At 54.9% G+C, this 68,051-nt stretch overlaps 3 protein-coding genes and 1 long non-coding RNA gene across 7 annotated transcripts in view; 1 reads left to right on the top strand and 3 right to left on the bottom strand.

The window, feature by feature from the left end:
• Positions 1-9,737: 9,737 nt before the first annotated feature.
• LOC127558306 (uncharacterized) lies at positions 9,738-13,561 on the bottom strand. The gene is made up of 3 exons (XR_007952751.1): positions 11,941-13,561; positions 11,125-11,290; positions 9,738-10,089 (listed from the first exon to the last, which is right to left on the bottom strand). It is a non-coding gene; the product is annotated as an uncharacterized LOC127558306 (long non-coding RNA).
• A 7,844-nt stretch (positions 13,562-21,405) lies between these two features.
• TMEM44 (transmembrane protein 44) lies at positions 21,406-40,443 on the bottom strand. Of its 4 annotated transcripts, none has more exons than XM_051991605.1 (12): positions 40,231-40,443; positions 37,008-37,134; positions 35,034-35,127; positions 32,023-32,186; positions 31,344-31,430; positions 28,471-28,641; positions 27,361-27,510; positions 26,066-26,170; positions 24,707-24,730; positions 24,554-24,674; positions 23,792-23,821; positions 21,406-23,162 (listed from the first exon to the last, which is right to left on the bottom strand). In XM_051991605.1, exons 1-12 carry the CDS (start codon positions 40,407-40,409, stop codon positions 23,047-23,049), a joined length of 1,368 nt encoding a protein of 455 aa, XP_051847565.1. In that variant the 5' UTR covers positions 40,410-40,443; the 3' UTR covers positions 21,406-23,046. The 4 variants fall into 4 exon arrangements, with proteins under 4 accessions (XP_051847565.1, XP_051847564.1, XP_051847562.1 ...); XM_051991604.1 differs by having other exon boundaries at positions 23,792-23,824; positions 40,231-40,442; XM_051991602.1 differs by having other exon boundaries at positions 23,792-23,824; positions 24,554-24,730; positions 40,231-40,438.
• Positions 40,444-42,209: 1,766 nt separating this feature from the next.
• LSG1 (large 60S subunit nuclear export GTPase 1) lies at positions 42,210-51,730 on the bottom strand. Its single transcript, XM_051991599.1, has 14 exons — positions 51,538-51,730; positions 51,239-51,365; positions 51,012-51,132; positions 50,834-50,920; positions 50,432-50,518; positions 49,825-49,885; positions 48,942-49,118; positions 47,785-48,201; positions 46,843-46,944; positions 46,608-46,750; positions 46,230-46,354; positions 45,596-45,675; positions 44,975-45,145; positions 42,210-44,745 (listed from the first exon to the last, which is right to left on the bottom strand). The coding sequence occupies exons 1-14, from the start codon at positions 51,640-51,642 to the stop codon at positions 44,581-44,583; spliced, it is 1,968 nt and encodes a 655-aa protein (XP_051847559.1). The 5' UTR covers positions 51,643-51,730; the 3' UTR covers positions 42,210-44,580.
• A 15,300-nt stretch (positions 51,731-67,030) lies between these two features.
• The window catches only part of FAM43A (family with sequence similarity 43 member A), a 2,778-nt gene continuing 1,757 nt past the window's right edge, over positions 67,031-68,051 (top strand). Inside the window, exon 1 of the mRNA XM_051991607.1 lies at positions 67,031-68,051. This exon is cut by the window's right edge and continues 1,757 nt beyond it. Coding sequence (XP_051847567.1) covers positions 67,126-68,051 — 926 coding nt within the window. The 5' untranslated portion in view covers positions 67,031-67,125.

Below are 68,051 nucleotides of genomic sequence, written 5' to 3'. Positions count from 1 at the left end.
CATTCAGATGTCTCTGTGCCATTTCTGCTGAGTTGAGAAGCTGTGGCCAGACCCTCATGGATCCCTGGGGATCACTCACTGTGACCCTTAGGTGATGACACCAAAGTTAAAGGGCTCCAAGTTCATTTTTATTCTGTCCTAACTAGGAAGTGTTTGGGCCGTTTCCTATTAGGGAGACGGAGCTCCCTGACTCTGGGGTGGGGTTGGGATCCTTCTCCTAATAGGGAGATGGAGCTCCCTGACTCTGGGGTGGGGTTGGGATCCTTCTCCCAGTAGGGAGACGGAGCTCTTTGACTCTGGGGTGGGGTTGGGATCAGGGACTTGAGTTAGAGCAGGTCATGGTCCAAAAAGTGGCTCCCGGAGCTGCCCCACGGAGCCTCCTAGAGAGAGACACCAGGAAACAAGTACAGGGCCAGAGCCAGCTGTGGAGGAGGAGGAAGATGCTGGCTGCCCGGGTGTTGGCTTTTTCAGAATGAAAGCAGGGGTTGGGGCTGGGCATCCTGCCCATGGTGCCCCCGCTGAAAGGAGTCAGGGAGCTGCCACCAAAGTGGCCCCCAAAGCCACCAAAGGCGGCTTCCTCCATCTGTGGTCCCCTCCCGGCACCGGCCTCCGGGGCTTAATCTAAAAAACAAACCAACTGGGTCCCTCCCTCATCCCCGACCTTGGGCTCCCACTTGGAAGCTTGCTTTAGGAAGGGAATGGTGGAGGTCAAGGCTGTGCAGGAGAAGATGCGGCCTCCTCTCCCAGCCCACCCCCAGCTAAGACCCACCGGGGTGTGCGCCCCACAGGAGCAGCCTCCAAGAGCCCGGGGCCGCCTGGGTCGGGGTCTGCCGGCAGAGGAGGACTTCAGTGGATTGAAAAGAATCAGAGTTCCAGAATACGCCCCCGAGGCTTGAGACAGGCCTAGGAGGTAGCTGGCTAGAGATGGGGGAGTTGTGGGCCCCTCCCCCTCCCAAGCCCCACCCATCCTTCTGGGTCTTTGTGGGGGCGGGAGGGGCGGGAGGTCCAGCCCGGCGCTCCAGATCAGCCAGCCCCATCAATCCCCACTTTGTTCAGACTTCAGAGGGGCACGTTGCCAGGGCGGGGACGAGGGGCGGACGCAGCCCAGTGCGAAGGCCGCTGCGAGCTTTCTGTGAGACTGCGATTGTCTTCCTCCCCCGTGGGGTGGCCTGTGGGAGAAGCAGGGGTGAGGGAGAGCGCTGAGTGTGGGCACGCAGCCCATCAGAAGTCACGTATTTGAAATATTGGTCCCAGGACAAGAGCTCTCTGACCTAAGTGCAGCCCCAGTGTCCCACGGGCGACCGCAGCGGTCACCCTAATGAAAAAAGGAGTCACGGGGCCAAATCAGGGGAACTTTCAAGAGATCGCCACCGGGCGGAACAGTGTCCGGAGGCTCTCTGCGTGACCGGGCCCAGTGTGGAAAGGACAGAGCCGGCCCCCGGACAAGCCGGCCGTTCTCAAGCACCTTTGTCCCACAAATGACTGACTGACTGACTGACTGACTGACTGACCAGAACCCTTTTCCCTCCCCAAATCTGCCCCTGAAGCTTGAGGGGGAAGGGTCGAGACTGGAAAAAAAGCCCAAAGGCCAGAAATTTCAACTGAGGGCAGAGGAATTGGGGAAATAGTCCCGCCTAAGGGGAAGTGGACCCCTCTCAGCCTGACACACCCTGCAGGGTCGAGACCACCCAAGGGAGGGATCATACCCATCCCGGATGATCCATCAGCCAATCAAAAAACAGCTCTCAAACATCAACTCTGGGCCTGGGCCAAGCTGGAAGGTACAAGAAGTTCCTGCCCTCCAGGGGCTTCCAATCAAGCTGCCCACAGAGCCAGCTCTCCCCAGGATAAAGTGGGAAACCTGAAAAGAGCAAAGCATTAGCTGGCAGAGGGGCGGAGGAAGCTCCCGTCCGCCTGGCGCTCCCAGCTCACTCTTGCAGAGACACAGAGACATAAGCAGGGCCCCCAGGAAGAGAGACAGAGACACACAGGCAGAGAGACGGAGGCAGACCTGCCCGGGCTTCTAACTCCGGTTGCTCCCTTCTGTCTTGGCCATTCCCTGATTCCCTGGGGAGAGCGTCCTCCATGCTGGAATATCCTTAGTTCCAGCTCCAAGGGAGATTTTTAAGGTAATTACAATTATGGAACTGAGCTGGAACCCTCAACCTGGTGTAACTTCCGCTAGAGATCACGGGAAATTCTGGGAGTTTTAGGTTTCAGCCTGCCCACTACAGTTGCAGAAGCCTGTCTAGGATCTAAAAGAAATTTGTGTGTATTTTTTTAATTAAAAAAATTTTAATCTATTTCTTTTTAACACTAATTTTTTTCTTTTCTTTTAATAATAGCTTTCTATTTTCAAAATACACGCAAATCTAGTTCTCAACATTCTCTCCTGCAAAACCTTTTAACACTATTATTTTTCTTTTAATAATAGTTTTTTTTTTCTTTTCAAAATACACACAAAGCTACTTTTCAACATTCACTCCTGCAAAACTTTTTAAGGCTGGCTTTTAACAAAATTTTGAATTTCAAATCCTTTCCCTTGCTCCTGTCCCTCCCCCAGCCATCGAAAAGGCAAAGCAAACTCATATCAGTCATATGTGTGAAGTCATGCAAAGCAGCCATATTGCAAAAAATAAACAAGAAAAAGAAAGCGGAGAAATATGCTTCAGTCTGCATTGATTCGTCAGGAGGACTGGAATTTCAACCTGGTGAGCTTAAGATAATGTTTTCAAATGAAAATAAAATCAAATCCCTAAGATTGTGAAAGGAAACTGTTCTTTTGAAGTGAAGTTGTCACGCTACTTTTAAAAAGCAGTTCCCAGTTTGGGGTGTGACCAAAGTAGAGATTTGAAGTTCTTCCCTCTGGGCAGGACTGCCCTGTCATCCTAACCAGGAGGCCAAGGACCGAGAAAAGCTATCAAACAATAGTCTAACCTCTCCTGAGGTCAGGTTTCTCCTTCATCCTACAGAGAGTAAACAGGTCCATAGAGGTAGCTCCAAATCACACCGAGAGCAATGTTGGGGCTCACCAAAGATGTTGGGGTGCAGGACGTGGGTTACGCTGAAAGAATTCCACCTCTAATGATCTCCAAACCAAGCAAGGTCACTTACTTGGGACATTTCTTTGGGGGAAAGAGTGAAGCATCCCATGGGCTTCCTCCTTAAGGAGATGAGGGTTTACCTAGAGAAGGGAAAGTAAGAAAAGTAAAGTAAAATGTAAAAGAAAAGAAAGCACGAAAAACAAAAACAGAAATTGGAGAATTGAGCAGAGTGGGGAAGTTGGATAATCTCAGGGACAATCTCAGGGAAGGTAAGCACAGGAAAAGTCTCTGTGATTGGGATAAGTTATATGTGGAAAAAGGAAAGACTCTTTTGGTTCTAACGGGTTCCCTGAGAGAGAGTGAAGGGATTCCTGGGCCCCCAGCATGGCTAGATTTGCATGGAAAGGGGAAAGGGTCCTTCGATTCCAATATTATGGGGACCAGGGCAGCGGATCAGACTCCATCACTAAGAGACAGAATTAGGCGTCCACTTTGCTTGGCTAAAAAGCTTGACTTCCATCTTGGGTTGGGTCTGAGGGGCCTGCAGGCTGAGACCAGCAGGGGCCAGTCCTCCAGCTTGGCCCTTTGGTGCTCCAGATTGCCTGAGGGCCTCAGCCTCCTGGCTCAGCAGGGAGGAGGCCTGGGGCTGTGGGCTGTGGGGGGTTTGGGGGGGCAGTTTTCCTTCCTCCCAGCTTCTCCCTAAGCGAGGTTGCTCTATCTCTGTTTTTTTCCTCCCAAGAGAGAGCTATTTACATGTCGAATAACAATAATAATAACAAATGATAACCTTGCCTTTTCCCCCAGCCCAGAATGGTGGTATCTGCTTCTTACAATGAGACCCTTCCTATCTCCATTATTCCCAGGACTGACTGAGGATGTGTCTATCTAATCTCCATCGTCCTGGTGGGGTGCCCCACAAAAGGATGAAGAAAAATAGCCTTGGGCCACGGAGACAATGTGTGCAGGCCGCGGGCCTCCCCACCCAGAGGAAGAAAGGCTGGAGACACCACACCTAAAAATCCTGGGAGTTCCCAGGAAGTCTCAGCTGAGGCTGGGAACTCTGGGTGAGGGCTAGACTGGCTGGGGCCTGCGGCAGGGCCCTAAGTGGGCAGAGGGTGAGAAAGAGCCACGGGCCTCCACTGAGCTCTTGCTGTCTCCGGCTCTTCCTCCTGTTTGCCTTCTGGCAGCCTTGGAAGGGACAGACCAGATATCCCAACAACAAAGAGCCTGGGAGACACAATTATGGAAAAAAACAATTCTAAGCATTACCTTCCTGCTTCAAAATGGGACAGTCTGGTCCTGGCTGGCCCGTTCGCTGGGTGACACTGACTGGGAGAACCTGGTCCTTGGCCTGTCTCTGCAGCTGCGATTGGCCAGGATGAGCCGGTCACCCAGAACCTGTTGGCTCCAGCTGTTGGTGCTTCTGTGAGACATTTTCACCAATAATCATTTACCTTCAGTTTGATGGGAACAGGGCCTTAGCCTGGAATTCATTGCAATATACATTTATTAAGCACATGTTGTATACTGGGCATTGTAAGAGGGTCTGGGAATTCAGTGGCAAAACACAATCTTCGGTGCAAATGAAGACAACTCTGAGGTACCAGCACACACCTGTCAGATTGGCTAAGATGAGAGGAAAAGATAATGACGAATGTTGGAGGGGATTTAGGGAAAAGTGGGACACTAATGCATTGTTGGTGGAGTTGTGAGGTGATCCAACCATTCCGGAGAGCAATTTGGAATTGTGCCCAAAGGGCTAAAAAACTGTACATACCCTTGGATCCAGTAGTGTCTCCGCTGGGTCTGTATCCCAAAGACACATGTGCAAAGTATGTGCAAAAATATTCTAGCAATTCTTTTTTTATTGAAGCTTTTATTTTCAAAACTTATGTAAGGATAATTTTTTATCATTGACCTTTGCAAAACCTTGTGTTCCAATTTCCCCTGCCTTCTCTTCACCCCCTGCCCTACATGGCAAGTAATCCAATATATGTTAAACATCATAAAAATGTATGTAAATGCCTTATTGGCCTACATATTTATACAATTATTTTGTATAACAAATTTTTTTGTAGTGACAAGGATCCGGAAACTGAGTGGCTGCCCATCAGTTGGAGAATGGCTGAATAAATTATAGTATATGAATTTTATGGAATATTATTGTTCTGTAAGAAACGACCAGCAGGAGGATTTCAGAGAGACCTGGAGAGACTTACAGGAACTGATGCTGAGGGAAATGAGCAGAACCAGGAGATCATTATACATGGCAACAACAAGGTTATATGATGATCAATTCTGATGGACGTGGCTCTTTTCTTTTTTTTTTCTTTTTAAATAACTTTTTATTGACAGAACCCATGCCAGGGTAATTTTTTACAGCATTATCCCTTGCACTCATTTCTGTTCTGATTTTTCCCCTCCCTCCTTCCACCCCCTCCCCTAGATGGCAAGCAGTCCTTTACATGTTGAATAGATGACAATATATCCTAGATACAATATATGTTTGCAGAACCGAACAGTTCTCTCGTTGCACAGGGAGAATTGGATTCAGAAGGTAGAAATAACCTGGGAAGAAAAACAAAAATGCCAGCAGTTTATATTCATTTCCCAGTGTTCTTTCTTTGGGTGTAGCTGCTTCTGTCCATCCTTGATCAACTGAAACTGAGTTAGGTCTCTTTGTTGAAGAGATCCACTTCCATCAGAATACATCCTCAAACAGTATCATTGTTGAGGTATATAATGATCTCCTGGTTCTGCTCGTTTCACTTAGCATCAGTTCTCTGTATTCATCCCGCTGGTCATTCCTTACAGAACAATAATATTCCATAACATTCATATAGATGTGGCTCTTTTCAACAGCAAGGTGATTCAGGCCAATTCCAATGGAGAGAGAGCCATCCAGAGAGAGAAATATGGAGACCGAAAGTGGATCAAAGCTTAGTATTTTCGTCTTTATTTTTTGTTTGTTGTTGTTTGCTTGGTCTTTTTGTCTTTCTCATGTGTTTTTCTCTTTTGACATGGTTTTTCTTGGGCAGCATGATGAACATAGAAATACGTTTAAAACAATTGCACATGTTTAACCTATATCAGATTGCTTGCTATCTTGGGGAGGGGAAAAGAAAGGGAGAAAAATCTGGAACTCAAGATTTTGTAAAGGTGAATGTTGAAAACTATCTTTGTATGTATTGGGGAAAATAAAGTATTATTAATATATACTAAAAAAAAAAAAAAGCCCTACAACCTTCTCTGGACTCTGGAATCAGAGAATCTAAGAATAAGAGAGGATAGAAGATCCTCCCTGCTGGTTCCTCTGTCTCCAAGAACTCTCTAAACCTAGCTACCCAGGACAAAAGCCACACTGACCTACCTTAGTTTCTTCTCCTTAATCCAGATTTGGAAGTTCCCTGGCCCATACCTAGCATAAGTCCCTGACCCCTTTTCAGTCACTTCCCTTGCTTTTGATAAAGCTGGACCCTGTTGTGGACTTCTTGGAGGCCAAGATTGATCTCGGTGGCCAGAGCTGATGGGGGAGGGAAGCTGCTGCCATTGGATGTCGGGGAGGGGCTTGGCCCAAGGTCACAAGGATTCCATTGGAACCTTCTATTTTTTTTCCTTCTGCCTTTAAAACCCACAATTTTGCTTCAATTCCTCATACGTCTGATATTTTTTGTTGTTCCCTCATTTCAGTCATGTCTGACTTTCTGTGACCCCATTTGGGGTTTTCTCTGTTCTCCAGCTCACTTTACAAATGAGGGAACTGAGGCAGACAAGGTGAAGTGACTGGCCCAGGGTCACACAGCTATGGACAGTCTGAGCTTGGATTTGAACTCAGGAGGATGACTGCTGGCCAGTTCTCTGTGCACTACAGAACCCTCAAATATTATGAAATGTTGACTTCTTGTGGCCCTCTAGGCCAGCCTTGAGCATGGGAGAGATGAGCTGGAATTTGAAGCCCTGAAAGAGGAAGTCAGGGAGGGAATGATGGACCCCCAGATTAAATCTCAAGAAGTTATGCACCAACTCTCCCTTCACTTTAGTCCCAGCTTGTAGCCTTTTGGAGTTTAGCATCAGAGTGGGAGCTGACCTTGGTGCTGAGCTCGATCTCATTGAAGGTGCCGAAACATGGCTGAAAACATCATACCAAAAAGCAGGGGAGCCAGCGCCTACTCTCTTCCCTCCCCTGGTGACTGGGAAAGCTCATGATTCAGAACCTGGGCAAGCATGACATCATGAAATTGATGTCCAATGCTGATGAACTTCTCCAGACAATCTCATTTCCCATATTCTTCAATAGGCCATTAAGATTTACCATATCTCCAGAAAAAGAACTAAGGAAACTGAATGTAAATCAACACATGTCATGTTTACTTCTTTTTTCTGTTTTTTTTTTTTAACTTTCCTATGGTTTTTCCCTTTTGCTCTAGTTTTTCTCTCTCAACATGATTCATAAAACAATATGTTAAAAATAATAAATAATAATAATAATAAAAGATTGACAGCATCAGAGCTCTGTCAGACCAATGAATCTCGTGCACAGGGCTCTGCTCTGCTCCCTGGATTTCTCCTGGAGTTGTCAGGAAGCAAAAACCATAACAACTGTTCATCAATTCTTTCCGAAGCCACGCTGGCTCTCAGGTAGATGGCCATCTTCCAGGTGAATAATCGGCCAATTTAAGTGGACTCTGGCAAGGATCTCAGCAACAATGACTAAGAGAGAGATCTCTACCCTCCTGCCCCATGATTGTCCCAGACAGTTTATTCCCTTTACCTTTATAGAGATGAACAATGGAGGCATCCCTGGACTCCTGGGGAATCACCTCTTCTTGCCATATTTGGTTTCAATCAGCCTTTGCATGAGCAGTGGACCCCCTGCCTTCTAAACCTCAGCTGGACTAGAACCAGAAGCAGGCTCTTTGCTAAAAAAGCTCTTCTTCAGTTAGAAGTTTAGCTAGAGAGGTACCGTCTAAGGTCAAACCAGTAGCTTCAGCACTGATTGATCATGTTCTGTTGAGAACAGTGTTCAGCCCATCTCTCTAGGACCATGTCCTTCTCGCTAATCAGTGTGGCTCCAGCAGCACTAAGTAGCTGAGATACACCATTGATTTTGCACCAAAGGTCTTCGGGGGATCCTTTGGACATTACTCTCAGCAGCAAACAAAATTTCCTCTGCCTGCTCACTCAGCCAAGAATCTCGCATCTCTGCAAGTTTCATGTTCACTTGGCTTTGATGGAGTTAAATGCTGCCTTAACTTGATTAACTATAGGATCAAGATTGGGTGAAGTAAGAACAGTAAAGTGAGCTTAGGGGTGAGGACTAGAAAGACCAAAGGGAATGGGAAAGTGATTTGTGGGTGGAGTCTTGGGAAATCTGAGAAGCCAGTGGGTGGAGGTGAAGAGGAAGGCAGCTGAAGAGATGTGGTGAATCTGATCTGGGGAGAGATGGCAGAACTTCAAAGGAGAAGAGGTAGCTGAGTGATGGGTCAGAGAAGAGTTCTCCTTGCTGTGTGTGTGACTTAAGACAAGTGGCTTAACCTCTCTGATTCCATTTCTTCATTGAGATAATGATACCTGCATCCTGCCTTCTATGCTCAGAAAGGATGCATCAATGCTTTTCTATCCTTCACACCCCTAGACCCATCCAGGGACACATTCACAAGACTGAAAGGTCTCTCCTTACTTTTCTCAAAGTCCACCTTGTGGTTTAAGGCAAGGTGACCAATTAATTCAATTTAAGGAGCACAATACGGCTGGTCATGGAGCCTGGATTCTCATCCTGGGTCGGCTATGGGCCCTGGCCAAGACCCTTGATCATTCTGGACTCAAGGTCTTCATCTATTAGTTGAGAGGGCACATAAGATGATCTGGAGTCCCCAGGCTTTCTGTGAAGCCTTTATTTCCCTGAATGCTCATGGTGGTGAGTAAAGCCTCTAACCAGGGGTGGGGGGTGAAGGAGAGCTTAGAATTAAGTCCATGAGTGGAATGGACAGAGTGGAGGGGGCCACTCCCTGATCTGCTCCCTTCTGGACACTAGGGAGGCAAGACTCTTTCTTGAGGGGAGATTGAGGAGAGGGTGGCCAACCTGGAGCTCTGCCAATGAACACCGATTTGCTAGCTATAGCCTCTTGATTAGGACTATCCCAGAGGCCTCTTCTGGCTTGAAAGGCCTGATTTGGGCTTTAAGGATGTGCTGGAGAAAAGAAGGGGGAGAGAGAGGAAGGGATAGAATACTATAATAAGAGAAAATGGGTGGGGCTTGAATATGCGAGAGAAAATCTCTAAGTTGGCAAGGAGCAGTTGCCAAGTCTGATGCCAGCCTGTTGCCAGCCAGCTCACAATGAGACATCTCACTTACTCATGTTCTACCCTTCCCACCCCTGCGCCCACCCAGGGACACGCATTCTTCGTCCATAGCTCATTACGCCTCAACATGCCTCCATTGCATCAAATTAGGGTTTTCCCAAAGGGCGGTGACTACTATGTCTCTGCTCTCAGGGGCTTAGGGTTAACCCTTCTGGGGGACCTTGCCTACTAACCCTCATGAACCCCATTAGCATGTTCCCCACTAATAAGGCAGCCACCGATATTCAGATAACATTCACCAAAATAGTCGCTCAGATGCAAAGCAAACACGATCCTGTTGTGACAGGCGCTCACAAACCTAAGTCACATTCTCTCACCAACGCACGCGGTGTCCAGTAAAGGATGAACATATTCTTAAAGCCCCAGGGCAACAAGGTGTACATTTTAGAAAGACACATAGCCAGGTAACAAGTGGCCCTTTGAGTTCTCCTTCTAGTTTGGGAATTAGCCATTAAAGCTCCTTGGTGAGTTTAGAATTTATGAAACAAATACGTTTCCTCTTAATCAATCTTGTGTGGGACTACTACCTCCCTAGGTCTAAAATCTTAGCTGGATGAACTGCACTTGCAGAGAAGCTTCTCTAAGGCTCCATTTCTTCTTGGTTTTTTTGGTAACTTTTTTTTGTATCATCAAATTTTGCCAGTGTCTGTCCTTCCAGACAGCCATTCCCTCGAACACATTTCTAAAGGGAAAGAAAAGAAACAATTCAGCAAAATCGATCAGTAAGTGAATAGATCTGAAAACAGGTAGAATGCATCCCACCTGTGGATCTCCCACCTCTACAAAGAAATGGCGTGGAACCGTCTCCTCATTTTGGGGGACCCTGTTTGTTCTTTGTATTTCGTAACATTTGTACGGCACCGTGACACTGTTTTGTGATTCTTTGCATTTGGATGCTTCGGTCGTTGTGTATGTTGTTTTCTTGGCTCTGCTTATTTCACTTTGCATAAGAGATCGTGGAAATCTTTTCATGCTATTCTATATTCTTCATATTCATTCTTTCTGCTAGCCCAGTAACATTTTATTGCATTCGTGTGCCACAATTTGTTCAGTCATTCCCATTTGATATTTGTTTCCAAACAGAAAAAGGGCTGCCATATTCTGGAGAATATTGGGGAGGGGGTGGTTCTGATCTCCTTGGGATAAAAGCCTATTAATGGAATCCCTGGATCAAAGAGTATGAGCATTTCAGTTAGTTCATTTGCATAATTCCAAATTGCTTTCAAAAGAGTTGTTTAGTTTAATTTAATCAACCATCAAACCAAATTTAATCAAATTTAATAGTTTAATTTAATCAACCATCAACCAACAAGCTCTCATAAAGCACTTAGTACCGAGCACTGTGCTAAAGGCTGGAATACAAACGAGCAAAAAGAAAGTTTCTGCCTTCAAAGATTTAAATTAAATTTAATTAAAATTTTTTTCAGTTTTTTTTTTGTGTGTGTGTGTATGTGCAAATACATTCATAATCTTCAACATTCAGCTTTGCAAAATGTTGTATTCCAAATTTTTCTCTCTCCCTCCTTCCCAATCCATTATAGAAATCTGATATAGGTTAAATATGTGCAATTCTTCTAAACATATTTCCATATTCATTATGCTATGTGTGTGGTGGGGGCGAGGCCGGAATCAGATTAAAAGGGAAATAATCAAGAGAAAGAGAAAAAACAAACAAACAAACAAACAAGCAAACAAACAACAACAAAAGTGAAAATACCATGATCACATTCAGTCTTCATGGATGCAGATGGCACTTTCCATCCCAAGCCCATTGCAATTGCTTTGAATCACCCCATTGTGGAGAAGAGCCAAATCCATCACAATTGATCATCCCACAGCCTTGTTGTTACTGTTTGCAACGTTCCCTTGGTTCTGCTTACATTCTAAAAGGGAAGAAAATTCACAAAAATAAATCCAAAAGTAAGTGGAGAGAGAAGGTGGGAAACTTGGGAGGAGGATGCAAAAGTTCAGAAGAAAGCATCCTGGTGGCCAACGAAGGGATGGCTGGTGGGGAACCCTCTTTAAACAAAGACTGGGAAGAGTCCTTCACTTGCCAATCAGAGGGAAGGGACCTAGGGGCAGAGAACATTTCTAAGATATGAATTCTAGAACGAAAGTCATCTGACAGAAAGAACTCTATGCTAACAACATACTAGTGTGTCTATCTTTCTAACTTCCTTCCAACATTGACCATTACCAGTTTTTGTCACCTTTGCCCATTTACAGGGCATGAGGTAAAATCTCAAAATTGTTTTGATGTGCATTTCTCTTATTATTAGTCATTTGGGGCATCTTTTCTTGTGGGGGTGAAGTTTTATTTTTTGAGAACTGCATCTTTTGATCACTTATCTGTTAGGGAGTGACTTTTGTTTGTAGGCTAGTGATTTAAATATCATGAATATTAAGCCCTCGTTTGAGAAATTTGAAACAAAGCTTTTTTTTTTCATTCAAAAGATTTCCACCCTCAATTTCTCCCTCCCCTCCCTCCCCCCCCCCCCCCCGGCTTCATTCAACTGCTTCCCTTCCGATGCACCTTGTTCCTCTGCTCAGTTGGGCTTGCTTCTTGACAACAATTACAGTATCCTTCATTTTTCAGTTTTAGGCTTTGATGATGACTTCAGCTAAAGTAGCACCATGTTATTTTAAGTCAATGACATTTATCGCTTAAATTGACATAGGCCTCTCCAACTTGACTCCTTTGTCGAAGTTCTTCATCTTCTTCTCTCTAGAGGATCCAATTTGGAGAACTGTCTTCCAACATCTCTTCCTCTTCTTAGCAGCAGTCGACTGTAAAAGCCAAGTTCCTCTTGCTCTTTTCATTTTTGTTCCTGTTGTTCTTCTTCATGAGAAGCAAAAGAGGACAAAGGTCATTCTCTCTTCTCGACAAGTCATATATAAATAAAAGCCAGTGCCCAGTGAAATATTAGCAACTACTGCCTCAGATCACTCAGCACCTGCTTTTCTCAAACACAGAAGCAAGCTGTTGCCCCAGATAAGTTAACTGTCAAAATTCAACTTCTTTCCACAGAGTTAGAAGGTTCTCAGAGATGATCTGACTTGTCATGGCACAAATAAGGTCTTCCTATAACTAACCGGCAAGTTGTTTGGAGTATTTCTCACAGCTGAGCAGCTAGGGAACCGGGGAAAATCCAAAGGTAGCAATGACCGCTCATTTCAGCTATATTTATACAATCCAGAAATCCAGGGGACTATGTCATGAATCACTGGTGGCAGAGTAGGGCTTAACGAGATCAGAATCAGAGAGGGGAGACATCTCAAAGATGTATTTAGTGATCTTATTGGAGCTACAGTCCTGAGAAAATGAGGAAGGAGAGTGGGTTTGGGTGTAAGTCATAAGATGCAATTGTTCCCTCAAGTTCATTCAAGATAAGTGAGCCTGAGCAATAAAGGAGGCAGAGGTGATCATGTTTGGGAGCTGGGGACCCATTTCTTGAAAGGCATCATCTATAGGAATCTAAGGAAGAGACAAGGACCTTGAGTATCCAAAAAAAAAAAAAATCACCAGAAAAAGATCAGGAAATATTCCTTTTTCTTCAGTCAAATGGATCGTCTCTTGTTTATAATCCAGAAATCATCTTTATATATTCAGTTAGACAATGGTCAGCGTATAGTATGTAAAACAATAAAGGAAATGGGAAAGCAAGTCAGACAAATGGACAGAGACAGAGAGATGGACGGACAGATAGATAGATGGATGGATGGATGAATAGATGGATAAATAGATAGTTGGATGGATAGAGATAGAAAGAGATAGAGAGATAGAGAAATAGACGATACATAGATAAATGCATGGATAAATAGATGGACAAATGGACAGACATCAGATAGATGGATAGCTAGATAGACAGAGATGGAGAAAGACTGATTAATTGATAGAGAGATAAATGGATAGATAGATGGACAAATAGACAGATAGATATATATATACATAGATCATAGATAGAGAGATAGATAGATGAATAGATTAGATAGATAATCAACAGAATTCTTATTAAGCAATTACTCTAAGCCAGGCATTGGACCAAACACCAAGGATACAAAACCAAGAAACCAAGACAGTCTCTTCTCTCAAGGAGCTCACAGCCTAAATACCAAGGAGAGCTGGAAAAAAGGAAAGGATGTTAAGTGAGAGGGTGGAGCAGAATAGAGCGTAGGTTCAACTGAGCATGCAAGGGCCCTCACAAAATGGCAGTCTTGACCAGACACTCACCCACTAGGCAGCAGACCTCAGGGCCGTAAGATAAATTTCAGAAATAGGTACAATAATTTCCCCTCACATTTGAATAGGAATTTCTCTAAAAGGTGCATTTTAAGAGGCCATTGAGCCTTGGCTTGAAGTCTTTCAGTAAGGAAGAACTCAATCCCCTTGAAAGTAATTTTGTTCTGATTGTTAGGAAGGTTTCCTTGATATTATTAAGCCGACAGTGGTCTTTTGATAACTGGATGAGGTATGAGGTGGCCACTGAGGCCCGTTCCAACTCTGAGATTCTGTGATGCTACGGCTTTTGATTTTATTCCTAAAAAGATCAGAGTCTAATCAAGAAAAAGAGCATGTACACTGACATCTCCCTTCCTCCATGACTTTAGGGAGAATGAAATCAATGCAAAGGAGAGCTCTGGCTAAAGTGCAATGAGAATTGGAACTTGAAGGAAGGGAAGGATTTTACCCAACATGGAGGTGATGAAGGATGGGGACATCCACTGGGATGAGGGATGATGTGGTTAAAGGCACTGAAATAGGAAAGGACATGATGAGAACAGCTAATGAAGCTCGCACAGTATGCAAAGTAGGTTACGCCAAGCTTTGAGGACATCATCCAAGGCCCAGTCCTTGATGACTCTAGAAAAGAAAGTGCTGGGGAAAGGAATGTCTTGTTCAATGAGAACTGCTAGAAATACTAGAAAGTAGCTTGGCAGAAATCAAGTTTACAGCAATCCCACCACTCCCACCCAGTTAGCTCCAACTGAACATGACCTAAAGAGAATCAGAGAATAGAAAAAGATATTCCTGGCTGGAAGGAAATTTCTTGCACTATCAGAGAGAGAGAGAGAGAGAAGAAGAAGAAGCGATCAAAATAATAAAATAGAGACTTTTTACAGTGATAACTTCTTATTTTTCAAAATTCATGCAGACAGTTTTCAACATTCACCATTGCAAAACCTGGTGTTCCAAATTTTCTCCCTCCCTCCCTATCTCTCCCTACCTCTAGATAGCAAGTAATCCAATATCAGTTAAACATGCAATTCTTCTAAACATAGAATATGTTTATTACATTAAATCAACAGGGATTTACCTGAACAAAACCAGTGCCCCTAGAAAATGGGACAAGTTTTAGAGTGAAGGAAAAAAATAAACTTTGCAGCAAATAGCTTAGCTAGGACACTGATGTCCGGGCTGTGTGGGGAACTGAAACACACATGGAAGCTGAAGAGCCATTCCCCAGTAGACAAGAGGTCAAAGGATACGAACAGGCTATTTATAAAAGGAGAAATGAAAATGAAAGGACGTTTCAAATCAGTAATAAAAAAGGAAATGCAAACGAAAAGACTTCATCCCTATGAGAAGATAGCAATGATCAGTGGAACCAGGAGAAAATAGGCTCCTGAATGTGCTTTGGGTGTAGCTGTGAATTGGTTCAATCGTTTTGTACAAGAATTTGGAGCCATACTCTTGGATTCAGTCATAATCTTTCTGGGTCTCTCCTCTTCCTTCTCCTCTTGCTCCCTCTTCTTCCTCTCTCTCTTTCTGTCTATTTCTTTATCTCTCTGTCTCTTTCCCTTCACCCCTTCCTGTTTTTTAAAGGGCACAAATAAGTTAAATAAGTTGGATATAAGTGTCAGAGCTCTAGGAAATGATTCTGGAATGGGAGATTTCAGGAAAAGAGAGGAGAGGAGAAAGAGGAGGAGAGGGGAGGAGAGAAGAGAGGGCCTCCAGGCAGGGATGCTCTCCGCTTCCCTTATCTTCCCTCCAGGACCATTTTGGGTTTTTTAGTCCTTCTGTCATTGTGGGTGTTCCATTTGGGCCTTTTTATCTCTGCATCTTCTCATACAAATCCATTTCGCAGAGTCCTTCCCAGTCAGGTCATTCATTCATTTTTCACTGCATTCATACATAACTGAGGGGAGCAGGCCCCAGGCTCTGGAATATGGAAGATCTGGATTCAAACCCAGCAAAGTCACTTCTTAGCAGCATGATCTTAGGTCAGTCACTTCCCTTTTGTCCTTTTCCATTTCCTCAACTGTAAAATGATGAGCATAACAGGAGGAATACGGGGTCAGATGAGATAATATTCACAAAGCGCTTAGCCTAGTGCCTGACACAAAGCAGGTGCTAGAGAAGGCGGCTCCCCTTCCCTTCATTTACCACGCCTTGCTGCAGCATCGCTATTCAGTGAGAACCTGTTTAATGGCTAGTTCTTTGCCATCACACAGTGTCCCTGGGACCCTTCTGGCTCTGTCTTTGACCTCCCCGAGAGAGGGGCCAGTAGCTAGATTCCCGGGTCAAAGGGTGTGGACAGCTGGAGCCCCTTTTCTTGCAGAATCCCAAGTAGGGATCGAGAAGGGCGGCCCCGGGGTCACCCTCGGCCACTTGGCGCGCTCCCAAAGAGCATCTGACCCCTTCTTTCTGCCCATTTCCCTTCCCGCTCAGGGCTGTCTCTTGTGCATGTCCTGGCAGCCCCTCCCTGAAGCAGCCTTTGCTGGCCCAGGGTCCCCTGGCCTCCCAGGGAGGAGGAAGACAGGCAAATGCCACAGAGACTTGGATCCGGTGGGGTTTATGGGTCGTGTGTGTGTGTGAGAGAGTGTGAGTGTGTGTGTGAGTGTGTGTGTGAGAGTGTGAGTGTGTATGTGTGAGTGTGTATGTGTGTGTGAGAGTGTGTATGTGTGTGTGTGTGTGTGAGTGTGTGTGTGAGAGAGTGTGAGTGTGTGTGTGTGAGTGTGAGAGTGTGAGTGTGTATGTGAGTGTGTGTGTGAGTGTGAATGTGTGAGAGTGAGTGTGTGTGTGTGTGAGAGTGTGTGTGTGTATGTGTGTGTGAATGTGTGAGAGTGTGTGTGTGAGAGTGTGAGTGTGTATGTGTGTGTGAGAGAGTGAGTGTGTATGAGTGTGAGTGTGTGTGTGAGTGTGAGTATGTGTGTGAGAGTGTGAGTGTGTGTGAGTGTGAATGTGTGAGAGTGTGTGTGTGAGAGTGTGTGTGTGAGTGTGAATGAGTGTGTGTGTGTGTTTACCGGAGGTCTCTACATCCATGTTCCAGCTCCCATGCCCCTAGGGATCGTGCCAGTTGAATGTTGCACCTGCCGAGCCCAGAACTTGGCACACGGTGGGTGCTTAATACGACTGATTTTTTTAGAGACTGGCTCCCCCTACCTGGCGCAGCCTGGGTGAGCAGCCTCCTCCGTTCATGGGCCCGATCCTCCCGCTGCTCTGGGACAGCTGCTTCTCCTGGAGCAGTTGGACCCCCCAGGCCCAATCCAGAGTCACCATCTCGGTGCCAGGCTTAGGACTGGCATTACTACCCCCCCTCCCGTAGCTCAGAACTCCCGAGCTCTAGCGATCCACCAACCTCGGTCTTCCAGAGGGTAGGGATTCCCCACAAAAGTCTCTCCAGGTCCGGGTGCACGATACCTCATTGGAAAGAGTAAACCGAGTTCAGTTCCAGCTTCCCGATGCCGCCCAGTGCCTTAGCTGCAACTCGGGTCCGGCCTCGGGGCTCGGCACCCAGGGTGGGCGACGGGATTCTGCCCAAGGACCGTTGGCCATTGCTTTGGGGGCACCATCCACTGGCAGGCTTGGGGGCCCGTGGCGGTCCTCAGGATGCCCATCCTTACATGGCGGAGATGGGAGAAGGGACTTTTGTTCACCTCGGTGTCTCCTATCTCAGGCCCATTTATTTCACAGAGGAAAGGACCGAGGTCCGGAGAGTGGAAGGGCTGGTCCAAAGAGACGCAGCTGACCCGTCTGGGACTCAGTCCCTGCCCGAGGACTTGTCTTGCCCCCAGAAGAGCTCTCCTCCTCTGCCTCTGCCCTCTGATAGGCCTTTCTGGGGCTCTGTCTCAGCGTCTCCATCACTCCCAGTGAGTCCCTCCCAGACACTCCCTCATCAATCGCCTCCCCGGGGAGAACGGCGGCTCCATGAGGGCAAGCACAGCCTCGGTGCGCCCCCGGCAGTGCTGGGCCACCAGCTGGGCAACGTGTGGTGAGGGGCACGTGGGCGCCCCCGTCTCCCTCACCGCTCTCCTTCCTGAGCCCACCCAGACCCAAAAAGCCGCCATCAGGCTCCTTGGGGGGCGGTTTCTTTCCTCCAGCATCCGAATTGTATCTCCGGAAAGGGTCATTGTACTCGGGGACCCTATCTTATCAGCGAGGAGGCGCACAAAGGAAAGTGGCCTTTGACAGATTGGTTTGACCTGGGTGGAGGCGAGCACAGGATCTCCAGCCGCTGGGCCGGGGCTCCCGCGGCCTCCCCGGGCCATTGTCTGCGTTTTCAAGAATTCGCCAAGCGCGGTCCCGGCAGAGGTCAGAGGACATGAGAATGTGGGAAAGGCCTGGGAAACGGCCGCCCCATGCCTCGGCCCGGAGGCCGTGATCCCTGGCTAGGGATGAAGGGCCAAGGGCCCTGAGCTCTGTCAGCCTCCAAACCTAGCCAGGGATGGACGGCATCGGGGAGCCGGGGTCCCCCGGGGGGTGTCTGGCGCCCAGCCCAGGCCTTCCAGGCAGGGGCAGCCCACTTTCCCCATCCTCCGAGAAGACACCAGTATGGTTCCCTTCTCCAGAAGGAAGGATGGAGAGGAATGGCTCCAGCCTGACCGGCAGCCCTGCTGGGAAAGACTGGCCCAGAATGGAGTTAGGGGGGAACTAGTGGCCCCAAAGCCCATTGTTCCCAAATCTGCCAGGGAAGTGGGGCAGGGTGCTGGTAACATCCTGGTGGCCCACCCCGACTCCCCATCCCCTGCCTCCCCATTATTTGACTCTCCATTATCCGACTCCCCATCCCCTGCCTCCCCATTATCTGCCTCCCCACCCCCTGCCCTGGCTGTCATCCCCAGCCTCATTGGGTCATCGGTCTGGTATGCCGCAGGGGCGGGCCGGGGAGGGAGTGTCCGGTCCCACAGAGGCCCGGTGAGGTCACCCTCCTCCCCCCGGTCCCATTGTCCCGGCCGCACATTCCCAGGTGCTTTGGCTCCAGGCGCCGTGGGTGACTCAGCCGCTGGGCCTCCCGCTGCTTCCTTTGGGAAATCTCCCGGTTCCCGGAGGGCGGAGGGAGGGCCGGACCCCAGTCCCCGGAGAGAGCTTTGGGAGGCAGCCCCTGCTCTCGGACCTCGGGGTCCGCACCTGCGCCAAGGTCCCGCCCCGCCAGCCGCGTTCTCCGCCCCTCAGGTGGAAGGCTGGGCAGCAGAGGCGGGCTGAGCTGCCAATCAAGCCTCCTCCCGGACTTCGGGCGGCCCCGATTGGCTGCTCTCGCCCACCTCCCCGCCCACCCTCCAGGCAGGTGGAGCCTCCCTTGGGGTGAGCGTGCCCGGGTCTGGTCGGGCCCCTGCTGCCCACGGGAGGAATCGCTTAGTCTGGGACGGGGCGTCCGGCTGCCCTCTCGCCCTCTCGTCCCTAAGCCTGGATGAGCCGCCGACCCCGGCGCGGGGCTGCGAGGGCGGGACCTGGGAGCTGAGTCACTGCCACAGCGAAGGCCAAAAACAAAGCATCCGCGAGCTAAGGGGAGCAAAGGTGCCCACGCGCAAGCGGGGATGACCCCCACCCCGTCGGGCTGGGGGCGCATCGAGCCTCTCTGAAGCCTCTGGCTACCCAAGAAGCCAGCTGGCCGCCCCAGCCCGCCGCACCCTCCCTTCTCAGCCCGCCGCACCCCCTCTTCTCGGCCCGCCGCCCCCTCACTTCTCGGCCCGCCGCACCCCCACTTCTCGGCCCGCCGCACCCCCACTTCTCGGCCCGCCGCACCCCCTCTTCTCAGCCCGCAGCTCCCCCACTTCTCGGCCCAACCCTCCTGCCTTCCCGGAACCAGGGATCTAATAGTGGCTCCAGGGAAAAGCCAAAAGCAGCCCCTGCCCTCGGGGAAGGTCGGCAGTGCCCCCCCAGGTCACAAGGAGCCTGCCCGGTGGGGGGTGCCCCTGCCCCTACAGCCAGTGCCTTCCCTCCTGGGAGGGGGAGGGCTGGGCAAGGCAGTGTTGCAGGGGGGCCTTACTTGGGAGTGGGAATTGACCCCCTGCCCCTACAAGGGGTTTCCCACTCTGAAGTTCTCACTCAGCCTCAGTTTCCTTGACTGTGAGAAAGCAATACTCATGCTGCCTCCCCCCAGGGTTGTGAGCCGCAAACCAGCAGCCCAGGCACAGAAATGAGCTGTTGCCTCCTCCCCCGGATGCTGTTTTCCCGCAGCGAGGTCGGCACCCGCCTCAGGCTGCTCTTTGTTCCCCCACGTTGTATTTTTGCCTTATTTGGGGCCTGGGTCCGAGGACTGCTCCAGAGCCCAGACAAGCCCAAGACATCCCAGCAGCCTCCGGGCCTGGAGGCTGAGCAGGCGATAACACATATCTGGAGGCTGAGTGCTCCTTACCCTGAGGGCGTGAAGGGGGGGGCAGGGCACCGTATGGATTGGGGGGGACCCAGCCCAGCCACTAGAATTGTGCCCTAGGCTGGCCAAGGAGTCTGGGTGACTCTCACCTCCTCCCTCCTGCAGTCCAGTTCCCCTCATGATGAGCCCTGGAGGGGCACCCATGGGTGGGGGCAGGGGGCCCCAGAGGAGGATCCAGCAAAGGAGCCGGAGGAGGAGCAGCTGAAAGGAAGGGAGGTCAGGAAAGACCCAGGGAAAGAGAACAAACATTAGAGGGGGCTTCGGGGTGTCCCCGGCTGCAGGGAAGCCCAGGGGCATGAGGATGGAGGGCTGTTGGACCCCCCCAAGAAGAGGTCATCGGTTCCTCGAGAGGAGTCCCAGGGCTGTGATGAGGCTGGAAGCCAGACTGTAAAGGCCCCCAGGAAACCGGCTGAGAGGATGGGGGAGCCGCTCTGGTTTTGAGAGATTCGAACTCGAGTCTTTGTCTCCAAGTCCAGCTGTCTATCCCTTAGACCCAGACAAGTGAGGGAGGGGCCCGCGGGACCTGGCGTGAGGCCGTGGAAGTCGCCCAGGCAGCTGGCCAGGTCCCCTGGGTGCTCTGAGTGTGCCCCCTGCAGGACGGGGGTGGCAGATGGAGGGGCTTGGGGTCTTTCCTGCCCCTTGGCTCAGCAGGAAAGGATCCTTCAGGAGAGCCCCCTCCTCCCCGATTCCTCCCAGCCAGCTGCCCGGATCTTGTCCTTGTGCTGAGTCTTCGGAGGGTGATGGGAGGGAGGGGCTGAGTGAGTGACTGACTGGCTGGAACCCCAGCCCCCCCCCCACCCCAGCATCACCCTCTGGGCAGCAGCCACAAGGGGACCAGCTCTTACCCAGAGAAATCACGCAGATTTGAACTCAGGTCCTCCTGACTTCAGGGCTCAACAAACACTAAGTGCCTACTATGTTTGAAGGCCTGTTAAACACAGGAGGCCAACATTCTGTGGGTCCCTGCCTTCAAGTGTGGGAGATGGCAAGACCAGAGGGGAGGAGGGGGTAACAGCGCCCAGTGTGCCCCCCCCTTCTGCAGCCTTTTCACCGGGTGCTGATTGCAGCTCGGGAAGATCTCCCTGGGAGAGGGACAAGACCGGGGACTAGAGACACAACGAGCGGGTGGGAAGAATGGGGGGGGGTGTCAGAATGGAGGAGGTGGGATGGGGGCCGCTTTGGGGTCAGCTTGGGCTCAGGGAGGGCCGGGACCATCTGGCTCGGTCCTTGCTCAGGGTCGCCACACAGCTGCTTCCCAGAAGTCAGCGGGGCTCCCCCCCCCCCCAGGAAAACTTTTCCCACCTTGCCCACACAAAGTGAGGATCATGGCTTGTTGTAAGTTGTCCCTGTCCACTACTAGAAGGCCTAAGTACAACAAATCTCAGCCAGAGAGAAAGAAGGAATACTGTGGGAAAACTTTATCGATTCCTCGTACAAAAACATGGCTGCTCTGGCTAAAAGATCCCAGACTCCGGGGGGCTTGGAGAGCGTGCAGTGGGAGGCGCCACATTTCTGGAAGACCTCGCCCCCCCCCCCCCATGCTGAGAGTGCCTCAGTGAGGGGCCCGCTCTGGGCCCTCTGGGAGTCCTTGGCTTGGGGGCTGCCGGGGCCTGTGAGGAGCATCCCCGCAGGGAAGCCGGCCCCCACTTCTCAGCCCTATCCACCAGCCATGCAAAGGTAGGCCTTTCAGCCTCCCTCGGTGGTGTTCTGGAAACCCGGTGGAAAACATGGCATTTTCCTATTTTTATAAATAAAAGTGAGTTCGAAGTCCATGGAAACCCTTTGGGACACTTTAAAATAATTAGAAAAGGAGAATGGGAGCTGGCTCCGGGAGGAGGAAGCGCCTTCTGTGACCCGCAGACTCTCAGGGAGGACAGTAGGGAGGACAGCAGGGAGGAAGGCCTTGAGGCTCCCTCTGAGGCTCCTCCCTCCCCTCCTCCACAAGCCAGCGCCTCCCATGTACACCTGGGACATCTTACAGGAGGAGCCCAGAGAGGAAGGAGAGCGTCAGAGGCTGCTGGGGATCCTGGGAGCAAGAGGGCTGAAAAAAGGCGGGACGTGGCCACGAAGACATCCCCGGGGACTTTCGAGGGAGTTCGGCTGCGAGGCACGGGGAAGGGCAGGTTTGGGGGAAGGTCAGGTTTGGAGGAAGGCCGTGCCGATACCTCCTCTCCTCGTGGGCTCACACTTTCCCCCAAATATGTGGGGAGCAGGGAGAACTCGGGCTCTCACCAGGTGTGAAGGCCCCGCTGGGGGGGAGCGCTGAGCTCTCCCAGCAGGGCTGGGCTGGAGACAGGCCGGAGGAAAGCCCCGGGTGGGCGCTTCCGGCCCCCACTCTGCCCACCCTGCTGGTCCGCAGGAGGCCGAGTCCAGGAGCAGAACTCCCTCCTCCCCTCCTGTTGCAACAGTGACGCTGCAAGGACCTTCTCCAGCCTGGTCTGGAGCTCTGGGCTTCTCGCAGAAGGCAGCCTCTCCTTGAGGGCAGAAGTTCTCTCAGCCTCAGTTTCCCCAGCCCTGCAGCCGGTTCCAGAAGGACCTAACACATGCTGGTGAATGAATGAATGGACGAATGGCTGGTGCAGAGGGGACAGGTGAGGCTCTCCTGAGTCAGTGGTGGCCCTGACGACCCCGCTGGGAACGGGAGGGGCGCAGAGGCCGCATCCACCGGGATGGGAGGTCCTCCCCTTGCCGTGGCCAATCTGGACCCCTCGGGCTCCCAGCGCAGGCCGAGTGATCCAGGCCGGCAGTTCTGACGGACCCTGAGAAGGGCTGGCTCTTCCCGCACCCCAGCCTGGGCCACCTTCACAGGGGACAGTCTGGGTCGGCCAGGCTTGGCTCGGATCCGCGGCCCCCCCCACTCCTCGGCATCTTTTGCCCCTCGTTGTGGGGTCCATTGGCAGAGCGTTCTCCGCGGGGAGTCTTCCTGCCCTCTAATGCCCCCGTGGCATTGCCGCCTGGGGGAGGTCTGCGGAAGGCCGTCCCTGGCCCGCGGGCGCCAGCTCCCCGGAGGCCCGCTCCCTCATGGTGCCTCCCGGTGGGCGGCCTCACTGGGCGTCGCTGCTGCTCGGTGGGTTTGGCGGCCCGGCCCCTCCTGGGCCAGAGGCCGGGCCGTCTCCCAGCCTCCTCTGCTCCACGGAAGGTTCGCATCTTCCCGATCCCACTAGGACAGAACACACCAGCTGTCAGGCGGGCACAGGCCCCTCCATGGGCCTCTCGTACCTACTCACGGGCCCCTGCGTGAGCCCACCCAGCCAAGCCAGGGGACAGACCCCAGGCCACGCTCGCCAGGGCCCAGACAGCGCCGGGAGCGGTCTAGGACCCTGCACGAGGGACGTCCCTCGGCACTGGGCTCGTGACTGAGGTTAGGTGGGTGGTCGGCACACATGGCGGAGGGAATCTCCTCGCTGGGACACCCCCACACCAGTGGAGAGAGTTCAGGACCCTGCTACTGTCCAGGCTCCCAGAGGGCGGGGGAGGGGGGGGGCGCGGAAGGCTTCACAGGCTTGTCCTGTGGATCCACGGCCCCCGGGCCTGGAGCCAGCGGAATGCTTTCTGGAGGTACGGGGGCTTCCCTCTGACCACCTTCCAAGGGTATCCCTCCGACCACCTTCCAAGGGTATCCCTCCGAGAGTCAGCGCCCCCTCATGGCAGGCCTGGGAGGGCGAGCCCACCGGGAGGCCGCCTCCTCTCAGTCTCTGCTTGGGGAGGGGACAGGATCTTCCCAGCTCCCCCCAGTCCCCCCACCCGGCCGGGTCTTGTGGAGGAGGGGGAGGGGAGGAGACGCCGTACCTGCTCCGAGTTCAGGGCCTCCCAGTACTTCTGCTGCGGAAGGAAGAGAGATGGAGAGCCTTGGACCGGGCGGAGGAGGCGGGAGGCGGGAGGCCGGCGAGCACCTGCAGCCGGGAAAGCGGTGCCGGCGAAGGCGCGCTCGCCAGCCCGCGGCCACGGGAGGAGCCAGAAAAGCCTCTAATGCTAGTAATTAGCTCCTGGTGATTATGGGGGGATGGAGCCAACTCGTTAAACTAAAACCGGGGAACAGCGCCGGCCAAAAGGGCTTGGCCAGGGAGGCGGGGCTCCCCTTGTCGCCGCAGGGACGTGGAGGCCCGGCCTCCAAACCTCGGCCGGAGGCAGCGAAGGGGAGGAGGAGGTTCTCTACCTCCGGGTCCGGCCCGAGTCCTATGGAGGGGGGGAGGGGCGGCAAAGGCTGCAGGAGTGAGCGAGAGGCGGACTTCCGATCGGGGGAGCCCAGCGCGAGCTGCGGCCACAGGCTCACAAGCCGAGGTTCGGGGTTCGCCCTCGGGGCTCAAAAACCAGGAGAGCCTCGGGGTGAGGCTCAGTCCTCCCGCAGCCAGGGATCAGGGGGAGGGGCGGCAAGGGAGGGGCGGAGGGTCTGATCGTGGGGGAAGGGGTCTTCTGGCGCATGCACCTGCCCAGGCCTGGGGCTTGGTCTGGCCTGCAAGCATCTGGAATGCTGGGAAGCTGCGTCCCCCCCCTTTCTCCCCTCCCCTCCTCCCCACCCCCACCTCCCCCCCCCCGTCCCCCGCCGCCTACCTCCAGCTCCGAGTTGATGGAAGACACCTCGGAGGAGCTGCTGGAAGACACCTTGGCGTGGATGACCTGGATGGGGGGGTAGGTGGGGGGCTCCAGCAGGGACGGGGGGGCTTGCAGGAAGGGGTCCCCAGCGGTGGCGTGGCCGTCCCCCAGCGACCTCGCGCTGCTGCAGCCTGCCTGGACGGAGCGTGGACGTGGAAAGTTGGGGGCGGGCTGAGGGAAGCCGGATCCGGCGCTTATCCCTCGGGGTCCCGAGAGAACATTCACGATGGGGGGGGGGGGGGGCGTAGGTTGCCGTTACAAAGGAGGAAGCCGAGCTCTGGAGTCTCTCAGCTTGTACCCAGGTTCCGGGCCCCCAGCCCTGAGCCTTCTCTCCCTCCCTGTCCTCCCCCCCAACCCCCCGCAGCTCATGTGACAAGGCAGCCGAGGGCAGCAGGAAGGAGCGCTGGCCAAGCCGGCTCTCCCGGAGAGCGAGCACGGGGCCTCGGAAAGCTGAGCCGGCCGGGCTGAGGGCACGATGCTGACTCGTGGGAGGGAGGCCAGGCAGGGCCACCTGGTGCCAGCCCTGGCCCTGACAGCCACCCACAGCCGGCCTGGAGGCGGCCTCTAAGGTCACTGGGCTGCTGCCCATCCCCCGGAGTTACCGGGTTGCTGCCCACGCCACTGGGGTCACCCGGCTGCTGCCCATCCACTGCTGCCCAGAGGCAGCCTCCAAGGTCACCGGGCTGCCACCCATCCCCCGGAGTCACCGGGTTGCTGCCCACACCACTGGGGTCACTGGGCTGCTGCCCACCCCACCAAGGTCACCAGGCTGCCGCCCATCCCCCAGAGTCACCGGGTTGCTGCCCACCCCACCGGGGTCACCAGGCTGCCGCCCATCCCCCAGAGTCACCGGGTTGCTGCCCACCCCACCAAGGTCACCAGGCTGCCGCCCATCCCCCGGAGTCACCGGGTTGCTGCCCACCCCACCAAGGTCACCAGGCTGCCGCCCATCCCCCGGAGTCACCAGGCTGCCGCCCATCCCCCGGAGTCACTGGGTTGCTGCCCACACCACTGGGGTCACTGGGCTGCTGCCCACCCAGGCTGCCCCAGCCCACCTCTGCTGGCACACAGCCGGGCAGGGGGAGATGTGCCGCGGGTGCCAGCCCTTTGTCAGGGCCCTTTCCCTGGGGGCCTCCCCTGGGGAGCTGGAAAAGGTCCAGCTCTGTCTCCCATAAATCCCTCCTCAGACATTCCGGAGCTATCGTCCCGGCTCTGGGGCTCCTCAGTTTCCATCTCTGTACCACGAGGACCAGGGGCCTCACTTAAGCTGTGGATTCCCCATCTGCAAACATGGTCTCTAAGATTTGTGTGTCGAGCTGACCCGTCTCAGGGCACCTCCTCCCAAGGGGACTCCCTGATCTTTGACCCTCTGCGCCCCTGGCCTCCACCTTCAGTCTCCCCAAATGATCACTCCTTGCACTCATCCCCGGGGCCCCCCTCCCCCCCTGGTGGCGGCAGCGGCCCCCTTACCTCCTGTACGTGTTCGATGGTCAGCTCCATGTAACGCCCGATGGCCGCCATCTTGTGCAGATACTTGGTGTGGGGGAGCATGTGGAGCGGGACCCAGTTGGATTTCTAGAAAGGAAGAAGCCGGAGTGAGGTGGTCTGGGAAGTGCGCTCGATTCCGAATTTCCACTCCCTGCTAACTTTTGTCGTTCATTTTTTCCAGTGCCGAATGACTCTCTGTGACCCCGTTCGGGCTTTCTTGGCAGAGGGGCTGGTTGGCCGTTTCCTTCTCCAGCTCATTTTACAGATGAGGAAACTGAGGCAGGATGAGGCGACTTATTTAGGGTCACACAGCAAGAGTCTGCCCTGGATTTGAGCTCAGGAGGGCCAGCGCTCTGGGCCCTGTGGCGTCCCCTAGCGGCCCCAGCTTCTTCCTATGGAATGCTAAGTCGGGGCATTTACCAAAAGGCCTAATTAAAGATTTCTTGCCCCCTTTCCCCCTGCTCTTTATCCTCGGGCAGGGCAGTGAGCCCCCTCCCCAGCAGAGCCCCAGCCCAGAGCCTTCCCCTCTCCTGCTTCCGCTCTCTGCTCTCATCTTCCATTCTCCCCTTCTCCCAAGCCCCGCTTCCTTCCGAGCCCCCTTTCCAGGGCGGGGACGCCTCCTCTCATGCCCCTAACTCACTGCTTGGGCTGAGGGGGGGCTCAGACTACTCGTCCTCCTCACGAATCCTCAGGCCAACCCCGGCTCTCTCACTCCCTACTCCGCCCTCTCACATCCAACCCCTGCCCTTTCACCTCCAACCCCTGCCTTTTTCACCCCCTACTCTTGCCCTCTCACCAAGGACTTCAGCAAATACTGGCTGCCAAATGCCCTTTCCCTTCCCTTCCCAACATCCCCCAGTGGCCTCCCAGACCACGGTCTGCCTGACCACTGCATTGGTCACTGGGGCCGAAGCCTGCCCTTGCCCCCCACCCCCGCGGCTCCCCGATGCCTCCAGGATCAAAGGAGCACCCCAGTGGCTGCTGGGCGGGTGTCACGTGCCCAGAGCACTGGGTGGGGGCAGGAAGCCCGAGTCCCTGGTAGCCTGAGCTCCCACCAGCTGGGCCAGGTCCCTTTTAATGCCTGCCTCGGTTTCCTCACTGCACAGTGGGGACAATAACAGGGCTGTGAAGGGGATGAGGGAGATAACGATGTTATCTCGTCTATAAATTCGCGCCCAGCCCTGGAAGGTGCTAGGTACATGCGCCTGCTCACGCAGCTCCAGGGCCCGGGAGCCCCTCGGCAGCCTCCCCTCCTGACCCCACATGAGGACACAGACCTTTTCCTCCTCCACTTCCTCCTGCCGCTCATCTTCCTCTCTTTCAGCAAAGGGCAGCAGGGCCTGCCTGTCGGGGGTCTCCGCGGCCTCGGCGGAAAAGCCCAGCACTCCCCTCATTTTGCTGTGCATCACACAGGACAGGAAAATAAGCTGAGAGTTCAGAGGTTAAGGGCCATAGCTCCCCGGGGAAGCAGAGAAATCACCTTGGGCACCTCAACCTCCCCTTGGGCAAATAGGAGAGGAGGGGGGGAGAGAAAGGAAAAGATGGAGGAAGGGAGGGAAGAAGGAGGGAGAGAGAGAAGGAGGGGGGGAGGGAGAGAGAGAGAGGCAGTGAGAAAGGAAAGAGGAAGAGAGGCACAGAGAAAGAGGAAAGAGAGAGGGGCAGTGAGAGAGGGAGGAAGGAAAGGGGGGAGAAAGATGAGAGGGAGGGAGGAAAAGGGGGAGAAAAAGGAGAGAGGGAGGAAGAGAGACAGAGAGAGAGAAGGAGGGAGAGAGAGAAGGAGGGGGGGAGGGAGAGAGGGGCAGTGAGAAAGGAGAGAGGAAGAGAGGCACAGAGAAAGAGGAAAGAGAGAGGGGCAGTGAGAGAGGGAGGAAGGAAAGGGGGGAGAAAGGTGAGAGGGAGGGAGGAAAAGGGGGAGAGAAAGGAGAGAGGGAGGAAGAGAGAGACACAGAGAGAGAAGGAGGGAGAGAGACAGAGAGACAGCACAGAGAGGAAGGAGGTTTGGGGGGACAGGGGAGAGCTGGCAGTGGAGGTAAAGGACCTGTCTCGGGTACGGGAGCGGGAGCCACTTTCTGCCTCCCTCCCTGGGCCGTGTGCCGCCTCCCCTGGGCGATCGGGCGGAGGCCCCGGAGTCCTGCGCGGCCCGGGGAGGCAGCCCAGGCGGGGGCGCCGGCAGTGAGCGCTCCGGTGGCTCTCGGGATCCCAGCGGGGGAGGGGGGGGCGATGTCTCCGCAGTGACCGGGCGGGTCAGGGGGCATCCGGCCCTCACTGCCCCCCGAGATTCCGCCGCCCAGGCCTTTTGTTGGGGGGAGCTTTTGTCCGTTCCCAGGATCCCGCAGGGGGCCCTCGGTGTCTCCCCCCCTCCTCCGGGCCGGCCAGAGCAAGGATACGGCGAGGTCCAGCGCGGAGGCGCCCAGGGCCGTGAGCAGCCAGGGCAGGGCGCGGAGCAGGGAGTCCGGCCGGCGGTCGTGGGCCACGATGGCGGAGGCGTACAGGAAGCCGGCCAGGGCCGAGAAGCCGCGCGCCCACAGGTGGAGACACGGAAACGCTCTCCCTCGGTACTGGGGAGAGAACGCGAGTTAGCGCCGCTGGCCGGGAGCTCCCGGGCGCTTCGGGGGAGCCTTGGGGCCCAGGCTGGGCAAGAAGAGCCTGCAGGGCGCCTCCCTGCGCTGGTGTGGGCAGGGCTTTGGGAGGGGGCAGCCCAGCGTTCCCCCAGTTCCCTCAGGGAGGATCCCATTTTCTTCTCGTTCACAGAGGAGGAAACTGAGGTAAACAGGGGTAAGTGACTTGCTCAGGGTCTCTCAGCCACTGTCTGAGGCCACAGGGAAACGCCCGTGGCCTGCCTCCGGGCCCAATTTTCTGTGCACTGTGGCTCCCTCTAGTGGCTATAAATGGAGCAAAGCGAATCCATGAACCTGGAGCCTCTCGAGCCAACTTCGGGCTCTCGGAAAAGAAAGGGGGCCCTGGGAAAGGGGACTCTGGGAAAGGGGGCCTGGGAAAGGGGACTCTGGGAAAGGGGGCCCTGGGAAAGGGGGCCCTGGGAAAGGGGGCCCTGGGAAAGGGGACTCTGGGAAAGGGGGCCTGGGAAAGGGGCCCTGGGAAAGGGGACTCTGGGAAAGGGGGCCTGGGAAAGGGGCCCTGGGAAAGGGGACTCTGGGAAAGGGGACTCTGGGAAAGGGGGCCTGGGAAAGGAGGCCCTGGGAAAGGGGGCCCTGGGAAAGGGGACCCTGGGAAAGGGAACTCTGGGAAAGGGGGCCCTGGGAAAGGGGCCCTGGGAAAGGGGGCCCTGGGAAAGGGGGCCCTGGGAAAGGGTGTCCTGGGAAAGGGGGCCCTGGGAAAGGGGACCCTGGGAAAGGGGGCCCTGGGAAAGGGGACTCTGGGAAAGGGGGCCCTGGGAAAGGGGACTCTGGGAAAGGGGACTCTGGGAAAGGGGACTCTGGGAAAGGGGGCCCTGGGAAAGGGGGCCCTGGGAAAGGGTGTCCTGGGAAAGGGGGCCCTGGGAAAGGGGCCCTGGGAAAGGGGGCCCTGGGAAAGGGGGCCCTGGGAAAGGGTGTCCTGGGAAAGGGGGCCCTGGGAAAGGGGACCCTGGGAAAGGGGGCCCTGGGAAAGGGGACTCTGGGAAAGGGGGCCCTGGGAAAGGGGACTCTGGGAAAGGGGACTCTGGGAAAGGGGACTCTGGGAAAGGGGGCCCTGGGAAAGGGGGCCCTGGGAAAGGGGGCGGGAGGCCTTCGCAGCCCCAGGCCGGTGCCCTCGGTTCCCAGCCTTCCTCGGGATGTTTGCTGCTTTGGCCATGGGGGGGTGGGGGTGTAGGGTCGTGAAGCCAGAGAGAGGGAAATACGAGAGATGTACATATGTGTGTATCTATGTTTGTGTGTGTGTGTGTGCATGTCACAGCCCCCAAGAGCTGGAAGCAGGATTTGAACCTCCGGGATTCTTATGGTACAAATGCTCTCATGGGGGGGGGGGAGATCCTGAAATGTTTCCGTGTGTAAAAAGGGGTGCTCATGCTCCCAAGGCAGTCGGGGATTTGAGTTCAAATCCTCCTCTCCGCTCGCTAGCAGAGTGACCTTGGGCCAGTCATTCCCCTCGGGCCCTCAGTTCCTTCCTCTTTTGCAGGGGGAGGTGGCCGAAGAGCTGGCCGTGGTGCTGAGCCCTGCTCCCCCAGTTTCTCTTTGGACCCTTCCCCCAGCCTTGGTTTCCCCTCTCTGCGGCAGGCCAGCTGAAGGCGGGTCCAGCCCGGGGGGAGGGGGACGCAGCTACTCCCTCTCCAAGTGACCCCCCGGTTCCCAGGCACTCGCACATCCTCCCTGAAGGAATGACGTGAGACATCCTGATTCAGAGAGGCACAAATAGCTGGGGCCCCACGTGGGCAGCATTTCAGTGTCCAGGGCAAGGCCCCCTCCCAGGCGGGCTGCCCCAGACTCTGCTGACCGCCGAGCTCCCCAGTCCTAGCTCATGCTCAGGGCGGTGAAAGGCAGGCCGGAGCTGGGCCCGGGATCCAGCCGGCGTCCCCTCTGCTGTGACCTGCCATGAGCCGTCCGGGCGGCGGCGGCCACTCGGGGGCTGGGGGTCCCATGGGGGCCTCCGAGTCACTAACGTCCTCATTCCCGTCCCTCTGGGAAGGGACGCTTCCCTACTAGAAGTCCAAGCAGCTTGGGCTGGGAGCCTGGAAGCCAGACCAAGGCCAGGGGGAGGAGGCCAGGCTCCGTCCACAATAAGCCTGGATTTCATGCAGAAATCCAGCCCCGGGCAGATGGAGAGCCCCTCGGGCCCCGCCAGCCAGGTCCCTCCCCGGGGCCCCTTCGAGATCTCCCCGGACAAGAGGCAGCTGCCAGGATGCAGGTTCACATCCTGCTTCAGACCCTGACTGGCTGCGTAACCCTAAGCAAGTCACTTTACTACTGTCTGCCTCAGTGTTCTTACCTGTGAAATGGAGATAATCACCCTCCAGGATGTACCTCACAGAGTGGACGTGAGGACTATATGAGAAAGTGTCTGATAAACATCAGCTGAGGTTAAGTGACTTAAAAATCCCGGGTAGAGGGATGTATCCAGAGCACTTCGCAGTAGCCCATCCTCCAGCTGCACCAGGCACTCTGGCCCTGCCCCGGGCTCTGCAGCACCTCTAGGCCAGAGTTGTGTAGGGCTGAGAGGGGGGTCGAAGATACAACTTCTGCTAAGGACCCCTGAAAATGCTGCTGTTCAGTGCCCCCGACCAAAGAGATCGCATCTTCCCAGAGGGAACCACCCAACGTGCACTCACTATTTTGGAGAATGAAGGGATCCGGGAAGTCCAGGAGACAATCAGTCCAACCCCCCCAAGCAGGTAGCCGAGGGCTTCTGTGTTTTCCTGAGGAACAAAGCCGGCGAGGACAACCTTAGCAAACACATTTCTGGGAGACACGTCGGGAGTTCCCATTCTGTGGGGGAACCGTGTCAGGAGATCACATGTGGGGGAGCAGAGAAGAGATGAATGCAAATAGCCAAGTGCCCACAAGATACAAGCAGAGCCGAAGAAGCCCGTTAGGAAGAGGAAGGCATGAGCAGGGGGAGGCACTGTGAAAAGCCTCCTGCAGAAGGGAGGATTTGGGGGGAATAACAAAGGAAACCCAGCAGTCTGGGGGCAGAGGAGGGAAGCAGGATTCCAGGAGGGGGAACAGCTGGGCCAAGGGAGGAGCCACAGGGCCCTATTTGAGGAGCAGTCAGAAAGTTGCCCGGCTGCATTACTAGGCTCATAGAAAGGGGTAAAAAGAAAAGGAGCAGATGGAGTAGGAAGTCAGGAAGAAGTTTGGGTTGGTCCCTGAGGTGACAGAATCCTGGATTTTATCCAGTGGGGGCCGACCTGGTCAGACCTGAGCTTTGGGGAGATTCCTCTGGCAGTGAGCGAAGGGCCCTGGGGTCAGGGAGAACCACCCCCGGCCGAGTCTTTGGCGTTTATGTACCTGCAGCACGCTTCCCAGAAGCCTTCTCTGTGCTCCGTGGAATTCCAGGGAAGCTGGAGCTGGGGGAGCCAGGGCCAGCCAGCCAGTGCCCACCCCCAGGGGCACGATGAGGACAAACATGCTGGCCCGGAGTTTCCTCCGTGATCTCTCCTGGGAGCATCGACCTGCGGTAAACACCCAAATCTGAGAAGTCCCAGCCTTTCTGATAGAAGCACTGCGCTCTCTGAGCCTGAAGGCACCTCATCCATCTCATCCCTGAACAAGACACCCCTCTACCCTGTCCTGCCAAGGGACCCTTCAACCTTTGCTTGAAGCTTTCCAGGAATGGGAGCTCATCATTTTGGGATGGCTTTCTTCGTTAGGAAGTTTTTCCTAGTCTTTAGCCTAACTCTGCCTCTTTGACCTTTGTCCCACTGCTCCTAGCCTAGCCCTTCAGAGAAGACCCCTGGGATAAGGATTGCAGGAATCCAATCAGTGGGAAGAAGGTGGAGTTTGGAGTCAAAGTTTCCAGGAGAGCTGGGACTGCTAGATTCGCTTTCCTCCTCCATAAATGAGGGGGTTGATAAATGTCTCTAAGATCCCTTCCGCGGCCAGGTCTCTGCTCTCCCGTGCCCTCAGCCCCTAAGTCTTTTCTCCAGGAAGAATGTCCCTGCCCCTCCTCTTGGGCAGGGACTCCAGCTTCTCCAAAATCCTGCTTGTCTCGCCCTGCAAATATTTCCTCAGACATGGCACGAAGCGTATACAATATTGCTCATGGTACTGCCCAGGGCAGAAGGCAGTGGAACTGACCTCAGATCCCAAAAGCTTCCTTGGCCCCCACATCTTTTTCAGATGAGCAGTTAACCCTGCCTCCTTCCCTGCTCCCTCTTGTATGGTGAAGTCCATTTTGGGGGGAGGGGAGACCCAGTAAGAAGCTGACCAGGAAGGAGGGATGTCTCTAATTCTGTGCTTCAGAATCTAGTCTCTGGTCAGCAGGAAGGAGAATGTGCTGTAATTTGGCAGCAGGAGCTGGATTTTCACCCCCACCTTCTCCCAGCTCTTGCAAATATGAAGCCGTCCAGTAACAAGTCTGGAGAAATGACGCTTCTCATCGAGACTGACATTTTTACTCAGAATGATGCAGTCCAGCCCTCTAGCCTCTTCTGTCTCAGTCTCCCTTCCTTCATCACTCTGGCCAAGCTCCCAATCCCAGGTCCCGCCCTGCCCCTCTCCCCACTGTTCTCAAGGCTTCGTCCCTCCTATCTTTCCTTCTGCTTTATCCTTTCATAAATCTGTTGCTCAGTCATTCACGTCTGACTCTTTGTGACCCCATGAATCATACCATTCGTGCGGTTTTCTTGACATAGATAATGGAGTGGTTTGCCATTTCCTTTTCCAGCACATTCAGGCATACAAAAATAAAGCGACTTTCCTGGTGTCACCCAGATCGTAAATGTCCGAGGCCAGATTTGGAATCCAGACCCGGAGCTCTACCTACTGAACTTCCTTCACGAATCGCCTCTCTCTTCTGAACCGATCCAACCCCTCTGGAGAACAATTTGGAACTATGTCCAAGGAGCTATAAACTTGTGAAATTTTGCTTCAGAAATACCACGTCTACGTCTTTTTCCCAAAGAGATCAAAGGAAAAGGAAAGGAGCCGATTTATGCAAAAATCTATTTTTGTGGTGGCTACGAATTGGAAATTGGGGGGGGGGTGCCCAAGTAGGATATAAGAAATGGCAAGGAGGATGCTTTCAGAAAAACTTGGCAAGATTTACATGAACTGATGCTGAGTGAAGTAAGCAGAACCAGGAGAACAGTGTCCACAGTAATGGCAGCATTGTAGAATGAAGAACTGTGAACACTTGGCTGTTTTCAGCCAGATTATGATCCAAGACATTCTCCCAAAAGACTCATGATGAAAAAATGCTCTTCACGTCCAGAGAAAGAGCTGAGGGAGTCTGCATTCAGACTGAAACATCCTTTCTCTTTATTTTTATGTGAGTTTATTTCTTTTTTTATTTTCTTTTTAAAATTTATTTATTTGTTTATTTGCTGAGGCAATTGGGGTTAAGTGACTCAGAGTTGCACAGTTAGGAAGTGTTAAGTGTCTGAGACCAGATTTGAACTCAGGTCCTCCTGACTTCAGGGCTGGTGCTCTATCCACTGCACCACCTTTATTTTTGCCCAATTTTTTTTTTATTTATAATTTATTTATGTGAGGCAATTAGCATTAAGTGACTTATCCAGGGTCACACGGCCAGGAAATGTGTCTGAGATCTGATTTGAACTCAGGTCTTCCTGACTGCAGGGCTGGTGCTCTATCCACTGCACCACTTATCTGCCCTTGAGTTTATTTCTTGCACAAAATGATTAATATGGAAATGTTTTACATGACTTCACATGCATAACCCATAATTGGATTGCGTAAAATCTCAGGGAGCAGAAAGGGGAGAGGGGAAGAGAATTTGGGAGTCCCTGCATATGGACATGCCATCATTTATCTTAAGAGAATTTTTTCTAGTTATGATGGTTGAAAAAATTTTTAAACCGCATCTATTCTAGCAAAAGAAACTAGCCCATAACGATGATTGATGGCATCTTTAAGGGAGTAGTATCAAAAAGGCCCATTGTTCCATAAGCAATTTATGCAGCATCAGACAATCACATTCCTCTGGTGAACACTCTCTAAGTTCCTTTTCGATGTGTCAATAGCAACATTTTCTAAAAGGCGAGCAGGACTGCAGCTTGGAGGTGCTCTGAGCGCGCCCTCGTGTGAACTGAAGCCCACTTGGCCCCAGTTGGAGCCGTCCTTCCTGAGGGCTGTATATGTGGTCTCAGAATCTGGGGAAGCCTCTTCTGCCCAGCAAGTGACCGTAAGGCCGTCCTTCCTGACACCTTAGCTGTCCCTCCCAGCCTCGGGGCCCTCACTGCAGCTTGGACCTTCCCAGCCATGGCAGGCTTTCCTTAGCCCCGGGCCCGAGGTCGCCAGCTCCCACCCACGGCAGCCCCAGCCTCCCGGTCACTCACCCAGCTGGGGCCTGATCTTGGAGCCGCAGATGGGGAAGAGCAGCAGCATGAGGTTAACCACCTCGATGGCCGCCAGGTAGATGCCGGTGAAGACCTGAAGGAAAGAGGTTTCTCAGCGCTCCCGGTGCCCAACTCACACGCCTTCCACTGGGGAACTGTAACAGCGCCGGGTTAATTGCGGCCCCATCCCAGCCCTGACCCGGAAGGGCGGGCGCCGGCTCAAACCCTAACAGAGCCGGTGGCAGTGTCGGGAACGGACAGAAGAATCGGTCGTCGGCGCTGGTGATGAACAGACCAGAACCGCCGGGCCGGCCCGTGGGCAGCCCTGGCAAGGCAGCCGCCCCCTGCCAACAACCCACTCATCAGATACACACACGTACGTCATAGACGCTCACGCCCGCCATTCATACACACTCACTGTATGTGCACACACAACACAGCCCACACTCACCCATATGTGTATAATACACATACCTGACACACACACCCCCATCCATGTGTGACACACACGCAACAGACACACCCCCCCATGCACAAAACACACATGTAACAGACCTCTGAGAGCCCCACTTCTCTATTGGGAAAAGACTAGACAACTGACAGGTTCTGGCAAAGGCATTTCCAGCTGCAGAGGCTGTTGCTGGGAAAAGGAAAGGCCCAGAAGAGGAGGCCTTCTGGGTACACTGGGAACAAGGAAGGGAGGGGCACACGTGCCAGCCAAACTGACTCAATATGGCGGCACCACAATGGAACGTGGTTCATTTGTCTAGTGTGGGACTGAGAAGGAGAGCAAGACTGGGGAAGGCCTGGGGAGGGACTGTGGGACTGCCCTCCGGAGACCCGGACCCTGCCCCAACGGTCCCGAAGTCACGGATTCCCGCTCTCCCCCGTTCTGTCCTCGCCCACCGGCGCTAACTTGCTCTAACAATAGCTGGCATTTATGTCTGCAAACGCTGACGTTCGCAGAGTATTTCACAAATATATCATTTGATCCATAGAAGAACCCTGGGAGATGAATGCTATAGTTATTCCCATTTTAAAGATGAGGAAACAGGCAGATAATGGTTTTGTAATTTACCCAAACTCCCCTGGGGTTGTGTCTGAGGTACGATTTGAACACAAGTCTCCCTACTGACCCTCGGCAGCCCAGATGGGTATGGGGAGGGCCCAGGCCAGGGAGTCAGTTGAGCTGCAGTGCTCCTAACCTGCCACATGGGGAAGAATTCTCCACAACAACTAGCCACATTACAGCAGCCGGGATTCTCGGCTCCAGAACACAGACTGGGGGGCTCCGCCCTGCTCTGTGGGAGCAGGTGCTGAGGAAAGGGGGGGGAGGAAAGGGAAAGCTGGGAGGGAAAGAGGAAGGAAGAGGGAGAAGGGAGGGGGAGAGGAGGGGAAAGGAAGAAATGGTGAGATGGGGAAAGGAAAGAAGGAAGAGTGAGATGGGGGAAGAAAATGGGAGGGGGAAGGGGAAAGGGGAAGGGGAAAGGACAGGTAAGATGTAGGAAGGAAAGGGGAAGGGGAGGGGGAAGGGAAACAGGAAAGGGTAATGAAAGGATGAGATGGGGGAAGCAAGGGGGAGGTGAGGAAGGGGAGGGAAAGAGTGAGGTGGAGGGGGAGGAAGAGGAAGGGGGAAGAGAGTAGGGAAGGAAGGGAGAGGGGGAAGAGTGAAGAGGGAGGAGTGACCCTGCTGAGCAGGTTTTTGGGGGGTCCCTCATGGAGCAGAACCAGGCCACTAGTTCTTGCTCCACGGCTCGCCCTTGAGGCGCTGGGTGACCCCCCCATTCCTCCCGGCTAGCTGCGCTCCCAGCCTGCCCCAACTCCCCTCAGGAGCCTCTTTCTGGAGCATCCCGGTGTTGGGATCAGGGAGCGGGCGGCGGGGTCTCTGGTGCAGCCCACGGCTGACCCCTGGTGGCCACCGCGGTGCTCACGGCGCCCGGCGAGCCTGGCGGAGTACAGGAGCGGGGCACCTACCTGGATGGGGATTTGCTTGGAGAGCAAGGCCCCAAAGGCGTCACTCAGGCTGCCCACGAAGCGGTAAATCACGCACAGTACGGACCGGTCCCGGCTGGACTTCTTGCAGCATCCCAAGTAAAAGCACCTGAGCAGGGAAGAGCAGAGTCTGGATTACCAAGCGTGCCCCGCCTCCTCCCGCTTTTTCTAAAACTGGCCCAGGAACGGCATCGTTCTAGCTGAATTACAGCTTTGATTCCTGTGAAGATGATGGAGGACCCGAGACATCAAAAAGAGCCCTGGCTTTGGAGTCGGGAGCCCTGAGTTTGAATAATCCCGCCCTTCTGGCCGGAGAAATCTCTGCCCTCCTCTGGACCTCCAGGAAACACAAGTTTTCAAGGCCAGTCAGCAAGCAGTTATTAAATGCCTACTGTGCGCCACATGCTCTGTTAAATGTAGAGAGTACAAAGAAAGGGAGAAGCACAAGAGGGCCCGTGCTCAGGGTGCCAGGTCTGAGCCAGGAAGACCTCAAGTCTGGCCTCAGACACTCTAGTGGGTGACCTTGAGCAAGTCACTTAACCCTGTCTGCCTTAACGGTACTGTCAATCACACCACGGACATAATAAAGCACCCACGTCCCCGGCTTATTGCCGGGATCCAGCGAGAGAGCAATGTGCCCGGTACAGGGGTAGGAGCCAGATAGAGCCGTGCTGTTATCGGAGGCACATTCAAACGGCCAGGGGCCAGGAAGCTACGGCCGGGGTGGACAGAGGGAATGTCAGAGGGAACGCTCACCAGCGGGCACTCGTCCTTCGCGTTACTGAACGGGAAATGCCATCTCCCAGAGGCTGGCATTTTCAGGGCCCCCACTCCCTGGGCTCCCTGTCTCAGCCTCCTGGTTCCCCCCGCGTCCCACCTGCCTCGTGCAGGAAGCCTTTGCCCATCAATCCCCTGAATCCTGCCACCTTTTCCTCGGTGGATTATTTCCCAAGTTCTCTTGATTGTAGCTTCTTGGTGCCTCCTCCAGGTAGGAATTCTGCTGCCTTTCCTTGTAAGGCTGGGCCCGTGTGCCCCTGGCACATAGTAGGCACTTTATACATGTTTCTTGACTAACAGATTTCACATGCTTTCTTTTTATTTTTAATCCTGTTTTGCTTTTTGTTTTTACATCACCTTCGTTTCCGAATCCATCCCTTGCAGGGGACTGCTGGGTCCTTGGGGGCTCAGATGTTCAGGAGAGAGTTTAAGACACTGGCTGAAAGGGGCTAAATGAGGGAGGTGGGCAAGGAGGGGGCTGCAGGGGACGCAGGAAGAGACCAGGCAGGCAGTTCTGGTCAGAGATCCTGACGATCCTCAATCAGATGGATTCCTCTCGGTCAGTCTGGACGGTGCCCTGGTCCAGATTTGATTAGCTGTCACAGGCCATTGGGGGGACAGAGGCTCTGAGACCATTGAGTCCAAAGCCTTCATTTTACAGATGGAGAAACCGAGGTTGGAGGGGAGAAGGCAGTGCCTGTAGTCATAGAAATAGTGAGGAGCTCCAGGTTCCCACTTCCAAATCCAGCCCTCTTTCCCCTCTTACAGGCCACCCTTCCCAGGTTATAGATGAGAAACTGAGGCTCAGAGAAGTGAGCTGCCCAAGTTCATTAAGCTCATCAGAGTTGAGCCAGGTCAGGGTCCCAAGTCACCCACCCTGTCTCCACTGACACCTCAGGGCATCCTGCTCCCTCCTGTGGCCTTAGAAACTACAGTTAGAGTTGTTGACGATCAGAACAAGACGTGTGTGGAATCCCTGGTCAGGCCCATGGACTTTCTCAAGAGCTACCCAGGAGGAGGGATCCATCCCTGCTGGCAGGCCAGGGTCCCTTGGAGAGCTGCCCAGGAGGAGGGATCCATCAGATCCCAGGAGCCCTGATGGCAGATCAGGGTCCCTTGGAGAGCTGCCCAGGAGGAGGGATCCATCAGATTCCAGGAGCCCTGCTGGCAGGTGAGGGTCCCTTGGAGAGCTACCCAGGAGGAGGGATCCATCAGATCCCAGCAACCCTGCTGGCAGATCAGGGTCCCTTGGAGAGCTGCCCAGGAGGAGGGATCCATCAGATTCCAGGAGCCCTGCTGGCAGGTGAGGGTCCCTTGGAGAGCTACCCAGGAGGAGGGATCCATCAGATCCCAGCAACCCTGCTGGCAGATCAGGGTCCCTTGGAGAGCTGCCCAGGAGGGGGATCCATCAGATCCCAGGAGCCCTGCTGGCAGGCCAGGGTCCCTTCAGAGAGCTAGCCAGGAGGAGGGATCCATCAGATTCCAGGAGCCCGGGGTCCCTTCCACTCCAAGGGAGTAAACACTTGTCCTATTTCTGGGGCTGCTGACAGCTAGAGTCCTCTAGGTTATTTTAAGTCAGGTTTTCCCCTCCAGGGCCTCCAGGGCCAGACGCAGAGAGTGGGGCCTGCGACTGTCGCCTTAGCCATGGAGCTAACCCACGGAGGAGGGAGCCCGCAGGGCTGGGTCCCTTCCCGTTTCTGTAGTGATGGGAAAAGGCTGTATTTTTAAGGCTCATCCTCTCCCACAAGGAGGTGACCTCTAGGGGACTGAAGGGGCAGGTCTGGGGCCCCTCTTGTTCCCCCTTTAGTTTTCCAGCTGAATTTCCCCCTGAAAGAGTCTCCCCCAGCGCTGGGGGACTAACGCCTTGGGCTAACATCACAGGAAGAAACTGGGGCCCAGGAGGTCCCGGGATTGGCCAAAGACAGCAGCAGATTTGGGATTTGAACGCAGGGCCTTTGAGCCCCTATTCCACCTGCTCCCCGAGAGACCTCGCGGCCCCTCCCCACTTTCTCTTCACTTTCTCTCTCGGGCTTCCCCAGAGCTCCAGACCAGGGACCGGGAAGCCCAGTTTCCCGTCCCTCCCCCTCCTCCTTCCAGCATCCGCTTTCCAGCTGCGGGAGCGGCTTTCCCTATCTTAGGACCTTCATCCTGCGGCGGAGAGAAAACGGTTCTGGGAGAACACGTAGTGCCCCTGCCCCTCCCCGGCCTCCCCCGGCCTCCCCCAGGCTCCGTTTTTCCGGAGAGGAGACCTCCAGAAGCCTGGGACCGCTCAGCCCGGGTCGCACCGGCAGTGAGAGGCTGAAGGAGAATTCGAACCCAGGGCCCCTGCTTCTCAGCCCCTGCTCCCCGGCGGCACTGGCCCCCGCCCCGCCCCAGCGAGACCCGCGCCCCCTCCCCTTCTCCCCTCCTTCCCCCCCGGCCCATTTACAGGACGTGGGCGGCGATCCAGAGCAGGGCGGCCAGCAGCCACAGGCCGAAGGACAGGCACACTCTGTCGTGGGCGAAGCAGCCGGCCAGGTAGTCCCAGTCCCCCAGCGCGGGCGGCGCCTCCGAGGCCGGCCCGGCCGCCGCCAGGGGCGTTTCCGCGGCGCACAGGCTCCTCCGCATGGCCGGCTCCGCCGCCGCTCCGAGCCGCTCCCGGGCTCCTGCGGCTCAGCGCGCCCCGAGCGCGGGCCCGGCCATGTCCGCGGCCGCGGCCACACACACGCTCCTGGGGCGCGGACCGGGCGGGCGTCCCCCTGATCCCGGACGGACACCCAGGCGGGCGGCGGCGGCGGGCGGAGGACAGCGGGCAGCGGGCGGCGGCGGCGGGTAGCGGGCCAGGCTCGCCCGCCCTCCGCGCCGGAGCAAGTTACTTTGTAACAATCGCTGCCTGCGGCTTCACCTATTGTTCGGGATCCGGGCGGGCGCGGCGGCGGCGCCCTCTAGTGGGCCGAGCCGGAAAGGCCGCGGCCTCGGGCCGCAGAGCGGGGAGGGCGAGGGCAGACGGGCTGGGAAGCGTCTTTTCAGGGTTTCGGGCCCAAAGGGCAGCTCGCCAAGGCCGGGGAAGCCCGGCAAGGATGGGGCGGGAGGGCTGGGTGCCGGGGTGCAGAGCCCTTCGCCGCTGGTCGGCTCCGCGGCCGGGGCCAAGCTGCTCCTGTTCCCCCCTTCCCGGCTCCCTTTCCCCCTGCGGCTGGCCCGGCCTTTAGCGCAGTGCCCGCACGACAGGCGCTCCAAAAAGAGGCCGGAGACAGGCTGGGAAGGAACTTACAAGTCCCGAGAGAGCCACCAAAGGGAGGGAGCGTCTCGGGCAGACTTGTGGAAGGGGCAGTGAGGAGTAGGGACTGGAGGCAGGGAGGCCTATTTGGAGGCCACTGTGCCAGAAAGAGGCGGTGAGGGCCAAGGCAAGAGTGCTAGCCAAGTGAGTGGAAAGAAAGGGAAAGAGCAAGGGATGTGGAGGGACACTTATAACCCCCTGGGAAGGGGGCAGCTAGGGGGCACCATGGAGAGCACCTGACCCGGAGTCAGGAAGACTTCTCGAGTTCCAGTATGACCTTAGACATTTTTTGGGTGACCCTGGCCAAGTCACCTGCTTGTCCCAGATTCCTCCTCTGTAAAACGAGCTGGCCCGCCACTCCAATACCTCTGCCGGGAAAGCCCCACATGGGGCCACGGAGAGCCGGACGTGACTGAGAGGAGTGAACAACAACAGGAAGAGACCTGGACGCCCCACCAGGCAATTTCAGCTCACTCTTCCCGCCTGACCTGGAGTTTTCATTCCTGGCCTCCCCAGAGGCTACCGAACAGTCCTTCCTTTCAACAGACCCCCAACGCCCTGGAGAGAGGCGCTCCATCATGAGGCTGCCCCCCCGTGAGTCCTGGGCAAGGGGCACTTTCTGTCGGCAGGGGGCTCTCAGGCCCTGTTTTCTACGCCTCATCGTTTGGGCCAGCTCCCTTCCCCCACGGGAAGTACCAGCAGGAAGAACTGGCCCACCCTGGCTACAAACCAGAGCCACCCTGGGAAAAAACCTGGCGTCAAAACTGAAAAGAAAAACTCTGCCTCAAAAGTGTCGGTTTCCTGGCAATGTTCTCTTTAGGGCCATTGTTTGGCAAAAGGGCTTCTGGTGAGCCAAGGCCCAGGCCAGGGAGACCAGCAGGCCCCAGCAGTGACCTGTCACAGAACGTACTGATGACCATCTCACAGGCAGGTCGCTTCTGGTGACAGGATCTCTCTTAGCCCTCCCTCTTTTGCCCACCCCCAGAAGTGAAGAGGGCCCAGGCACTCACCCAACAGGACTCTTGGGACAGAACAATACTGTGCTGCTAGAAACAGGTTGGTTTGATTAAAAAAAAAATTGGAAAGACTTGCGTGAAATAGTCAAGTGACCAAAAGTAACCCAGAGAACGATGTACACAGGAACAGCAATATTGTTCTAAGGAGGGTCTTTAATAATCAAGTCACTACAAAGCACCCATGAAGGAAGATGTTACCTTCAGCCAGAGAAAGAACTGATAAACGAAGTGTGAATGGAGGGGTCTCAGCCAGGGCAGCCTTTTTGAGGGCAGGAGAATAAAGTGCACAGCAGAGAAAAGGAAATTTGGAAGGGAGCACAGAAGAGCAGGCCAGCATTGAAAATAAGGTGTTTATTAGTTTTAGAAAAATAGCATGAAATGGAAATTCATGGTTTGTTTTTGAGCTCTTTTTATAGTTGTGCTGCATATATGGAAATGGGTTTTTTAAATTTTTTAAGTTCAAAATGAAAGAAAATGTTAAAAAAAGACTGACATGACAAAGGGGGCAATCCCTTTTAACCGGTCCTTCTGGTTGAAGTGCAGTGCAGTCTGGGCTATCTTCTAGGGTCATCTCTATGGGAACTTGCTTCCTTAAGGGAGAAAAGTCCCCTTCCATTCCAGACACATTAGTCAGCACAATGGGACAAAACCTTCCCCGTTCCAATCATTCTGAGATTATCTGCAGGGCAACAGCCTTGGCACCTATGCCCCTGATGCCCGTTCAATCGGGCACTCTCCTAATACCCATGTCAAATAGCCTGAGAGCTCTCCAGCTGTCTAAAACTCCCCTTGGAGAGCACCTGATTTCCCTCCTCTATCTGCTCCCTCTCCCTGAGCACAGCACTTTGTACCCAGCAGGCGCTCAATAATTAAGCATCAAATATCTAAGGGGCCATACTTTCCTTAAGAACAGTTAAGGGGAAAGGAAAAGAGGCAAAGATTCAACTTGCTTAATCTCTAGTGGAGGACGACGAGGAGGAAACCTTTTTTAATGAACAGACATTTTAATCTTTTAAGAGGCTCTCAGTGGTACCCTGGAGTGCCCAGGCTGACCGCTGGCAGAGGCCGCCTTCAGCTGAACACGATGTTGCCATGTCCAGAAGGCCTCGTCTGTGCCCGGGGCACTGGCTGAAGGAGCCGGGCATATTTATTCTGAGAAGGGCGGGTGCTGGAGATGCCTTTGCTGCCTCCAAGTATGTCAAAGGTTACTGTTAGGGGGCTAGGGGGCGACTCCTGGGACTATCCAACACCTCACTGTGGTGAACACTGTGGACATTTTTCTCATCTGTCCAATGAGGCGGCGTCTGCGGCCCCCACTAGGCTCAATTATAGAAGCCCCAAAGGGACAACTTGAGGCCTCCTGAGCTTTAGCTACCCAAAGGGAATGGGGCCACCTGGGCAGGGGATGCCCATGGACCAGACCAGAAAGATGCTGAGGAGGCAGGATGGCAGCCTGGCTTTTGTTGCTCTTGGCGTCCCTGCGTTTGGCACACGATGCCCCTGGCTCTGAAATGGCCAGCCTGTCCACACTCTGGGCTCTAACCTCCCCCTCCAGCCCATTGGGATGAGAACAGGGCACTTGGGGCCGATTGGGCCCCACTGGCAGCCTGTCTTAGCCCCAGAACCCTGAACCTGAGAAATCCTTGCCTGGTCCTTTTCTCTCCTCCTTCCTGCCCCTGGGCTGGGCCTCTACCCCCCAGAAGCACTCGTTTTGAGGACGCCCCCAGTGGCAGGATCACAAGGCCTGGATTCAAGACCCAATCCTGTTCCCCAGGGGATCCTGCCCGTTTCCTCCTGACATCCCGGACTATGGGCTGAGGATGCTCCACATAATGCAGAGACCCGGAGGCTGGGGGGCCAGGGCCAACCTTTAGACAGTGATCTGTGGTAGATGGGAACCTGTGCCATCTGTCCCTAGGGCCAGGGCTTATCTCGAGACACTGGCACTTGCGGGCACTTCCTTGTTCCTCCTCTTCCCCTGGAGGAGGGGGCTGGGGTGGGGGCACTCCTGGCAGGACCCTGCCACCTGCCGAGTCCCTGGCTGAGAGGCTTAGCCAGGAGCCTTAGTAAGAGTCGCAGACCCCAGAGATAGAGGCAGAAAGGCGACCCGGCCTTTGCGAAGGCACTGTCCACTGGGGGCCGACGGCCGGACCCACCAACCTCGTGGGGACGTGGCCCCTGGACCGCCCCGGCGTGCTTCCACATTCGCTTCCAAAAGCATCCCTCTGGTTCTTCAAGGTACAGAGTGTGTGTGGGGCGGGAGGGGGCACCAGACTCGTGTCTCCCATCATTCCCTCGTTCCTTCGTCCATCTGTGCGTCGTTTACTCGCCGCGAGGCCGGTGGTTCCCAAGGCAGCAGCCCCAACCCTCATGGCAGGGGGCACTGGCCACCAGCAGGCTTCGGCCCCTGGCCCCGCAGGTCAGGAGGGAGGAAGACCCGGCTCCTGTGGCTGGGCCAGCCTTGCTCCCCCTGGGGAGGCGTCCACAGGCACCTGCTCGGCCTCGGTCAGGCGTCCAAGTGCCTGGTGATCCTGCGGACCTTCTCTCTTTTGTTGCGGTTGCCGTGTTTCTTCCAGGGTTTCCCAGGGCCCGCGGTATGGCCGGCAGGGACACCCCCAGGCCTGTGGCCCATCACGGCCTGCACGCCCCTGGTCAGCGCCCGCACGTTCTCCTGGGAGCAAAAAGCCGCGTGTCAGACTGAGCTGCTGGGGGAGTTTGTGGGCACTGCCAAGGGACCGCGGCAGGGAAGGGCCGGAGCAGCTCCTCTGCCTCACCAGCCCAAGCTGTCCCGGGGCTGCCACCAATGCCCCCGGCGCCGGCTCTTTCCCGCTCCCCCTCCTTCCCTCCCCACCCCGACACTGAGCGCACACGCCCGCCAGGACGGGCCCTCGCCATCTTACTTGGTGGAAAAAGGCTCGGTCGACCACGTTCTCGATCTGCTTGGCCTTGGGGTGGCTCAGGGGCAGTGGCTGCGCCTCGGGGCGCCTCCGGCTGCGCCTCAGTTTCTCGTGCTGTGGCTGAAAGTCTGCGGGCTCAATGCCGGGAGGAGGGTGGCAATACAGCAGCTTGCCCTGGAGAACCAAGAGTCAGACTGAGCTCCGGCTGGGCCCGGGCCCCAGGGCGCACCAGCGGGGACCCAAATGTCCAGGGCAGCCAGCCCAGCCCCTCTCCCACCAAGCCCAGGGGAGCTTTCCACGATCTGCATGTCCCACGGCTCCTCTAGAAAACTCGAATTTGAGAGAAACGCCACCCAGACAGCAGTCACTGGCCCTGTCCGGCCACTGCATTGGGCTTTGAGACATGCTTGCCCACCCCAGACTCAGCTCCCCCCCCGCCCCGGGAGCCCAGGGTCCAGGGCACCCCTCTTTTAGGTAGCTGGTTCCCAGCCCCATCTCCTGGCCTCTCTGATGGGCACCCATGGGTTGACGGGCATCAAACAGGCTGCAAAGGGGCTCGGGCAGCCTGTGGGAACCCCAGGGCTTCAGTCCCGGACAGACAGGGGCCCAGCAGAGCACCCTTACCCGCACGTAGTCCTTGAGAATGTACCGAGCAGCTCGGGGCTGGTCAGGCTGTCCGTGGGCAGTCATGAATCCCCTCATGCCTGAGAGAAAGACCAGGGGCTGAGAAGCGAGAGCCAGGGACCCTCCCCCAGGCTGCTGAGCCCTTCTCCAGCCCTATGACCAAGGGCCCTGCCTGAGGGTGCCCATCAGAGCACCAGGACAGACCAGCTCCCTCAGAGCTGCCCGCCTCCCAATGGCCTGGGTGGCTTTGGTCACCTTTCAAGCTTAGGGCTGGGACCCCGAGACTCCCACGGGCACCATCTGGCCTGTGTGGGAGGCTGGCGGTCCCAGGACTGGGCCAACAGACTTGGGGGGGCCTGAAGGAAGCTCTGGCCACTCATCTCCCTGTCAGCCCCCCCCCCCAAATAAAAACTGTCCCAAGAGAAGGGAGGAGGCTCCCATGGTGCCCAAACCCAAATAATTCTGAGTGGACACAGACTGTCCCTATCACGGTGGGAACTTCCCAGAAGGATCTCTCCTTACTTTGCAATGGGCAGGAGCGGCGAGGATCAGGGTCAGGACCAGAACCCTGGTCCGGCTTTACTGCCTCCCCCACCCGGTCCCACCACCCACGGGGGGCCCGGCCAGAACTCACTGCCGTAAGCCGTCAGAAGCTCCTCTGAGGTGGGCGCCCGATCGGGGTCTTCATCTTCTCGGGGCCGTATGATGTGAATCCCATAGGTCGCCTCCAGGACGTGTCTTGGGATGTTCTGGCAAATGTAAGTTGGTAAAGGAAGCAAACTGCAGCTTTGTGCCGGTCCTGCCCCCCCACTCCCCCCTGGAGCAGGGCAACGATACCCTGGCTGGATCTGACCCCAGGGTCAGGCATCCCCAGGGGCCCCTGCGACATCAAGGACACGCCCCCTCGAGCTCAGCGTCCCCCGAGGGCCGGACTGCTGGCGGGAGAGGAGCCCTCGCTCCACAGAACAGCCCACACCACTCAGACCCGCCCCAGAGAGGAAGAAAGGATATGAGGGAGATGGGGGGCACGTGGTCTCTCATCTGGTCGATGGGCAGAATCCCGCAGCAGATCATCTGGGCCTTGGTGGAGATGAAGGAGGGCATCACCAGGCCGGGACAGTCGCACAGACACAGGTCGGGCTCCACGTAGAGCGTCTGAAAGGAAAGCCCGAGGTGGGAGGGGCTCCCAGCCAGGAGTGAGCAGGGCAGAGGGCAGAGGGCAGAGGGCGCGCAGCCCCTGGGCCTACCTGGAAGTGTTTGGTGTGTCCGGGCGTGGCCGACACAGACACCTTCTTGTTCCCGAAGATGGTGTTGATGGTGGAGCTCTTTCCGACGTTGGGGTAGCCCACCTGGAGGGAGGAAGGACCTGGGATGGAGCCGGACCCAGAACGGGCTCTCCGCCCCAGCCTGGCCCCCAGGGGGCACTGGGCTTCACGAAGGGGCCCAAGAAACCAGTCCTTTCACACTCACTCCTGGGAGTCCATGGAGGCTCACCTGGCTCCCTGAAAATGCAGGCCGTGAGCCAGCTAACTGAAAGGCAGGAAGTGGGCACTGCCTAGCCCAGCTGCCCCCTCATTGCCCAACACCCCACTTCCCAACCCTGGCCGGGACCAGCCTGACCCTCCGGCCGCCTTCCCCGCAGAGCCCACGTCCCTTGGCACAGGCGGCACTCCTCCCTGGAATGAGCTCACTCCCTCCTTCACCTTTAGATAGTGGCTGGAGCTAGAATCTCACATCAGACAATAGCCGTGTGACTGGCCAAGGCAATGGACTTCTCTGTCTCAGTTTCCCAACAGTTTGGAAAATTTCTTAACTGACTGACTCCCAGAACACTACAGTTACCATGAGGTCAGACTCCCTCTCCAGAAGCAGGGGCTGCGGCCCTTTGCTCACCTCACGCCCTGGGGCCCCTTGGCAGCCAGATTGCTGGTCAATGAACGGGTGCTTTCTGGGGCCACGTGCCCAGCTCACATCTCCTGGGGGCTTCCCCCATCAAGCAGGAGCCCCCCTCCCAAGGACCTCTCCTTCCCAGAGGTTCATTTCCTTGGAAATCCCTAATTGTGACGGGCATGTGCCCAAGCCAGGCTCAGCCTGGCTTCTCATCAACTCCCACCTTATTTTTAGACCCTTGGTGATGATGGGGGGGGGGGGAGGTATCTTTGGAGAAGCTGGACCAGACAGCCACTCACCAGCCCCACAGTGAGCTGCCCCTCCTTGACCTTCTTCCCAGAATGCATCTCTTTGAAGAGGTCCAGCAATTCCTGCTTTTCCACGAGGTGGTGGTCATTCTGCACACGGGCACCGCTGCCCCGAGGCTCCTGCTCCAGGCTGCCACTCGCTCTGTTTTCCTGCCAGCTCTGGCCGTAGGACTCTGCTTCTTGGCCGCCGTCGTCCTCGGAGCACGTCTGCCAGTGGTCATCGTCCTCAAGACAATCCTCATATTCGCTGTCCCCTTCTTCACTCATCCAGTCGCTCTCGTCCTCGTCCTCTTCCTCATCAGGGAGCTGCCGTGCACCCCCCGGGGACTCCAGGTCAGAGGCACCCCTCTGCATGCTTTCGGCCCCATCTTCCCAGTCTTCGCCCTCCTCGGAGCTCTCAGCTGGTTCCTGACCAAATGAAAAAGCCCCAAGAAACCGAAAAAGGATCAGCGGAGAAAAATGTAAACAAAAAATCCTATGTCTTCCATCCCTCTCCTAGACAAAGGCCAGACCGAAAAACCAAACTGGTTTTTGAGCGGAACCTGGCAGAATCTCCTGCTCTGGATCCCAAGTCTGACTCAGACAAAGGTCCCCAGTTCTGGCAGGCCTCGGTTTCTGCTGCTGCTAGTAAAGGTGCCGGGGGCCGCCTGCTGCTCCGTGGCAGTTCTGGGCTCTTGGTTCAGGGAACCCAACCCCACTGGCGTCTGTAACAGGTCCATGCCCTGGGCCTGGGGGGAGGGACCCTCCAGAATTCAAGGGAAACAGTTTCTGAAAGAGAGTGCTCCCAGGAAGGGCCCCGAGGGCCAGCCTGAAGAGGAGGGGACAGAGATGGGAGTCTGAGCCCTGGTTTTCCATCAGGTGGAAGGAGTCCAGCCAAACCCCCCACTTCCTGCCTGAGACAGAACAGTCCCCAAAAGGCCCTGAAAAAGCAGGGAGGGGCCTGGGAACCTGCTTCTACCAAATGTTCTGTGGAAGGAAACCTGCAGAAGCCAGAGATGTCAAAGCTGGGTGAGGGACGGGAAGGTGTGATGGTGTCAGTTCTGTGGGGGGCACCTTCCCTGCGCTGCAGGAGATCTAAAGTGAGACAGAAGCAGCCCCCCTTCCCTCGGTGTCCCGCCCTGACGGCTCCGAGGCCGCTCCCCGGCTACCTTTGATCTCGGGTCCAGCCGGATGCCTTCAGCCAGAGCGGACCAGAAAATCACTTTCACGCCTTCTCGCTCGAAGAACGCGGCCCAGGCGCGGCGCTGCTCCTCCGTCAGCAGGTCGGCCTTGTTGATCAGAATCACGTTTTCCTTTTCTCTGCTGACTTCCTTCACGTAGCGCTCCTAGGAAAACCACGGTTGTTGGGAGGGGGCAAAGGTGCCTTTGCCGCAGACTCACAGGGAATGAGAACTCTGATCCGTCCTCCCCCCATAGTCTCTCTGGGGACAGGCCGGAAGCTCGGGAGCAGTGACCCCCAGAGCACAGGGGAGAGCCCCTTTCCCGGGCAGGAGCAGAGCCTGCCATCACCTTCGGCCCCGCACATTCACAGGAACCAGAGCTCTGTTTTTTAAGCCGTACAAGGGACTTTGTGCCCAGTTGTGCCTTAAACTAGAGCCCATGAGGGACAAGCAGTTGCCAACCAGCAGAGATGACCATGCGAGCCGGGACCTCCACGGCCCAAAGTACTCTGGGAAAAGGAATCCAATGAAACTTGAACCCCTTCTCCATCCAGTCTCTTCACTGGGACTCAGCAGCAACCTTCCTGAACCATGGGGGCAGCTGAGACCTCGGGCATCTGGGCAAGGGACAGGTGGGCGCTGGGCGAGGCAAACAGCCCCACTGGTTCTGGGTCAAACAGGGTCGAGACACCAAGGAAGTGAATGGGACAGAGGTGGCTCCCAGCTGACAGGAGGACACCCACTGACCCACTCTGGCCCTGGGCCTGACTGACCCAAGGCCTGGGTAAAGGAAGCGGTCTTGGGGCTGGGCCCAGAACGCTGCTCCTCCTAGTAGTGCCGCCAGAGCAAGCCCTCCCTCGGGAGCACTCACCAAGTCTTCGCAACGAAACAGGAGGGGATTGCGAGCATCCACTATCTGAACGACGACATCACTGAGAAACAAACAAGCAGAGGTGACGGCCGGGCCCGCAGCCCCCCCAGAGCCTTAAGATCAGCCCAGGGGCTGCCCCTCATCAAGCATTTAGGGAGCACCGGGCCCGCAGCCCCGACCTCGCAGCCCCGACCTCAGACGCAGGTGGAAGGAGCAGCAGCATCTGGGCTGGAGGTGGGCACTCCATGGGAGGATGGCCAAGGCGGGCCAGGAAAGGCTGCACTGCAAGGGCCTCTCCAGCAGGGGGCACAGACAGATGCCAGGTTTCTCCCGGGGGGCTCACTTCTCTATGTGGCCAGCCTCTCCCCCTTACCCCCCCCCCCCCCCGCCCCGGTGAATCAGCACAAACTCTACCACGCCCTTAGCAGGAGGGGCCGTCCCCCCCAGTGCCAGGGACTTCCCCCCAAAGCGCTCATTCCTGGGGGTGCCCGTGGTATTTGAACCCGAGGAACGGGAGCCTGAGCCGCCATCTCTGGGCTTGGGGTGTCAGGACTTGTCTCCCCTTCCACGTGACCATGCCCCAGGCTGGGACCCGCCCCCAACCCACCTCCTCTCGATGACCCTCCAGAGCTGGCGCCAAAAGTCCAGGTTTCTTTCAAATGGGGTCAGAATCAGGTTTTGCTCCTCTTCCAGCCTGGCTTTAGAAGGAGAAGGTGAGCCCCGGGCGTGCCCAGGTGTGCCCCGGGCGTGCCCAGGCTCATGGCAAAGCTACTAGTGCTTCTAGACAGGGTCCAGGCCACCGGAGCCTCCCCCCAGCCCCAGGCCCCCCTCCTAACACACAAATGGATACTCGCCCCCCCACACACACTGACCCTCCCCCCAGCCCCAGGCCCTCCTTCCTCCTAACACACAAATGGATACTCGCCCCCCCCCCACTGACCCTCCCCCCAGCCCCAGGCCCCCCTCCTAACACACAAATGGATACTCGCCCCTTCCCCCCCCCACTGACCGCCCCAGCTGCCGCCTCCACTCCAGAAAGTTCTCTCTCTCGGCCTGCTGCAGCTTCTCGGTGCTGGTGCCCTGGTCCCACGGGGGTCTGTGGGGAGCACGGAGGGGGTGAGATGCGGGGGCGCAGAGGAACACGGGGAGGGCACGGACACGGGGGGGGGGTCATGGCCCATCCTCACCTGCGGGGGATGCGCAGGGCCCCCCGGTGCTCCTGATGGAGAGCCTGCACCCGCAGCTCCTCCTCCGGCGGCAGCAGCCCGGTCCGGGCCTCGGGAGGCACGAAGCGGACGTTCAGCTTCTCTGGTCACGGGGAAGAAGGCAGATCCAGGCGCGTCACGAGGGGCAGCCCCTCTTACAGACCCAGTCCCAGCCCCGCGCCCCGCAGGGGCCTCCTGTCTGCACTCACCCGCCACGAACTCGGTCCCGGCCAGCTCCGCCGTGGCCAGGAACTCCTCCAGGGCCGTGGGCTCCGTCACGGAGCGCGGGTCCATGCGGCCCCAGGCGCCCCCTTCGTCCAACTCCTTCGTGTGCAACTGGGAGGGGAGGCTTGACGTCAGAGCCCGACACGCGTGGGTCCCCTCCCGGGAGTCCCGGCAGCCCGGCTTGGGCCTGGTCCGAGGCGGGAGACGCGGGGGCCGCGCCGTCTCAGGGCCCTGGGTTCCAATCCCCGCCCCTCCACGCTCTCCCCTCGCAGCCCGAGCTCACCCACGGGTCTCGCCGCCGCTGGCTGCGGTTCTGCAGGTTGCGCTCCTTGATGAGGGCCCGTCCTAGGCCGACCCCGCCGCCGCCCGACACCCGCTTCCGACCCATGTCGGCCCCTAAGCTGCCCACAAGGACCCGTCACACCAGCCCCGCGCGGCTCCGCTCTGGGAGATCCGCTGCGCAGGCGCGGCCGCCGGCGGAAGTAGTTACTAGAGGAAGAGTCCAAGCGAGAGTCCTGGGGGGGAGGACCAAAAAGGGGCGGAGCCCCGGGGCTGCCGGCGCCTTTCCACCCTCCCGGACCCGTCCCGGGCCACGTGAGGTCAGACGTTTCCCGAGGAGTCACCGCGAGTGCGGACCCTTCCTCCTGTAGGTCTGAGTAATGGTACAGTCCATGCTGTGCGCAGCCAGAAGGGTTCGGCGAGAAACGGGTGCTCCGAGCGGAAAGGGGCCGCTCAGACGATCCGGGCGGGCGGAAGGGGTGGATCCCGAAGGAGGCGGGACACGAGCGCGTCGTCTGCCACGTGACTGCGGCTCCGTTCCAAGCTGACTGGCAGTCTCCCGGTGACAGTAGCAAAAGCTTTTCAAAAAAAAACCAAAAAAAGCTTTTCTAGCTTAAGAATTCCATTAAGATAATGTGACTTGGAAGAACCAAATGCAAAGTCATTCATTGCCTCATTCTGGGGGAGGGAGGACATCCCACAATGCCTTGGGGCACAGTTTCCAACGGACTTCCCACAGGGAAACTGAGGCCCGGGGAGGGTCGGTTAGTCAACGAGCATCTATTGGGTGTTTCCCTTTCTAAGCGCAGAAAACGCAAAAACGCGGGCCCTGGCGACAGGAGCTTCCTCTCTAACGGAGGCCGAGAACTGCAGACGCTCGGGGGAGGGGGGGCGTCCCAGGGACAAATCCCAGGGGACCTTCCGGGGAGGCGGCCTGCTGAGTCAGGGAGACCCCAGTCAGGCTCTTCCTAGTGGGGGAAGCCGGGCGACCCTCTGCCTCGGTTTCTCCCTCTGTAAAATGGGGGTAATAACAGCACCCTCTCCCAGGGACTGCGAGGATCCACTGGAATTATATGGAAAAAATGATTTGCAGACTTTGAAGTTTTCAAATAAAGCCTGACTTGTTAATGAGTCTCGAAGGAAGTCAGGGGAGTTTAAAAATGGAGATTAGGTAAAGCCTTTCAGTCATTGGGAGCCCGCGTGGAGGCAAGAGACGGGGTGCTGTGTGCAGGGGAAGTGGGGAATGTTCCTTCTTTCTCCTTGCAGCGATTTGTTGGAAAGTCACATCCTTCGGATGATTCTGGATTTTCTCTACAATCTTGCCGCTGACCCGGAATTAGGCAATCACCTCGTGGCTGGAATTCTGGGCGGGGGTCTGTGCTGTCTCTGGCTTTTGAGCCCCCCACCCTCCAAGCCTCTCTGCACCCTTTTCAGCTTTTCCCTAGAACGAGTGCGAGAAGCCGTCTGCAGTTTCCGCCTGAGAATCCACTGAGAGATCCTCTGGACAGTTAATGTCAAGAATTTGATATTGGAGGTGGGCAGCACCCCTCAGTGGGGAGCCCAGCGCCGTCTGCAGTGGGAGTGGGAGGGACCGATGCAGTCAGAGGTCTGGGATGCTACCAGAGGCAACCTGGGAGAGTGAAGTAAGGGGGGAACAGCAGGCTCCTCTTTCCTGGCTCTGCTCCTACCTGCTGATGTGCCCAACTCACCTCCAGAGATCCCTTTCTCCAGTTGGTCATCTCCCCTGTACCAGGGACACCGGCCAGCTGCCTGCCTTCCCACTTCTTTTGCCTCAGCTCCTTTTTGTGGGATGTCCTCCCTCCCCCAGAATGAGGGCTCCTGGAGGGTGGGGGCTGTCTGCTTGTGTAGTTTTTGTATTCCCGGCACCTTGACGAGGATCTGCCACACAAAAAGGCTTAATAAATGCTTGTCAGATGAATGAACGTGGGTAAAGCACTTGCAAATCTTAGCAAGACACACGAATACTAGTTCTTGTTATTTGGGCAGTTCTCGTCTTGACTCTGGTGGAGTCACAGCTTCCTCGGGGATCAGTTTCCTTATCTGCAAAGAGTGCCTGCTGAACCAATTCTAGAGATCTGCACAAATCAACCTGATGCTTCCCCTTTCTTGTTATCCTGCCACTTAATCCATGTGTATTTGCTGACAGCCTGATCAATGAGTTCAGATACAGGTGTCATGCCCCCTCTCACGTCCCCCCGTGGGATTCAGAGAGACCCACCAATCCAACTTACTTGTGAACTCTCTCTGCCAACATCCCCCAAGAGGAGCCGGCCAGCTCTGTTGAGGACATGTAAGGAGGTCTTTAAGCACTCCACCCCCAGCAGGAAGAGAGACCTCACTTTTGATGGCTAGCCAAAAGGTAAGACTTCAATGAAAGGAATTCTAATTGAGCAAAGCTGTGGCCATTCAGGGGAAAGGAGGAGGTTTGGGAGGCAAGGAGGACCCTGGGAGAAGTCCAGTGTGTAGACGTGCCCCTTTGCCTCTGAGAGAATCTCCACGGCACGGGCTGACCTAAGCTCCCGGACTCCCAATCTGGCACCAAGTGTAAGGAGTTGTGAGCACAGAGTTCTGTGTTTGTGTAACTTGTGTAACTGGACTTGCACCACCAGGAAGACCACAGGTTTTGAATATAACACACCCTCCGTAATAGAGTGTGGGATAGCTGCGCTATTTCTGAATTTACCCAGTCAGGGAGGCTATTTGCAAGTCTCATATGGGCCCATGAAGGGCAGATAGATGGAGAAGTACACAGAACACTGGCCGGGAGGTCCTGAGTTCACATGTGACAAACCAGATAAAACCAGCTAAGTGCTGGTTAACGTTCTACTCCTATGATTTTATGATGATCCATCAACTTCGGGCACAGGCAGGTAGATGGCACAGTAACCAGAATGGCAGGCCTGGAAGGAGGAGCTCCTGAATTCAAATCCGGGCCTCAGATGCTTCTTAGCTGTATGAACTCGAAATCACATCACCTGTTTGCCTCAGTGTCCCCATCTGCAAAATGAGTTCAAGAAGACAGGATCTCTGCCGAGAACATCTCCAATGGGCTCATGGAGAGTCAAACTGAACAACAATCAAAGTGGCTTAGGGGATGGGCACTGGACTAGCCCTAAATACCAGCAATTGAGGGAGCTTAGAGGTGGGAAGGGGCTGCAAATCTTCCCTGTATGTCAGTATTTGAAAATTCCACCTTCAGGGACTCAATCTTTCACATTAAACATTGCTCTTCTTTTACCCGTTTAGAGCTAAACACATACATATATTTGCATCAATATATTTCTTTTTTAAAATTTATTATAGTTTTTTATTTACAAATTATATGCGTGGGGGATTTTTCAGCATTGACAATTGCCAAACCTTTTGTTCCAATTTTTCCCCTCTTTTCTTCCACCCCCTCCCCCCCCCATGGCAGGTTGACCAATACGTGTTAAATATGTTAAAGTATAAGTTAAATACAATATATGTATACGTGTCCAAACAGTTATTTTGCTGCCTAAATGTACTTTTAAATGCTTTTTAAAAAGTAGATAAAGGGTGAGGGTTAGCAAAGAACTAATGACTTGTGAGGTTCATATAACCGGTAGTCAGTGTTGGAGCTAGGATTCCCATAATGCCTGACTCTGTCCTGTCCCAAACTAGTAGAAAATCGTCCTGGGAGGACTCGTTAAGCTCCCAGTGCTTGAGTCCAGCTTTCCTGCTCCCCACCCATCCTCACCCATCATGCTGGACTTTACTTTTTATCTATTTGTTTACAGTCACTTAATACAGTTACTGGATTTCAGCAACATCAGTGTTATTGTTACAATGTAACAATATGGAATATTTATTGCAGGTAACAATAGTAGCAGGCTTTGTTTACTCCTTTGTTAGAATGAAACCTCAGAATGGTGTAGGGGTTGTTAGACTGTAACAACATTCAAATGTTTGTTCTACTGGTCGCTCCATAGTAACAATAGTTGTTAGATTGTAAAACATTAGCTAGAGAGCTCCTTTCCAGCAAAGACTGTTCATTTTGTTTGTTTTTGACCTCCCTCCCCCTGCTCTCCATTGATTCTTCTTTTATAAGAAAGGCTGTAGAACCGGGTGTTGGTGAAAAGGGAAGACAAGGAAGGAAGCCAATTAGCTGGCCCCGAGTTGTCCTTGACATTTTACTGAAGGCCAGGCCCTCAAGAAGAAGAGGAGGAAAGCTAGTTGAGTGGGAACTCTCAGGATACCAGATGGGAGGCAGATGGTGTCATCCTCACCAGCAGATAGCCAAGGATTTGTTGGCCTGGATGCCCAAGAGCTTCACTCCTGAGGTCTTCTGCCACAAGGGCAACCTCAGCTGGCCTGGGAAGAGCGTCTCTAGGCTCAGCAGTGACTCAGGCAGGCTGGACCATCTCGGGAGCCCTTACCCCAGAGCTCGTAGATCTGAGCTGGGCAGCTTGCTCTGCTGCTGGGACTCCCCCCAGCCTAAACAGTGAGAATGGCAGAGTCCTGCTAACCCCACCTCATCCCTCTGCTCTGAAAGGCATCCTTGGTCTTGTACGCTGATGGCTGGGCAGCCACCCCCACCGCGGGGCAGCCATCCCCACCGCGGGGCAGCCATTGCTGTGGTTTGAGCTCAAGAGCCAGGTCTTTTCTGCAGCCAGTTTTGCTCCTGGCCCAAGACCCAAACCCCAACTGGCTGACACTCGTCTGGGGTGTATTCTTCCTCTTAGGGCTTCTTACCACTTTTGTCTCCAAACTACTCCACTAGCTCTTGACTTATAAGTTCCAAGATCCACACCCAGACCTAAACCACCAGGAAGCGGCAAACCTGAGCTTTCTCATCCCTCCTAGAAAAAGAGGAAGGTGGAATCCTTCACATGCCTTTCCCAGCACCCAGTTCTAAGGTAAAAAAGTCGTTTGGCATTGTGGGAGAAGCAGAGGGCTCTGGGACACAATGGATCCTAAAGCTGGGAACTGGATCTCAATCCTTCCCTTCAGTCTGCTTCAAAGGGAATATAGTGCCAGGTACCTGTTATAGTTATTGGGATGAATCAGACTCTGGCAGCTTCTGTTCCAGTTTGCCTCTGGCCTCCCTGGCCTCTCTCTAAGTTCTGTTGTCCATCTTCCAGCTGTTTTATCTAGAGAATGGGTGGAGACCCACCTGGGGGTAAGCGGCAAATCTGAGCTTCCAACATGCTTAAAGGCCTTTTCTAAAGGCACCGACCATGAGCTCAATTCACCTGAAGATTTCTCAGCCCTGGATGTTGTGAACTGAAATGGCAGTGTCACGTCTTAGACAAGAAAGCCAAAACTCTGGATTCGGAGTCCCAGCAGGAGTTTGGATTCTGGCCAAGTCACTTCCCAGAGCCTTGATTTCTTCATTTGGAAATTGGACTAGATGCTCCAGTGTGCACCCTCGGTCTACATTTATGATCTGATGGAGTTGTTCCTCAGTTCAGTGAATATTTAAGCTGTTCTTCAGGACAGACAATAACAAATTAAGTCAGCCAGCATTTGTCGAGCACTTACTTTGTGCTGCCATTGGGCTAAGCATCGGGGTTACAACAAAAAGCAAAAACTTGGATCCATCCCTGAACTCAAGAAGCTCCAGGTCTGGAGAAAAGGTGTCATTATATGTCAGAACTCAGATAAGGGCCAAAGTTCCCATGGCTTTGGGCAGACTCACATGGAAGCAGGCCAGCTTGTTCATAAGGAATGCTGGGAACAAGGCATGAGGCAGGTTAGAATCAATTGAGATATGAGGAAGACAATTCCAAGATCCCAAGAATTCTCTGGTCTGGTGGTCAGCGGGGGCTTAGCAGAGGGTGGACCCGTCAGGGCCTGGAGATCTCTCACAGCCACAGTCACAGATCTTAAAAGTCATCCCAAACAGACAAGTGCATGGCCAGAGTGATATTAACCAGTGGGTTCCAGTAAAATCTGGTTCCTGGACTAGGGCTCTGAGCCCCTTTGTTCTGTGTAACTGTCATTGTCATCAACTCTAGAGCCTGACCTTGAGTAGGGAGCCTTCCCACTGCAGCAAATGTCCTCAAGGGTCACTTCAGATGATGGCAATTTAACCTTTAAGAGGTTCAAGAGGAGGAGTTTAACAAAGCAGCAGTAGAAACAGTGGTAATGTAGCAGCAGCAGTAATATTAATAGTGGTACATAGTAGTAGTAGTAGTAGCAATAGCAACAGCAGAAGCAGAAGCATTACTAGTAGTAGTAGCAACAGCAGTATTAATACTAGCAACAGTACTAGTAGTAGTAGTAGCAACAGCAGCAGAGGAAGTAGTAATAACAACAAAAATAATTGATATTTACATAGAGTATTGAAGTTCATAAAATATTTTCCATATGTTTTCATATTTGATCCTCACAACAACCCTCTAAGGGATAGTACTAGTATCCCATTTTATGGATAAAGAGATTGAGGCTAAGTGGGATTAACTGACTGCTCCAGATCTATACAGACAGTACAGGTGTGAAATAGAATTTGAATTCAGTAATTTTGGGACTCCAAGTCTATCCACAACCTACTTAGCTTCCCTTGATGATCTTGGGCAAATCCAGGCCATACATGTTCAGAATTGTTTAGTCAGTCAACAGTCAGCAAGCATTCATTAAGTATCTACTAGATGCCAGTTATTTTGCTAAGCCTGAAAATACAAATGCAAACAGAACTGTGGGTGATTACTGATTGAGGGATGTCGTGTCACTCTGCAGGATCCTTTCCATGTCCAGTGACCATCAGGCCTGGCCAAGGGCAGGCATGAAACCCTGGGGCGGTATCCCAGTGCTGCTTCTTACTAATGTGACCTTGGGCAAAGCACTTCATCTCCCGGATCCTAACTTTCCTGTCTCTAAAATGGGAGATTTGGATCACAGAGAATGTCAAAGATCCCTTCTGACTCTAACACCTATTATTTTGGGGTGAGAAGCAGAGGCTAAAGAAGAGGGCATTTTAATACTGTAGCTGTAACATTTTAAGATATCGTTTGTCTTAACATTTTATTACTTATAGTGAGCCCTCTGACGTTACCACTGATTCAATTGTGAGTTGTATCAGGCTAGTGTTCCCTGCCTTTCCCTTTGCAGATCCCGGCCTCTCACTCTGGCTTCACTGCCTGTCCAGGCCTCTGTTGGGGCGCAGCAAAATCATTGTACAATGATCTGTTTCTGCTCGCTTTGTGCAGCATCTGTTCCTGTAAGTTTCTCCAGACCTCTCTGGAATCACTCTGCTGGTCATTTCTTACAGAACAATAATACTCCATCACATTCATATACCATAATTTATTTTGCCATTCTCCAACTGATGGGCAGCCACTCGGTTTCTAGTTTCTGGCCACCACGAAAAGGGCCGCCACAAACATTTTAGCACATATGGGTCCCTTTCCCTCCTTTAAGATCTCTTTGGGATATAAGCCCAGTAGAAACACTGCTGGGTCAAAGGGTATGCACAGTTTGATAACCCTTTGGGCATAGCTCCAAACTGCTCTCCAGAATGGTTGGATCAATTCACAATTCCGCCAACAATGCACTAGCACCCCAGTTCTGATTCTGGCTGAGTTCTCCTTCCTCCTCCTCCTCTTTCTTCTCCTCCTCCTGTTCCTCCTCCTTCTTCTCCTCCTCCTCCTCCTCCTCCTCCTCTTCTTCTTCCTCTTTCCTCCTCCTCCTCTTCTTCCTTTTTCCTCCTCCTCCCCTTCTCCTCCTCCTTTTCCTCTTTGTTTTGGTTCTCTGAAGAATTTTGCTCTGACTTTGGGATGGAGGGATTGACTCAGGCTCAGAGCCCTTTCCCTGTGGGGGAAGAATTAAAGAAGAAAAACTGCAGAAACTGAAGCTGAGGTCTTAGCCCTGGAAGCTGGAGTCTACTGTGAATAATGAATGCATGGGGACTCATGGGTCCAGCTTTTCTGAAGTCCCTTTAGACTCCAGATGGAAGGTAGTGATGGATTGGTTTGGGGGGTTTTTCCTCTCTCCCAGGGGGTCAGTTTTCTGTATCTGATGTCCCCTTCCCTCTCCCAGGCGAGGCTTACTGTTTCTTGAAAAAGTTTTACTCTGTTTTGTCTGACAATCGTGCTAAAGCTGTTAGCCCCCAGCCTGGCCAAACAGCATTATGGTTTGTGTATATCATCGAAAGGATATTTTGGGAGCACACAAGAGATTTAAAATACTAGCTTTTCACTAGAGTAGTGTTTCTGGGTGGGGACTCAAAACCATAACCTAGATTGTTTTTAATTTTTTTTTTTTTTTTTTTTTTTGCCACATCCCTGGGTATAGATTATCAAGGTTTCTCTCCGCAAATGAGTCACCAGCAATCTCTGGGACAGTGGTTGGCTGGGCTGCAGTTGAGATGGTGTCTGTGATTTCTATGGGCCTATCCTCCCTGTCAGTGCTCAGAGTAGCACTCCATAGGTACTATATTATTATCATTCTCACTTTACAATTGAGTAACTTAAACTAGCTCACAGAATCACCCTGCTGATTAGAACCTAGGATTTCCTATTTCAGAGACTAATAGTTATAGGCCAGAGCTGATTCTTCCCCATCTAGTGCTTCAGGGTTGGGATTAGAATGGTATAGACACTTACAGACCATCTAGCAGTGAACAAGATCACACCGACGTCCCCCACAGCAGGGAAAGCATTAGCAAAGATACACAACTGATAGCCTGCTCGGGTGTTGGCCATGTTGGTCTGCCAGTCAGAAACCTGAAGGAAGAGGTCCCGAGCCCCAGGAAATATACCAGTGGTTGGAGCTTCACTGGTCTGGGCCAATTAGGTCTTAAGGACGGCTTCTTATAGAACAATAATATTCCATAACCTTCATATACTGTAACTTATTCAGCCATTCTCCATGACGGGTGTCCACTCAGTTTCCAGTTCCTAGTCACTACAAAGAGGGCTGCCACAAACATTTTTGCACATGAGGGTCCCTTTCTCTTTTTTAGGTTCTCTTTGGGAGATCATAGCAGTAGTGACCCTACTGGGTCAAAGGGGAGGCACAGTTTGATAGCCCTTTGGGGATAGTTCCAAATTGCTCTCCGGAATGGTTGGATCAATCCACAACTCCACCAACAATGCATTAGTGTCCCGTTTTCTCACATCTCCAACACTCTTCATTATTTAAGGAGAGTTTCAATGCCATTTAAGGAGAGGAAAAAAGCAATAACACAACAATTAGCTGATTTAAGATCCCCCTTAGGAGAAACTACTTTGTCCCATGTGGCAGAGATTTGAGTAGCTGTAGCTCCCAGAATGCCAGGATTCTGCCCTGTGATCCCCCTCTGAAGTGATGTTCAAAGCCCATCACTCCCCCAGCCTCTTCCTGTCTGGTGTTCTCACGGCCTCCTGGTCTCTCTGTGGCCTTTGGAGTGCTAATGTTGATCTCCTTGCCTTTGCTCACAAGAGACAATTTATCTCTGCGCCTTTTCACTGCTGGAAGGCCCTTCCTTGCAGCTAAATCTCCCCTGAGATTTCTTCAAGTCCCAGATAAAGTCTCACCTTCTACAGGGAGCCATTCTTGATTCCTCTTTATGTTAGTCCCTTCCCTCTGAAATCAATCTTCATGTGGATTAATTTTGCATCTGACTCCCTGAGATCCCTTTTGGGATTTTCTGTGACCAAGATTCTAAAGCGGTTGGCCGTTTTCTTCTCTAGATCATATTGACAATGAGGAAACTGAGGCAAGCAGGATTTAGTGCCTTGCTCAGGGTCACACAGCTAGGAAGTGTCTGGGGCCAGATTTCAGGAAGATGAGTCTTCCTGATCCAGGCCTGGTTTTGTGCACCATGATTGCCCATACTAATAATCCGTCGGGTATTATAAACAATACAATCAAGATAATGAACATAATTGTTATATTGGCCCCAATATGTCTTGTTTGTACCTAGTTGTTTACACATTGTATCCACATTTAAGGTCCTCGAGGACAAAGGCTGTCTTCTTTTGCCTTTCTTTCTATCTGCTGTGTCTGACACACAGTAGGGCTTAATAAATGCTTGCTAATTTGTAGACAATGCTACTCGCTTTTCACAGACCGGCGAGGACGCCGACTTCCAGATGGGTGCCTTCTTTTAGAGTCATTGTCTCGGGAGGCTGGGTGACAGGGCCAATCATCTTTGGCAATCCGCTTCGGTCTTCTGGTGTCTGGGAGGGTGAACAAGAATCACAACCTATAAAGGGACTTGGCTGCTGTGTCTTGGCTCCCGTGGCTGCTCAGGGGGGCACCAAGACCTTTGGGCTCTTTGGCTGTGACAGGAGCAGCTGCAGCGGCAGCCGAAGGCCAGAGAGGACCCAGTCCCCTCACTGCCTCATCAAGGGTGTCTTGGAGGGAATCGTTCCACCTGGGTCTGCGTATTATGGTCTCTTATCAAAGGTGTGAATCCTGTAGAACTCTAGTAAGTACTAAGTACATGGGCTGAACTAGAGAGCTGCTAAGCACCCCGCTAAACAACCACTGTCTCTATCCATTCCACTGACTTAGCCCCTTGTTTCAAGTTCTGGCCCATACCAGAGCACGGTCCTAGTTTTGTCCCAGCTCTCTCTCTGGACAGGAATTCTGCTGAAGGCTACTCTCCCAAATCAGCAGCACAGGCCCAAGCCTCCGCCCGAGAGCTCACCCTCGTCTGGGCTGGCTCCGGGCCCGGGCTGGCCAGAAGGCAGAAGCCTCCCTCCTATTCCTCCCCCAACTCTCCTGTCCTTTAGGTTTTAGGGTTAAAATAATGAAGCAGCGTCAACGGTCCTAACAGAGCCCCAGAGACACATCAGAGAGTCGGGGGCTGGCTTGTTCAGGTTCTGGAAGCTCTCAGAAGCAGCTCTGGGAAGACAGGAACCTTTTTGATACCCAGCTTAAGAGCTGACCAGAGAGTAGCTGAAAAATGTTCTATATGACTGATAGTTCTATAACCGTAGAACTTGGATAAGCGACATTTACCAAAAGCCATCACTTCTATCATGGGGAATAATAGCGCAGTGCCCGCTGCTGCAGCAGAGGCGTCATCCATTTTCATTCGTTCATGATTCATTCAAGAAACATTCAGATCCTTGGAAAAATCCGTGCCTGCAAGAAATGGAGCCTTGTTCTTGGGACTGGAGGAGAAAACTGGACCTGGAGGGGAAGAGGTTTATGTTCTATTCCTGGTGTTCCCCTTATTAACTGTGTGACCTAGGACAGACTCCTTCCTGTTTCTGGGCTCCCTCCCATGGTCCCTCCTGCCCTTTGGAAAGATTGGAGGGAAGGTCTGAAGCCCACCTTCATGACTGGGGGGGTCATGTGGGAAAAGACCCAGAAATGGTCACTCTCACCCATGCTTCTGATCAAAGGCTCAACTCAGGGGGCTGCTGCTCAGAAGTTCTGGTTAAGGCCAGTAGATGGCGTGGGGACAAAGGAAAGCCCTTCCCTCCCTCTCCCTGGTCAGCCCGGCCCCACGGCTTCCCTGCCATCTCTGCCCCTTGCTGCAGAACAGAGAGAGACCCGGGCTTCCCGGATGAACACAGGTCTCTTTGGCGGCCCTCCCCCTCACCTGGCAGAGCTGGTTGCTCAGCCCCAGCTCAAGGCCAGCTTGGCTCCTCACCCTGCAAGGTAGAAGAACAGGGAATCCTCTGAACGTGGCCTTGACTATTGAGGGAGGCTGAAAGGGAGTTGGGAGACCTGTCACTGCCTGAAGGGGCCCACTGAAGCAGTAGCATGGGGGGGGGGGGTTTACAGGAACACCAGAGTAACCGCCCAGCTCACCAAGTTAATCCCTCCAAAGGGCATGGGAAAAACCAAGATGGCAGCTCCTTCCAGGCAGGCCTTGTTCCTCCTCCCCCTTCTCTTCTCTTAGAGACCTAAGCATCTCCAGGCACCTTAGAAAGTGAGTTAATTGAGCACATTCCCTGGATTAGTTCTCTCTCCTGGAGAGAAGGCCCCGTGGTCTCTGAGCCAGGGATTCTCAGGGTTTCCAGCGGCCCCTCCTCAAGGAGTTACTTATTCCGAACAATATGGAACGTGCCCAAAGCACTGAGCAGAATTTAAGAGCCGGAAAGGCCCCCGGAGGCTTCCAGTCCTCAGGCTTGATTTCATTTTAAAGGTTCCTCCTCTGGGGAACACACTCTCACTTTCTTTCTCTTTGGAAATACACTGGACGCCCCCCCTCCCCCCCAGGCGTCTTTGGAATTCTGAATCTTGGTGCCCCGGGGAGTTGGGCTTCCCTGCATATTCCTTTCACCTTTTCTCCATGATTGCTTTTGCAGGATATGTAGCACTTTGGGGGAAACTGTGCTTAAGCTACTTTCTTGTTAGTCTGAGCTGGGAAGGAAAATTAGACTAATGTGAGACTGACTGTGAGTCTGGCAGGCTGTATGAAAACCAAACAGATCTCTTCTCCTCCTTGAGCCTCAGTTTCTCCACGTGTCAAGTGCCCCACCTCCCTCACTGGATAGTAGAGAAGAAAGCAATCTGCAAATGAGAACATCCACTACCTTTTGTTCAGCTCCTAAATGACAAATAAACATTGGGTGACAATAGGAACAACCATCATCATGATACCCCACCCCGCCCCCAATGTTGGTCTCATAGAGTCCCTGAATTCTCTCTCACACGTGCCACAGAGAGCTGCCCAAGCTCCAGCTGGAGAAGAGAAATGATGAGAATTGCTGACATTCGGACATAACTTCTGGCTGGCAAAGGACTCTCACTGGAGCCAACTCCAGATGCTTTGTTGTACCCATCATATAGATGAGGAAACTGAGAGTGAGAGAGGCTTTTCTGACTGGGTCCAGCCCTCTTCCACGCTGCATCAGCTGGTTTGAGGAGGCTCCATGTCTCTCTCAGACTTTGGCAGCCTTGGCATGGGAAACTGTGGCTCTGTTCACATAATGAGCACAGGTACGGAAAAGGCAGCATCCCCAATGAGGTTTCAGGGGAGTCCCGGAGTGGGGGATCACTCAGGGGAAATTTGGCTCCATTGTGAAGCTGTGATCATTGCTCCACATCCTTTGAGCAGCTGCTTTTAAGCTTCAGAAGGCAACCTTGGGCTGAACCAAATCTACCGGACGTGAAGATGAGTCCCACTGGAACCTCTCGAGTTACTCTGGGGCCCGGTGCGTTACTCTGGGGCCCAGGCGCGTTACTCTGGGGCCCTGGCGCGTTACTCCGGGGCCCTGGCACGTTACACTGAGGCCCGGGCGCGACAATCTGGGGTTCTCTGAGACCCAGAGAGTTACTCTGGGACCCGGGTGCGTTACTCTGGGACTTAGGTGCGCTCCAAGATTTTGATGAGCAGAGTTGAGAGGAGTGCAGGGGAGGCTGGCCAGGCTGCCTCTGAGGAAACGACCCTGGGGTCAGCTACTGAGTGAGGCGCTCTCCTCCGGAACAGCTGGGTGGGGTGGAAGAGAACCCCCTCACCAAGGCCCCTTCCCCGCTAAGGAAAAACTTGGTGACTTTGTGCAGAACCAGATGGTATCGAGTGAGTGACCTGAAGAGAAGAAAGGAGCTGGGAGAGGGCCAGCTGGCTAACTGCTTTGTTTTCAGTGACCCGGATGGGATCGGAGAGGAAGGCCCTCACCTGGCAGCAGCCTGGCAAGCGGAAAGCTGTGCAGGTTCTTTGGAAGCCTGTCTCTCTGCTGACATAAAGGAGAATCACTGCCCCCCAACTCCAAATGGCCCGCATAGTCTTTGGGGAAGGGAAAGAGGCAGATGATGAGCGGTTATAGTGTGCTTTATATCCCTTCTCTCACTTTTTCTCTTTGAGCTTGGTGAAAGGCCTACTGGACACATAAAGACACAAGGAATCGTCCCTTCCTTTCTCAGGGGACATAACTATGATACAAGTATCTTCAGAGCAAATTCAGGTAAGTTGGGGGGAAGGGCACCGAGTAGTTGGGAATGAGAGAAGGGGGCCTGGTAAGGAAGAATCACGAAAGGCTTCCTGGAGAAGGCAGTGCTTGATGAAGGGATTGCCCAGGGTCACTGACGGTCCCCAGTCAGATCTCTCCACTGACCCTCACAGAGGCTTAAAGCGGGGGTCAGCTAGGGAATGACCACCGAGTACTATTCTATTGTTCTATTAGAGGCTTGGGTGGAACAGGTCTGGGCCCATAAGTGACTAACAAGTGTTTTATCAGTTGCTTCTGGGCTCTAGCGCACATATCCCCGGGCCTTTGCATTTGTCTCATTTTCGGGTCCAAATAATGACTGAGCCTCCAGTCGGGGACGGCTTGTGCCGAAGCGCTCGCATCCCTTCTCCTTCTCCTCCCCCTCCTCCTCCTCCCCCCTCCTTCTCTGCCCCTCCTCTTCCTCCGCTACATCGCCAAGACTTAGGCAGAAGACCATCCTCAAGCGCGTTGACACTTTCCATTTGGTCAGTTTCAGGTCTAGAGGGCTGGACGGCGGCCCTCCCGCTCCCCCTTCTGGGGCATTTCCCGAGCTGGCCGCGCCGGGGCTCAGGGCCTGTTGGGGGGCCTGGGATGGGGCACCGGCCTCGGCCACTACCGCCTTCTCCAGTCCTCTTCTCCACGACTGAAATGCTCGGGCGAGGTCCCTTTAAGAGACCAGAAACCACTAGGGCTGGCGTCCGGGACTGAAACTGATTCAGAGGCGGCCCGGGCTCCTCCCGCGGCCACCCCTGTCCTCGACGCCGAATGGTTCGCGCCAGCCTATATTTACCGCAGATCTTTCTCCCTGGCCACAAGGATGTGAGACGAGCGGGGGGAGCGCAGGAGGTCAGAGCCGAGCGGGAGCCGGAGCCGGAGCCGGGAGCGGCGCAGCGGAGCCGCAGCGGAGCCGGGGAAGGAGGCGACCGGGAAGGCAGTGAGGAGAGGCTAGCCGGAAGCGCAGCTCGGGACCAGCGGAGCCCCGGAGGATAGAGCAGCCCAGTCCAGTCCCGGAGGAAAGAGCAACCCAGCCCAGTCCCCCCTTCTCAGCCGAGCCCCGGAGGGGACAGCAGCCCAGTCCAGTCCCGCCCCCCCTCGCCTCAGCCCAGCCCCGGAGGGAAGAGCAGACTCGTCCAGTTTTCTCCCCCAACCCCCCCTCGCGCCAGCCCAGCCCCGGGAGTTAGAGCAGCCCAGTCCCAGCCCTGGAGGGGAGTACAGCAGTGGAGAGCCCCGGAGGAGAGCGCAGCCCAGTTCGGTTCCGGAGGGAAGCGTAACTCAGTGTAGCCCCGGAGGACAGCGCAGCCGAACTCTGGAGAACCGCACAGCCCAGCCGGGCTAGGCTCAGAGTAGAGCCGAGAGGAGCCCTCAAGTCCCGCAGAGCGGAGCCGAGCCGAGCCGAGCTCAGCCGAGCGCACACAGCCCAGCGCCAGCCGCGCCGCGCCGCCCGGGCAGCCAGGCTTGGCAGAGACACCATGCCTCCGTCCTGCCCCGTGAGCCGACGGGAGTCGCACGGAGCCCCATCCCCGCAGCCCGGGGCCCTCTTTTGTTCCTGAGGGTCAAGATGCGGTAAAGCCGGGCCAGGCCAACGGACGGCAGAGCCCTCCGCGAACGTCCTTCCCATCCCTCCCTCCCTGCGTCCGGGGGGAGGGCAAGCTCAGCTCCCCCCGCCCCAGCTCCCCGGCCCGCCTGCCTCCTCTGCCCGTCAGCCTGCCTTTCGTACCCAAACTGCGGAGAGCAGGGAGATGCTGCCGTGGAAGAGAAACAAATTCGAGCTGATCGAGGAGGACCCCAAGCAGGCGGCTAAGGCCAAGGGCTATGCGGTGAGCCTCCACTACTCCGCGCTCACGTCTCTGGCCAAGGCGTGCCCGGAGAGCGCCCTCACCCGGGTGGGCAGCATGTTCAAATCGAAGCGGAAAAAGGTCCAGATCAGCAGCGAGGACCCCACGTACACCGTGCTGTACCTGGGCAACGCCACCACCATCCAGTCTCGCGGCGAGGGCTGCACCGACCTGGCGGTGGGCAAGATCTGGGGCAAGAGCGAGGCGGGCAAGCACGGCACCAAGATGAAGCTGACCATCAGCGCGCAGGGCATCCGCATGGTGCACGCCGACGACCAGGCGCTCAAGCGGCCGGGCCACCTCTACCTGCTGCACCGCGTCACCTACTGCGTGGCCGACCCGCGCCTGCCCAAGGTCTTCGCCTGGATCTACCGGCACGAGCTGAAGCACAAGGCCGTCATGCTGCGCTGTCACGCCGTGCTCGTGTCCAAGGCCGAGAAGGCCAAGGCCATGGCGCTGCTGCTCTATCAGACGTCGGCCACGGCCCTGGCCGAGTTCAAGAGACTCAAGCGGCGCGACGACGCGCGCCATCAGCAGCAACAGCTGGTGGGGGAGCAGAGCATCCCGCTGGTGCCCCTCCGAAAGCTCCTGCTGCACGGGCCCAGCTGCTACAAGCCGCCCGTCGAGCGCAGCCGCAGCGCGCCCAAGCTGGGCTCCATCACGGAGGACCTGCTGGGCGAGCAGCAGGAGCAGCAGCTGCAGCAGGAGCAGCAGCAGCAGCAGCGGCGGCCGCGGGAGCGGCTCCTCGCCGACGCCGAGCGGGACCCCGGCCCTCCGCGGGAAGGCGAGGACGAGGCTGACCTGAGCCTGGACTTGGACCTGAGCCTGGA

Source organism: Antechinus flavipes, chromosome 3 (genome assembly GCF_016432865.1).
Source record: "Antechinus flavipes isolate AdamAnt ecotype Samford, QLD, Australia chromosome 3, AdamAnt_v2, whole genome shotgun sequence".
In the NCBI taxonomy this organism is placed as follows: Eukaryota; Metazoa; Chordata; class Mammalia; order Dasyuromorphia; family Dasyuridae; genus Antechinus; species Antechinus flavipes.
This window is presented reverse-complemented; position numbering and strand designations above follow the sequence as displayed.

Excerpts from the sequence above, each read along its gene's own strand:
- TMEM44 (XM_051991602.1), bottom strand. The coding sequence starts at position 40,409 with ATGCGGAGGAGCCTGTGCGCCGCGGAAACGCCCCTGGCGGCGGCCGGG. Across the intron at positions 28,642-31,343 it reads TCCCTTCATTCTCCAAAATA|TACCGAGGGAGAGCGTTTCC; the intron begins GTGAGTGCACGT and ends TTCTCTCCCCAG. Across the intron at positions 26,171-27,360 it reads AGGAAGTGGAGGAGGAAAAG|AAATCCAACTGGGTCCCGCT; the intron begins GTCTGTGTCCTC and ends CTTCCTTTCTAG.
- LSG1 (XM_051991599.1), bottom strand. The coding sequence starts at position 51,642 with ATGGGTCGGAAGCGGGTGTCGGGCGGCGGCGGGGTCGGCCTAGGACGG. Across the intron at positions 46,945-47,784 it reads GGCAGCTCACTGTGGGGCTG|GTGGGCTACCCCAACGTCGG; the intron begins GTGAGTGGCTGT and ends TCCTCCCTCCAG. Across the intron at positions 44,746-44,974 it reads ACCGAGCCTTTTTCCACCAA|GAGAACGTGCGGGCGCTGAC; the intron begins GTAAGATGGCGA and ends TTTTGCTCCCAG.